This window comes from Leptosomus discolor, chromosome 2, assembly GCF_034619465.1.
Source record: "Leptosomus discolor isolate bLepDis1 chromosome 2, bLepDis1.hap2, whole genome shotgun sequence".
Lineage (NCBI taxonomy): Eukaryota > Metazoa > Chordata > Aves > Leptosomiformes > Leptosomidae > Leptosomus > Leptosomus discolor.
Window position 1 is genome coordinate 105,147,725 of NC_141392.1, and position 60,948 is coordinate 105,208,672.

A 60,948-nucleotide genomic window follows, 5' to 3' on the forward strand; every position below is an offset into this window, starting at 1 on the left:
CTGCCTTCTTCAGTGATCCCTCCTCTTGCTTATCCATTCAGCAGAGCAACCCCTGTTTCAATTCCCACACCTGTGCTTCTCCGCTCAGGCAGCAGACAGTCGCCCAGCCTAGACCAAGACCCAGGCATGAATGGTCTGTCATGACATGGCACGTGGGACCTCCCCGCCTGCCTGCACCATGCGAGAGCACCAGAGACAAGCGAAGCCTCGTCAGCCACAAGGGTCCTGGGGCCTCTCTAGAGGACGGTCACCACAGCCCTGTCTTTGCTCTGTGATGGACAGAGCCAGAGGCAGCCTGTATACTGGGCCAAATTTTGAGGCAAAAAGCACACTTCCTTATTTTTATGTATTATTGTGCAATAAAAAAATACCCTTTCAATGATTTGCAACACGTTTTGTCAAAGTGTTCTACTTCAGTGCTGGCAGAATCGGGTTTGCCTATGTTTAAAGCTTTGGAAATAGTCTTTCACTAGTGAAACTTATTATGTTTTATACTATTCACCTCAGGTTAACTTTTGCTTTTGGACTTTTAATACCCACTGCAAAAAATAGCAATGCAGCTGATGCAACTCAGTGTAATGAAACCAGTCAGTATTCTTTTCTTCCGACCAACATTAAATAAAAATCCTTTGAAATGCAACTTCCTCATGCATTACTTCACCTTATAGTGCTTCTGTATAGCTTCTTATAAATGTAATACACAATTACGGAACTTATACCTTCTTCTAGCACTGGTTACTTCACCTTATAGAGCTGCTTCTTCACCTGATAGCACTTCTGTAAAAAGCAGCTGAAAAGCAGATAGCAACTTCCAACTTAATTTTACTCAGGACTTCACAAATATTGCATCCTTTCCCAGGGCACTCCAAGGAAGGAGCCATCGAGCTGAGCCAAACAGGTCAAATGAGAGCAAGTCCAAGCGCTCCAACGTCACAGGTTTTTGGATCCACTTCCTGTGCACTGTCCATACACTGTTTATCCAGAACCTCAGGACATCAACAACAGCTCTGATATACAGCTCCTGGAAGATGTATACACATGCACACGTATGCTTATACGAACATATATTTTTTTTTTTACAACTATATGTAAAAACTATGTATGTAATATATGTAAAAAATATGGGTTTTTTTTTTATATCCATGTGTAAAAACTCAAAATGGAAGGCCATTTTTTTGCTGACACTGTCATCAGAAATGCAAGTGAACTGCCATGTGCTGGGGATTTGGCACTACCAATAAAAACAAAAAACCACCACCCCCCACCCTCGCTAAATGCAACGAAACCCCCTGCTCCCCCGACATCCCGCTGTGCTGAAGCAGCAGCTTTTATGTTCAAAGAAGCTGTGAGGTACAGCAAAGGCATTTTCCGTGCTGGTGTGGCAGAGACCAGAACACCCTCGGCATGAGCCCACAACATCGAGGTACAGGCAGGGCAGGTGGAGGGAGTCCGTGAGCTGCTCCTTTCTGAAGGGAAACAGGAAAAATCACCATCACATAGAGCCTAGAGAAACCAGTCAAAACAGGAACTAGAGTATGACTCAAGACAAGGAAATAAAAGCAACTTTTCAGGCACATCCCAGCAGGGAAGGAAGCAGGGAACCCCCAGCACAGAGCTTGCCATCTGCCCTCATCAGGGAAACAGTTGCTTCAAAGAGCCACCTGGGTCCAACAGCAACTTCTATCTAGTAAAAAAGTCTCTCAAGGTATGGCTTTTATTAAATTAACTAGTTCAGGGAAGAAAGTGAAACCTCCTCACCTGACACAGCTGCAGAAGTTTTCTAAATATACAAATGCAAATTTAGTTATCCTGATTATTTAGCATAAAATTATTAGTTATTTCCTTTATTCCACTCTAATTGGAATCCTAATTAAATTTAACTACTGAATAACATATTCCTACTGTTTCCTCAGGCCTTTGAGCTTGATGCTGCTTGCAGGATTACGAACCTGTAGACATGGTATCCTCTGAATTTACTATGTTAGCTATGGCAAAGCAACCGCTAATCTGAAAAACTTTTCTCCACAGCAAATACAAGATTGCCTAACTCTCAGCAAAAAACAGTCAACCTGTCTGGAGCTACCCTGTATTTCCCATTGGTAAGATAAATGTATTTGGGCAATTACTGTTAAGCAGTTGAATGAAAGTAGTTTGTTAATCCCCGGGGTGTCGATGTCCTCGGTTATGTCAGTGTGAATCAGGACTAGCTCCCTTGAGAACGACAGAAAATCTGTCTTTCAGTAGCGCAGTCTGATCTGAAGGGAAGCACTTCTATCTTGCTGCCTTAAAGGATAGTGTTGTGATTGCCTTGGGCTGAAGTATTCAGCCAGGCCTTGATGGTGCCGTGATGTGAATTGGGAACGTCTTTGGTGCAGTCCTCCCTGTTTCCAATGAGCAGACACAAGAGGAGGGATGTACACTACCTACATGAGGGGTCCCTTTCCCTGACTTTCGCAGTCAAGAAGGAAGAAATGACTTAGTGCAGGAGTGTAATTCAGTACCTAAATTAGGTGCTGTGACCATTACAAATTCTTATTCTTCTGATTACAATAGGACTAAATAAATTATTTCCAAATAAATCCCCTCTTTTCCTTGTGCTACCCACTGAGGCTGTACTGTTCGTGCTCTCCCAGCCTCCTTGATGCTTTTTGCTTGTAGAACATTGACATGAACAGCGGCACTACAATTAAATGCCAAAGCACCTGCATTTGGAAATAGATCCAAATACTATTCTACCTAAATTAATTCCTGGTTAAGCCTTCCTATATGGCCCAGTGTTTTGGCATTCACTCTGCTATTTCAGTTGTTACACTCCATAAAGGAATATCACACTGGAAAGTAATTTGCTAAAATACCTGCAACTATAGATATGCATAAACCCCAAGAAAATTCTAAGATCAGAACATAGCACAGGATATTTGGCATGTGAAACCTTCCCAAGTCAAATAGGTGTTGAGTGGCCAAGGCTGAAATTCTCTTCCAGTCAGAGAAATAAGACATAGTTCCCACCTTGCAATAGGTCTCTTTCTGGGGAAGATTTATGCAGGTGGTCTCCCCTGAGCCAGCACTGGGCTGTCTACTGGAAGACCATCAGATCTGGATGAAGACCCTGACCCTCCTTCTGCATCACAGTTCCTTGGGAGTGCAGGTTAGTTTAGACCCCTAGAAGAGCTGTGTTAATCAGTGTCACCTCCTCTATCAAGGAGCTATTAAGATCAGATTGGCTACACCCCCCTGATTGCACATATACCTTTGGGGAGAAAGAAGGTCAGTGAAAAGGCACAGGCTTCAGGTACTGCTCGGACAGGATGGGAAAGCTGCTTTAAGACAGCCTGTGCCAGGACCACTTTTTGAACAAAAGGCTCAGTGTTGTAAAGTATCCTTGAATAAATGTCCTAGGTTACAGTGTAAAATGTGCCAAAAGGAAAAAAAGGTATTCTATTACCATCTTCAGTAGCTGTTGAGACCAGGTGGGGCGGTGCTCCCTGCCTCCCCCCTCTGGACTATCTCCTGTTAATGGCCCATCAAGGAACTGCCTCACGACTCGCCATCCCATTGTGAGATGCTCTGCCCGGGGGGAAGGAGCCAAGCAGTCCATGCGAAATAAAAACTGAGATCTCGAACACCCTAGCAGCCTCTTCCATTGGATTCCCAGAGGAGTTTTCCCCCCACTGGAGTTCCAGAGGACAAGAGCTACCTACCTACCACTGGACCTTCGGAGGAAGACCAGACCCTTTTACCTGATCGCTGCTTCCACAGAACTACATCCATCGCTTCAGGAGGACTGCAGCCAGCATCTTATCGGACTGCTACTGCCACCCTAACAGGGTGGCAGGTTGTATTCCTGACTCTGTCAGTGTAAACCAGTGGGTTGTTTGTTTTTTTCCCTGCCTTGTGTTATATATATATATATTAGTAAAGAACTGTTATTCCTCTTCCCCTATCTTTGCCTGAAGGCCCGTTAATTTCAAAATTATAATAACTTGGAGGGAAGGGGGTTGCACTTTCCATTTCAAGGGAAGCTCCTGCCTTCCTCCGCAGACACCTGTCTTTCAAACCAAGACAATAAACTCTGGGTATTTCCCTCTATCAGTCCAATAGGTATGCTGGACCAGTGAAATACTGGTTTGAGGATGGATGGCTTAAGAGAATAGTCAGATTGGCTGTCAGTGGGCCTGTCTTCGCTGTTGACTTGTGGTGATGGGAAAGCAGACTATATCTGTATTTCTGTCTGTAATGCAATGGCATTTTGAACCAATATCAGGAGACTATGATAAATAGGCATCGCCTTCCTTGACTGCACAGTAGACTGATGATGTTATTATTTGAATACATATAAATTCCTCCTGTTGTGGAATTCCGTATAGCAGCCTGGACTGCCTTGCAATTTAATGTGATATGTGACGAATTAAACCTGTTGCTCGGGGCTCAAGAACTGAGATGATCAAATCCTTCTGAGAGCCGTTTCTTACAGCTGTAAGTGATTGAGGAGTGTTTACTTATTCAAAAATTTCTGATCGTGGTATGACCTGGTAAGGGAAAAGTCTAATCACTTGCATGGAACTGATAAAATGCACGTGTTGTTTTTGCGTGTTTAATTGACAACACAGCAGGTGCAGCCCAGCCAATTCTGTGTGATCGCTTGTCTGGAAGCCCTGCAGTCTATCCAATGGGTTTGGTTTGATTCCTACAGATGCTGGATGAAGAAAGGTCACCTCTGGGCTAGAAAACCAAGTTTCTGTGGGTGAATTCCACCCACAACCAGCTCATAGTGAAGCCAGCTCACAGAAGGAGTGTGAGGTATAATTTGGGGCAAGATCTACCTTTAACCTGCAAACTATCTAGGTGAAAATAGGATTGTCTTCCCTGTGGTGCTCAGCACTCTCTGAAGACCCAGTGTGTTGTGTAGAGACACAAAAATACTGTGAGCTTGCCATGAGCAGCAGATGGGGGAAAAAAGTAATTTAGATTAAAAGCTGCAAAAAATACCCAGGTTTTCTGAATCCTGTCCTTCCTTCAGTAAAAGGAAAAAGAATCCCCATCTTTAATTACAGAAGAGACATGTCATGTAGTGAAGATTCTTCTTCCTTGTATTGTGGGTGTATCTCCCTTACTGCTCCCAGATCCTACTGGGGGCAGTAGGAGAGCTCTTCTTGACTCCTATTTCATATGCTGATATTTTTTTATACTGTTTGGTGCGTCGATATTTTTTTCCTCAAATTACAATGTTTTTTATGACTAACTTCACACATTCTCTTCTTTCTTTTTTTTTTTTTTTTTTTTTTTGGAGAAATTGTTTCCATTCACTTGAGTGATTGATACTGCTGGGTTCTGTATTCAGCAATTAGCAACTGTGGGAGAGCATACTCCTCGGATATAGCCTCATACTATTCTTGGTTAGGAAGATTGTTTTCACTTGCAGAATAACTACTCATTTGAGGCTTATATTAGTGCTTTTTTTTTTTCTTCTTCTTTCCTGACAGCAAAACCACAGACATATGTTAACACTGGGACATTCTCTATAGATTTTATCTCTTACATTGTGGCAGCTCGTTTACATTTCGTTGTCAGTGGGGCATTACGAATGCAAGGTTTAATCTGTGAAGCTGATGGGGAGGTCCGGGTTTTAGTAAAGCAATGAACATATGAAAGCAACTTGTAAACTTTTGTAGCTTCACTGCTGAGTTCTCCCCTTTACTACTTGTGTTAATTAGAACGTGTGTAAATCAAACAAATATAAATGTCAGTGACAACAGTAGTTAGCAGAAATTTAAGTGTGCTTCTGTTTCCTTCTCTGTTGTATTGTCTCCTGATTTCGCTACGAAGAAGCAGTAAAATGAAGGACCACAGGATTTCCTTCCCCATTGTTGAAAAGAAATGGGCAAAGAAGCAGAAAGTTCTAAGCAGGAATGAGAATGACAGAGAGGAAACAGAGTAGGAAGTGGGAAAAAGAAGGGAGGAAAATTAGAAATATATAATTAGATTTGGGAATACAAAAGAGAAAAGGAAAGACTCTGCATGGTAATACTCATTCCAGCGATTACTTTAGGATCCACTGCTTATTTATTCCTCATTAAAATGCATCCTCTATGTTAATTACATTTCAGCAAAAACAATTCAGCCATCATTACTACTTAATGTTAATGTCATATATTAATAGTAATCAGTGATCACTTGCTCCAGAAAACACTCAGGCACCTGTACTATTCCAAAGCTGAGGAACGGTAGCTACCAGGAGCTATTGAATCCACTGAAACCTGTTTATTACTTAATACACTTAAAACTAGTAATTAATCTCAGGCTAGTCCAGTGGGAAAGAAATCATTGCAAGGAGAGTTGTCATTTTGAGATCAAGAGGGCTGTGGATGATATCGGCAAGGACACTCGAAGATTTGATAATGAGCATCATTTGCATATAAGCATACCAAAGTATAGTAACCTGTTAGCGGTTTGGTATCTCACATTGATGATCAACACATCTGCTCCTGGATCAAACAAGCCATGGGTCAGGTGTCATTCCTCTTGGTGAGGAGATGGGATCTGGACAGATGGTTCTTCACTTGTCCTTTGGGAGTGGAGGGGGCTTCTGTCTCTTATGGCCAGTAAAGTCCTGTGCTACCTGCGCTTTAATTCCCATTAGCTTCTATATGCACATGGATAATGCATTACAGGTGCTGGCAGGATATCTGGAAAGGCAGTGAAATCATCCTATTTTGAAGTTACCTCATCCCAGTTTTGTATGAAAGCTTTTTGTATGAACTACAGTTTGATTTCAACAAGCAAAAAAGACATCTAAAAATCCCGCGTATCAGCAAAAGATTCTTCACTGCTGCAGCTCTCAGCAAAAGCAGAGTTTAAGAGTTTCTGCGGGACGCAGATGAGCGATAATAAGCCTGTGCCTTGGCCCAGGCTGCAGCGAGGGCTGTGTCAGTGCTGCCAGGCTTCGGCAGGGCTATAGATGGTTTCAGCAGAGCTCATAGCTGGAATATCAAAGTTTTCCGATTTCAAGTTAATGGGCAATTTTTAAAACACTCAAGCAGAGTCCTCAAGTGCAACAGATCAGATATCACACTTTCATTCTTTTCATCACAAGCATTTGCCTTGTGTGCAGCAACATGCGCACCCTGCTCAATCAGAGAAAATGATGACGGTCAGCTCTTTCTTGGATATGATTATGTTTATTGGCAAATAACGTTCTCATAAGCACAAAGATCATACAGAGCCAATTTCCGTTTTCATATTTCCAAACCTGGGCTTCAACTAGCATTCTGTCCAAAAAGTGGTCTTCTGGTTTTATTTCTGACTCACAAATGTGACTTTTCCTGTCTGCACAGATTTCTGCTGAAATTCTGCCTGTTCTTTAAGGCACACACACATATAAGCCCTGAACTAATTAATTCCCAGTGTTAGTGTTTATGTTCAGTCTAGTCCTTGGCAGCCTCTACCATTGTTTTAGGTCTGACTGAGCAGTGGGATATTTAATTGTTTGCTCATTTAGTCTGAAGAGAGAGCAGCCAGCATAACCATAAAACATAGTGAGAATTGTATGTGACCAGCTTGAAAAACAAAGACGTATTTGCTGGATTTCACCCAACCTGTTGCAAAACAATGTTTCAGCAGTGCATTCGGAGAAGGGCTGCCGTTTTCATGTGCTATGGGGAAGATTCAACAAGTCTCTCATGCAGAGAGCACAGATCCTCTGCACCACCTCTGCAGCCTACAGCAGCTGGGGGACTTACATTGTTCCCAGCCTCTTTGCTGCTGCTACTGCTTGCTCCTGCCACCACACATTTCCACCAAGGGAACTGTGGAGTTAAAAAAAAATAAAAGGAAGTCTCTGCAAAAGTAAACTATTTCTTAAAACATTATTGAATACATTTCTTTTAAAAATTGGGTTAATGTCCTGTGTGGAAGTGGTCTTATGAGAAACTGCCCAGACATATCTGAGGAGCACAGCAAGGCTGGGGGCAATGAATAGCTTAAAGGCTGGGGTGATGAGCATGGGAAAGCGCTGAGCAAGCACTGCCACCAGCAGTGAAACTTAAGAGTACTTAAGGTACATGAAACTTGAGAGAGAAGGAAAACCCTGGGTCTTACTTCCCTTGCCACTTCTGTGCCTCAAATTGCCCATCCCTGTATCTCTGAGGACCACCTTAAGCCGTTACTTAACATAAGCTTTTCCTTTTTTTAGGAAAAGCTTTGATGCTCCTGAAAGGAAGACAATGTCGTTTATAACAGAAGTTTGTTTACTTCTAATGCTTACAGGTTTTACATCAATAGGACTCTTTCCACCCCCACAGTCACTCTGTAAAGATACTGTATAAGTGTTTCTACTAAATAAATGACTGGCTGAAGGAATAAGATTTTCATAACTATAATTTATACATTTTCAACACCCATTAACTCACAATTCCCAACAGTAACTTATTCCTCTGTACTCGTCCCGTATTTATCTCTCTGCTACAAATAGCAGTGGCCTATTTTTGGCCCGCGTTAGTAAAGAAATTAATAGACTGACTTTATGGTTATTTATTACCCATTGGCCTTCCAGCAGTGACTATGAGACTCCTGACAGCCTGACATCTGTCTTCTGACAAGCACGCAGCATCTTACCTTTTTGGTCGTGAGTGTATATTTAGGGAAAGTTCAGCCTTCCCATTGTTGCTGTGTGCTATAATTTTATTACAGACCCAAATGTTTGGAGAGCTGTTAACACCACATGCTGTAAGAGTGCCTGTTTGAGAGCTAGGTGATCTTCCTTTACAGGCAACGGAGAGAAAGTCTCTTCTAGAGAGCACTTCAGCTCAGCGGCTGCTCTGACTTGTTCTTCAAGGGACTGCTGAAGGAAGGGTAGCTGCCCAAGTACCTTAAGCTCACAGCACCCATGCCTTTCCTCCCATGCTTTCTGACACTTGTCATATGTAACTAGAAAATTTATTAAATTTACAGTTGTCCTTACTGGAATATACACAACAAACACCTGGTTGACTTCTTTGGTCCAGCGGTGTTTCTCTTCCAGTTGGCATCTCACTGTGGAGCTGTGTGGGGCAAAAACGGAAAACAAAAGCTACAAAGGGCCCCCTGGGCAGCGTCCTTCAGGCACAAGGGCACAGAGCCGACTCTGACCGCTTTGCACTGCCTGGAGACTGTTGTAGAAATTCAGCAAACTGTTCCCAAGCATGGAGGCAGGAGTTGTGCAGTGTGGTTTAAACTGGTTGTAAACTCACTTGCTGGTGAGCCTGGGTTGGAGCCAATGCCTACCTGCTGCCTGAGTTTCCCCACCTGACAAGCCTTCTGGCTCGCACCAGCGTGTTTGAACAATCAAGTAATTTTGGCTTAAATAAGATCTTGAGACCCAAGTACGCAGCTTGAGTACCAGGGTCTGGCTCCTGTTGTTAGTACCTGTAAAACCCAATCTGAATAACAATGTCAGAGGAATAAACTGCTGTATTATTTCAGCATCCTAAATGGCATTTCTCTTCCTTGCCATTTTTTATTTGCCCATGAATCATCTTTAGTTAAGTTTAAGGCAATGAGTAACTCAATGACGCAACACAAGCTACAGCTCGGAATTAATCTCTTCAGGCACCAGAAATAAAGTGTGATACCTTTGATTGATCTATTGTCAAAATAACTGCAGTTTAGAGCAGCATTTTCTTTTAAAGGGTTTTCATTTTGTTTCCCAAGACTTTGGCAAAAAGATTGGATTTTTCTTCACCTGATTGAGGAAAACACAGGTGGTAGAATGCTCAGGGCTCACCTCCATGTGGAAATACATTGGAAGAGGTATTCCTGAATAACTGTATCTGATGCAGAATTAATTATTATGTAATTATTATTCCAGAATAATTATTTTTGACGAGCTATTTTGGTTTAAGTCTCCATGCAGCTACACTGTTTCTGAATTAGCTCTGAATATGGATTACAATCAGTCCAAAAAAGCACTCCTATTCTGAAATGGGAGCATCCAGAGAGGATGTACGCCCAAGTAATGTTCTGGAATAGCTGTTTACAAGACTTTCCAAGCACTGAGGAGCCCTGAGGGCAGGCAATCTGAGGTCTTCCAGCAGCATCAGGGTGGCCAAGTTTTGCATCACCAGAGTGCAAAGTGCTGTCAAATCTAGGGCAGAGCGGGGAAAGCTGCTGCTACCAGCCCTTCGTGGAGCTCCTGAGGGGTTCGATGTGCGGGGTTTCTTGCAGTGTCTTTAAACACACATCTCCAGGTCACAGATCTGAGCACACATGATGCTGAATGGCCCCATGTCCACTGGTCCTGCCAGGATATTTTAGCTTGACCTCCTCCTTGCTTTCTCATGTTTTGGCAGAGCTGCAGTTATTTTTATAGAGGTAGCCCAAATACATACAGAATATACTAAAAATAAACATTTAGTTTCTGCTTCTCATTTGCCCTATGATATCTTACATATAGAAAACCTTTCTGCATTCCTTTTTATAAGGCCAAAATTCAGTATGGGATCTTCTCCTCACTATTCACTGAAGAACTGTTTATCTTAATGTTTTAGATTTTCTTTCTTACTTTTTTTTTTTTTTTTTTTTTTTTTTTTTTTTTTTTTAAAGAACACTAAGAGCAGGGCTGTCCCAAACAGCTCTGTGAGTCTGGAAAATGAGGCAAGTTCTCAGAGAAATACTGCTTTTCTTTTCCCATTCTTATTTTCTTTCCTCACCTGCCTCAGAGATCTGAAGAAAAATTGAAATAAAACTTTCATGTGAAACATTTTTTCTTGGACTGAAGAGTGAGATAATTATTTGAGTTTTATTTACAGTATAATGAATGTATAAATGAGAGTATAAAACATTTGCATATTCATTTTCCTAGCTTCCTCTATGTAAATACATTTTTTCCCCTCTGTTGCGTTGCAACCTATTTACATACACAATTATAGCTTTCCTTTTTCCTAGTGAGTCAACAGCCATGCCTCTTTTTCAGTTTCTATTATTTTCCTATTATTGCAGACATATGTTGATAAGTACAGTATTTATGTAACTTTACATTCCTCGTAGCTATGAATACAATACAAAGTGTATTCGTCATAACCCAAAAGAAAAAGATACTTATTTCTTAAAGATGTACAGGCATTTTCTTGATCTACATAGTAGCTACCATTTATTTTCATATCTACAAGATCTACATAATTTCTGAAGAACTTAATGAAGTGTGGGTTTGGTAAGCATGTAGCTACTTCGGATGTTTCTACTTTTCCCCTATTTCCATTGTTCTGGAAGATATTTCTGGGAAATTTTGTATTTCTACACACTTTCTTCTAGAAAGTGCACCTCTCTTGTCTCAGTAGGAGTCTAGTAGCCCACTTGCACCCCTGAATGCAGGCAGGCAGAACTGACCAAGAAAATGGCTGATGGCACATGACGATGATGGAGTGTCATTCGGGCAGGCGAGCTGACACCGGCCCCACACGAGCAGGTGGGTAGCTTCAGTGCAGCTTTGCTCTCTGACCAGCCCTGTGGCACGTGCTCCCAGCAGGGCCTGACCAATTCCCAGTCAAACAAAAAACATCTCAGGAGCTCCTGAGCATATCCCACCAACACCCAGCTCAACATTTGGAGGCTGAAGTGAAGAAGCCAGGACTGTTTGCTGATGGTAGGTAGGGCTGATATCAGTGAAAAGTGGCTCCAAAGTGTGGTGAGAGAATGTGCTGAGGCTGCGGATCCCTGATGCAACAGAGCTGAGGGCACCACCAAGTGTCATCCAGGGCTGTCTGTGGGTACATGCCGTAAGACAGACTAGAGCACTAAGAAGACAGGATATTAGTACAGGTTGTTCTGCTGTTGTTCTTTAGGTAGGTGAGTTCCTCGATCCACTTCTCAGCACAGACATGCAAAAAGATAAGAAGTAAAAGGAGGTAATGGAGCCCCAGGAGTCATTGTGGATAATGGTAATGAAATACCAGGCAGAAACACAAAATTAGAGTTTGCTAGGAAACAACTAGAGAACAAACCAGAAAACATTATGCCGTTACAGAAATTCATGGTGTAGCTGCATCTTGAATACCATATGTTCTTTTCTTTTCCCTCCTTATACAGCAAAACAAAACCTGGTACAGAAGATGATCTGTGACTGTGATGACCACATCTGACCATGGTCATGATGATGCCATGGAAAGCAAGAACAGAAGGCAAAGCATATGAAGAGACTATGATTCGTTACCTTGAAAGAGGCAAGAGTGGTGCAATATTTGAGGGAGGGCTTTAAAACCATAAATAGCACAGATAAAAGAATTAGGGAGCATCCACTGAAATCATCAGGCAAACATTTGAAACAAAAAAGAAGAAAACACTTTTTTTTTTTGTGCACTGGAAAACTGAAATGTAAACATGTATTGCTGCAGGACATGAAGGGCTGAGTTTTGTCAAGGGTTAATAGTTTCACTAAGTAGGAGATTGCTGTAAGTTAAAGGTAAGGCGTACTTGGAGAAACACCACTCTATATTGTAACACTTTTCCCCTGAGGAACAGCTACTGGCTGCTGTCAGCCAGCAGAACGATAGAACTTTGGTCTGACTCACTGCAGCTGCTGTTATCTTTGCGATGAAAAACTGCTTTTCATCGGTGGCTGCACGAATCTTTCCTGCAGAAAAGTTTCTTTAGATGTTGTCATGTTCTGTAATGTAGGATCACTAAAAGGGAAATTGATGCTTCAGAATAATTTTAAAATAATAAATCATTTCTGTTTGAGGCATACACAGAAAGCTCAACTATATTAAAGATGGTGAGGAAAAAAACAGAATTGTTCTTTAAAGAGTTTACCCAAAGTGTCCCCAGATGGTTCTACAGGACACCAATTGCCCTACTGCTGTTACTGCACAAATTATTATCTGTAAAAAGGAAACCACAGTGCCTACGGTACAACCCCTTCATTTCAAGTTTCATAAAAAACCTGTAGGATATCTTTGAAGTTTATGCTTATATATCCTAATTCTCCAAGTCCCTCTACTTGATCCCGAGGATGTCAGATATCAGAAATAGTGGGGGGATAGTACACCAGCTAACAAAAAGTCTTAAACCCTCAAGCACCTCTTGCATCGCCGAACCATGGCACTCCTCCCCCTCGCTGCTTTCTCCTCCATGGTCCATTGCTCTTGCACGTATCCGTCTTTTCAGTGGGATTTCACACCGTATTTCACGCAAGGCATAACTAAGTGCTAATTTTGAAAAACACAAGATGGTAACACCATCAGAGGGGCGGGGTTTCCCTTGCACTCAGTGCATTTGCCAAAGCAATATAATGATAGTGCAGAGACAAAACTGTACAGAAACAACACGAACTTTGATAATGTGCGTCTAAGTGTGTGAGTATGTGGTGAAATATGGCCCAATTATTGCCTGAAATTGCAAAGAGAACCAGCCATTTTGTTCCATGCAATCTGTCCTGGGGATATGGGATAGGAAATGCTATGTGGATGTTTGCTTTTTTAATCACTGTTTTCAAAAGAATAAAACGTACCTGCTCAGTCACAAAAGCACTGGGTTTTGTATTATATGGTGAGGGAGTGGGAAAGGAAGGAGTTCTGTAAAGTGGGTGGGATGATTACTACTTCCTTTCAGATTGGTGTGAGGGCTCTAATCACTGGGGTTTGGAGTCCAGCTCAGTGACCTTGACTGTTCAAACCGCATGGAACCACCCCATGAGCAGAGAGCCACCCCTTCCCAGCCAGGCTGGTGGTCAGGCCACCACCTTGGATGGGGGTAGAAATTGATTTCTTGGTCTTGTCTGCTCAGAGCCATCAACCCAAATCCCTGCAGCTCATGTGGGTATGATTGCCCCTCTCCGCTGGAAGAGGTCTCTTTGGTCCTCTGGGGACAGGGACAGTTTTTGATGGTAGAGGGAGACTTCATGAGCTCTGGTAGAACAGGAAGGCAAATACAGATTAGATTTTGCTTCTTTTTCTCAAAAAAAACCTTACTTCTTTTATTTCCTATCCAGCAGTAATTATCAGTATGCTCTGAATGTATCTTTTTCTTTTCCTGCTGTAAAACCACACTCACCGCTCTGCACACTCCTATAGTTCTGGTTTTGGTTTTCCCTGGAGGATATCCTGTAGACCTTTACGAAAAGAAACAAAACCCAAGAAAAACATTTTACCTTGTAAAAAACCCCTTGTATCTCCTTTTGTTCCTGGATGTAACCAAACCGTTTGTACCAAAGTAGGGTGCTCTTCAGGCTTTAATGCAATTCACATACAAAGTACTTATACACCTCCACTGAAATTTTTACTAGCTTCACATAATGAAGCAATGAACATGTCTGGTTGGTTTGTGTCACAAAATATACTCACTTTGGAGGTTTTAATCCCCTTTTTGTGTATGTTCAAAGACACCAGAACTGCTGTGTTTGCTGGCACTGCAAGAGCCAGCAATAGAAGGATGTCCTGTTCCACAGGAACACCTGAGGTGGAGCAGCAGAAATTCCAATGTGACCAAAGCTGCTGTTGTTTCCCAGTTGCCTACAAAAGGCTAAACCTGAGCCTAGAAAATGCTGTGCTTTGGGAATGTTGGCTAGGAGTACTGTTTTTAAGACTTAAACAACTATGTCAACAAATTGTACTGACAAAAACCATGACACTTTTTTTTTTTTTTCACCTTTTTGCACTTTGGGAAATGATATTGAGCTCTATCAACAAGCCCTACAAAAACAGGGAAAGGCTAAAACCAAGGGGATCTGATGGCATGAGAAGGAAACATTGTACTGGTGTTCAGGTTGATTTGGTGATCCATTTGGCTTGGCTTGCTGTGGTATTTTAATCTACATTAAAATACAAATGGATGTCATTTCCTCATTGAGTTGGCAGGACATGAATGTGTGTGACGTATTATTACCACTGTTAATTCAGTCATCTGTGTACGGAGGTACAATATGCTCACTTAGGTGCTGTCATGTACTTCGATCACCAGCTATCAGGCACTAAAGAGAAAGCAGTAAGCATTTCACTGGCTTTTTTGTTCTCCATTGACTGTTAAGCCTTGAAGGGAAGGGCCAAATCTCAGACATACCTGTGAGGCAGAAGGGTATTTTCTGTTTATTGGTATATAAATCTCAGAGAGCATCTATTCTGATCTTTGCATCTAGCTGGATGCCTCTTGTACACAAGATTTGCTGAAAGGTAATTTGAGTGCCTCTGCCTGACCCAGCATGGATGCGCCCCTAAGCCCGGGCTGTCTCTGCAGTGGTTACAAGAGCGGTATGGGGTCTCTTCAGGGCAGAAAAACCTCCACCTTGCATTATTAGTCAAAGAGCACCCTTGCTCAGCCGTGCTCTGGGCAGCACAAACGAAGATCTCATTTAATGCCCACCCCATGCACTGTGGCTAAAGGTACCTTTTAAACTATTTGGCAGCAAAGCAGACGGAGTCACCTGCTCTGCTCTGCTTCCAGTGTTGCTCCACAGCCTCCGACAGCACTTTGCTTTACGTTCAACCGCTTACAACTGTGCAAAAGGGCAGAATGTGCCTAGAAGTATGCAGAAGGGAGTAAAAGGTTACTCCCATGCTGCATTTCTTTTCACAAGCTTCAATATTTACAGTGTGCTGGATCTGCTGACTGCAGACCAACATTTTTACGTTGGCAGTTAGTATTTCTGCCAGAGCATTGCCAACTGTTGTTCTGAAAGAGTAAGATTTAGGGAGGTATTTCACCACATAGGAAAAAAAAACCCTGTTTTCCTCATGGTTTTACTACTGTTTACTGAAAGCTGTCCCATAGATCTTCCAAGGCTTAGAAAAGGCTAAGCGCTACTAATGGAGGATTTAGGTTTTGGTTTTTTGGTGTTTCAGATATTCAGCGGTTTCAGACAGCATCTTCAAAACTGGATGTCTGAGGTTACTTGAATCCATAGTTAAGTATCAGGCCAGTTCCTTCCAGATACAGAGGGCTTGCAGTATTCCTGGCATTCTTTGAAGATAGTGACATCTGAAATTGTTCAGCAGCTTTAAATTACATCCACTTTAGGTGTCTAAGTATGGATTAAAAAAAAAAAAAAATTAGTTCTGGATCTTAAGATACTTATTATGCTTTTCTCCCTCCTTAAATATGCTAACACCGTCCTCCCTTGTGCTCACATTTATGGATAAACCTTGCAAGTTCTCCGTCAAAAATTCCCACATGAGAAATACATAATTTGATTGAAGTGGGTCACTGTCATTATTTCCATTATATCAGGTCCCTAATAAATGACCTAACCAAAGCTCAGAGTAATAATAACAACAACAGTTTATAGTTCTGCTGTGCCTGTTACTCAGGAACCTCAAAAGGCACTTCTGAAACATTGAGCCACATAACGAATGTAACCCACCTATTTATACTTGGAGGGCTTCTGCTAGGTATGTAGTACACCAGTTTTGCAAGTGAATGAACTGAGATTGGTAAAAGTCATGGAACAAAACCAAAATTTAAACTGGAGATAAATGGCTGCAGTAATAACAAACAAATTAACACTTCATATGCTGGTTTTTTGTCATTGGAACTTTTCGTTCTCTGATGTTTGTTTATTTGATCTGCTTTCTTCCCTCTTCCCAGGACTAAGGCAAGTACTCTTCTAGATTTGATTAGGTTTAGGTCTTTCTCTTGCTGCAGCTTTGTAAGGGAGCAGAATGAGGTGTTTTATAATACTGAAGATCTGATTGCGTTTCTTTTCTCTGGCTTTGATTTCAATTGCCCTCCCGTTTTTTTAGCTTTTTTTTTCCCCTTCTCACTCATCTTGCACTTCTGCTTTGTCTCTGAAAGGCTGTGTCTCAATGTGCTGCTAGGTGTACTCAGGGGCACAGCTTAGGGAACTTGCCTGGGCCGTGTTGTGAGCACCTTATAGCCTGCAGGCTTGGGGATGCTTTCTGTGGAAACCGAAGTGCAGGGAAGGCAAGACTGGTGCACACGCTGGGATTAGCAGCTCAGGTCCACTGCAAAATCTTGGAGGTCAGGAGCTCTGCTTTGCAGACCTAGACCAGCAGACCTTTAGAAAAGCCAGATTCTCCATCCTCCTAGTATTTGCAAGGAGAAAAATACCCCAGACTGATGAAGTAGCTTTTATCACCAGGAAAATACATTTTTACTAATTGAGCAAATCTGTAGAAAAAAAAAAAGACATAAGAACAGCTCATCCATCAGGGTTTTTTCAATGATTTTTTTTTCCCTGTAACCCCATGCCATTCCATACACAGATCAACATTTAAGGAAAAATGAGCCACAGAAAGCTCTAGGATCTAAAATCTTGACCTTTCTACCTTGCACTGTTAAACTGTATTTGTATATAACAAAATTTTTAGCTTAGTGAGTAATGCTGGCCACTTTGTACATCACATTGCACACCATGCACAGCAATTTTGGACTGAATATAAAATTTACCTTTCCACTTTTTTTGGTTTCTACAGTTTATGTCATAACCTTAATAACACTTGCTCATATTTTTTCTGCATTACTATACCATAGGTTAAATTACTATCAGCCAAAATCTTTTCAGTAATGCCAGTTCAGTAAGAACTCACTAAGCTTCAATGCAGTTTTTATCCACAGTATAATAGCTTCAAGCCACAACTTGCAAACCTCCCTAAAAGACTCAAATGTTATGTTGCAGCAGCCTGGTAACATCAGCATAGCCACTGGCACTAAGTCATAAGCTTTAGATTTCTACATAATAGCTTCAAATGAAATGTTTAGAGCACAAGTCTTACGAGGAGCAGCGGAGGGAACTGGGGTGGTTTAGCCTGGAGAAAAGAAGGCTGAGAGGAGACCCTATCACTCTCTACAGCTACCTGAGAGGAGGCTGTAGCGAGGTGGGGGTCAGCCTCTTCTCCCAAGTAACTAGCAGTAAGGCAAGAGGAAATGGCCTCAAGTTGCACCAAGGGAGGTTTAGATTGGATATTTGAAGAATTTCTTTACTGAAAGGGTTGCCAAGCCCTGGAACAGGCTGCCCAGGGATGTGGTTGAGTCACCATCCCTGGAGGTATTTAAAAGATGTGTAGATGTGGTGCTTAGGGACACAGTTTAGTGTTGGACTCAGCAGTGCTAGGTTAACGTTGGACTTAATGATCTCAAAGGTATTTTCCAACATAAACAATCCTATGATTCTGTGAAATAGCTACTGACCATTGTAATGGACAAGAGAAATAACTTTACTGTAGGGTCATGTTTCATGGAACGTCTCCAACCGCACGAGATATTCATTAGCTGAAGAGCAAACGCTACAAAAGAGTTTGTTTTCTGCTTGCACTAGATAATCATGAGGGACTCCACTATTTCTGATGGCATGTCATATACACTGTGCTCTCAGGTCTTTGGTTGAGACATACGGGCAGCATCACCTTAGAGTGTTCTTTTCTTACATTATAACTAACTAAGAAGCATTACTCATCACATAAAAATAATAAAAAAAAAAACAGCAAGAAAGTTTTGAATGCCAATGTCTCTCTGTGATGAAGAGCATCTTCATTCTGTTAGAAATTGCATTTTTTAAGGCACTGTAAATCATTCTTCCATGCCAAAGTTAAAACACTCTCTTCCATTTCCTAGGAGATGAATACTACAGTAAGACACAATATGAAACTATTTTCTTGGAATATTTATGCATTTTATAATATTACCTACTCATAGATGTCTTAATCATTCACAAATGTGAACTATAAAATAGCAGATAACAAAAAGGGTGATATATTGTAATGAGCACGACAGATTTCTTATAGATTATTTCAAACTTAACAGTAGATTTATAGCACAATACCACACTAACAGTCATTTTGACAAACTCATAAAAAAAGAATAAATGTTCCATTAAATAGAAAATGTGACTTAATTTCTTTTATTATGGACAGTAGCTGTTCATTCTGAGGTTGAAATCATAGTTCGCTGCAACAACGGCTCTCCTTCATTACCCTGCAATTGGAGTAGGAAGCGAAACTCAAGTGTCTTACTCTGGTGCTACTACACATCGGTGCTATGGACGGTACTCTGTCCTATCAGCCAATGCACTTGACTAAGCTGCCAAGTATCACTTTATCAATGTAAGGGGATTTACTGGCAAAGCCACTGGTTTTTGCTAGTTAAATTGGTAAAAATGGACACCTACTCTGCAATCAAGATATTTTCTTCTGCTGATCTAACTAATGTTGCTTCAGGAGCAATGTCTGCTTGCACAGACAAGCCAGTGTACCTGGAGAGACATAATTGTACCGGAATAACTAGGAACCACCCCATACAGACATCATTTGGGCTGTGGGACCACGAGGAACCAATATTCACTTTGACTATATTGCATTTCTAGAGTGTAATACATCATAATTTGCATCTCTAGTTAGCATATCTAGGAATAACCCATTAGAAATGCAGCTGCCCTGCCAGTATGGGTGGGTAAGGAATATTCACTATCTAAAGCCCTCTCCAGCTGTGTTTGCACGATTTAGACATGGTGCTTCTCATCTAAGACTGTGAAATATTATTAACTTCTCCTGCCTTCAGAAAGCAAGAAAAAACCACCTAAATAAACAAAAAGCCCAAATATCTTTTGGGCATGAGGTCTCTGTGATCTATACCCCGGCTCATGCCATGCATTAGAACTACTGCCTGGAATTGTACTGAAAGGCAAAAGCTGGGCTTTATTAATGTTATATTAATTTTTCCACAGACCCTCGGGAGAAACACCAGTGACTTTTTTCATAGAGGGGGTCAGCACTAGGATGGGTATTTTTATTGACTAGATCTATTGATTCATATGCTAGTGTAATTCACTTGTTTACTCAGGCGTTTCCCTGTGGGCTTGTTTAATGGAGAAATCTCTGCAAAAACATATGACTAGCAGAGTTTCTCTGGACTTTTATGTAATTAGATTAAGAGCTTTTGGTTTGTTTGTCTAGTTACAATTATACTTATTGTCAGAGATAATATAATGGCCAAGTTTTCAAAAACTGCACAATAAAATTATGCTTTGAGATCTCTGCAGAACACAAGGCACAAATAATTAAAGAAAAATATGTAACATTTTACATATTCAAGTACATGCCTCCTAGAAAATTCTCATTCTTTCTTGCAGTGGTGGTGAAGACAGAGGCAGCAGCCAGAGGTTTATTGAAGAGTCATGGAAGGAATTGTTCATCTTCGTGGGCTCTGGTCCTACCCGTTGGAGGGGCTTTCTTCAGTAGCATGAGGAATACTGGCAGTGGGTTAAAGTGGACACACTGGTCACTGAACAAACTGGGAATCGATGCAGCACCATTGTGTCTCCATGTCAAGTCACCCATCAGATGGCATTGCCCTTGGTGCACCCAGAAGTCTTACTATGGGCCAGACAACCAAAACCTGTTTGAGGGCACTACGCAGAAATAAGATGGTTTCCTTCTCAGCACCAGCTGCAGAGGAGGTAAGGCAGGCGCCAGCCTCAGCCGGGTGCTGCCAAACCCAGGGATGACGCAGCACAGGGAACCTGGGGGTCCTGCGCTTAGGGAGTTTGCTGTTTAGTTCAGACAGCGCTGGAAAGCAGTCTCTGGCTGGCAAACTAGGATTTATCTGGACAACAGGTACCCAGCTCCCCGTCTAGGTTAATGGGATGTGCTGCCTTCCCGCTGAAATGACCTCACTGCTGGGCTTTCATCAGCTTACACAAAAAAGACGTGGTGCAAGACTTTATTAAGGTGTCAAGCCTTTATTTGCAGAGAAAACAAAAGAGAAGCGTTAAAATCTATCATGTATAAATTGATTAATTTTTGGTGGCTTGATAGCTGAGTTATCCTACACCATCTGAAACAGTTCAGTTCAGTGTTTGCCCTTAAAAGCAATGGCAAACTGATCGACTGCAGGTTCCTACACTGCTGAACTCATCCAGAAACCTGGCACAAGACAACTAAACCAGATGTTATTTGCTTTGAAATTCAAAGGAAACTTTACTTACTACGTATTTCTTAAGAGCAAAATGCAGGACGACCGACTTCGCTCACACATATGACGGCTGCTTACCTTCAAGATCAACAGGCCAATCGCCACATCTAACGTAAAGATTCAAAACCAGTTTTGCAGAAGCAGGATTATGAGATTACAGCTCTATACAACAACACAACAGACAATGGGGAATTACTTGCAATGGCAAATCTAAACATTTGTAAATCTAAACTTTTGTCCTCTTAGGGAATGTGAGCTTACTTGTTTTGATACCGATCTTCACCTTTCCTGAGGTATATTAATTTCTTGGTCCAAAGTAACTGATCGGAGTTTTTTTGCTTTTTTGTTGCTAGCAACAGATGTAAGTCCCTGACCAAATGTAAAAGCACACTGCATAGATAGTAAATTATCATGATATTAAAAGCAAAAGGATTTATGCAAAGTACACATTGAGACTACTAAAGCCAGGAAGAGGATACAGTGGAATTTCAAAGAAGCTAGTGATTTTACAGCATAACTGTAATATGTGAACATGTAAACTCATCAACAGTGGATGAAATAAAGGAAGGGAAAGCTATGAAAAAATTAAATTACATTATTTTAAATCACATTATTTTAAATCTAAATAAAAACTATGCAAATTTAAGTTGCAAAATTCTTATGAGAAATAAGTACTGGTATGCAAATTTGCCCAAAGAAGATAAACTCTTCTAATTGAAGCCTTTGCTAAAATCTCTGAACTCTCTAAATCAAAGTAAGCTTCTTAAAGCATAAGCAAATTCTCAGCCAGTATAAATCTCTCCAGCTTTAGCCTAAACTGAATTCCTAGATTGGAATAAGCCCCTTGTGGCTGAAGCAAGCTTTATATTCCCTTACTCCCAAACATAAGGGATGTAGTCTCTGTTACCTGACCTACATTAAGCATAACACACTCAAAGCACTGTAAGCGTTTAGAAAGTAACTCTTTACAGTAGGCCTTTCTGTCAAGTATGACTGAGCATATTACTAGTGAACACCTGGGGAAAAATTTATTTGGAGCTAAAATTTTAAGTGCTGTAAAAAAGTGGAAAATCTAGATTATTGTAGATTTATGTCTCACCGGAGACACACTAAGAAAATTGTAAGGTAGCAAGCTGCCAGTTTCCGTGGTGATCCACACTGGATTTACATGCTAGTGTACTGAGAACAGCGACAAGCAGCAACTGATTGTTGAAAACCTGGTGATTTTGGAAGCACTTTGTATTTGAGTTCTGGTTTCGGAATAATTAAATGATGAGAAAACTATTGTCAATGAAGGTGAGGTTAGAGACAAGTAAATCTGCAAAGACTCAGCCACATAAACTGCTATCTGGATTTCCTAAATTTAGATTATCTACAGAATTGGATAAAATACATAGAAAAGTGGTAGAATTGCTTGTATGAACTGTTCTTTAAGGACTAACTTTAACAAAACCATCATGAGTAGGAGATGCTTCTGCTTTGAACTCTCATCCTGACTTTTTATATCTACAGCACTATACAGAAACCCCAAACCACCCCAGAAGACTGGATCACTGTTTTCAGATGGCTGGAGCTCTGGTTTTGGAGCTCCACTTGTCATCAAGTGAGAGGTGCCTCAGTGCTTGGTCAGGCTTTTTGGGTTTTTTTTGGTTGGAGAGTTATTTGAACTGTTCAGGTCAAATAATTAAAAAAAATGCAAATAATCTGGATTTTACCAAAATGGAATTGAAAAGCCTGGTCCAACATCCACTAAAATCTACATCCTTCATTTCAAGCATTCATTCAGAAACATTTTAGGTAAATCTCTGCCAGAAGAAACGCAAGGTGTCATTTCATGTTATATATCTGGTGTTCTGTGTATCTATGATCAAGAGGGAACAGAGAGGGAAAAAATCACTCCTTTAACTAGGTTTTGAACCCACTGAAGCAAGTCTTTCTCTTGTGAAATTTAATTGGGTAACAAAATCTCATTTGTAATATCAATCTCAAAGGCATAAGAGAGAATAAAACTACTTGGGTGGATTATTGGTGGTTTTATTAACAGATTAGGAAATGTCAAATTACAAACTTCTTGATCTATCCATAGAGAAAAGTCTTACCAAGAGCTAATCTGCTAAAATACTTGTTTAGATTGCATTAATATTCCTACATTGTACATATGCAGGGCTTTGTCTCTCCCTGCTGTATCAAGTTATTTGGACTTAAAATACAGCTCTGCTAAAGTCAGTGAAAACTTTTATCAACCATGTCAACGAGGCCAAGACTTCAAGAAGTTGGTCTAAGCATAGAAATAAAAAGCAACTGGGTCTTGCACCATTAGCTTGTGCATGGGAACAAGTTTTTTTCATGCTAAAGAAAATTAATAAGGATGGCAAATACGCTAGGCAAATGCCACAGACTCCTGCATACTGATTAATAATCAAAACTGAGTAATGACTTCTGTAGAAATATTTATAGTGCTCTTCCTTACTCTGTCATTATCCAAAGCTGAAGCAGACTTTCCCATATTCGTGTGTCACGCTGGCCTGGATTATGTAAGAGCATTCAGGAAAATTACCTGAATTAACTACAGGTGTGACTTTGAAGTGTATTAATGAACCTCCCTTTAATCCTGTGTGGATGCTGGTTCAGAATTAAAGCACTTTAAATCTAATTTTCCATACTTTACTTCAGAAGCAAAGTAAACAAAGTGAAATCAAGGTCAATTCAATAGTAAGACTATATATATGAGGAGTAAATATAATTGAATCTACTTTTAAAGAGTTCCAAATATAGTAAGCAAATTGCAAAATGCTTCATTTTGAATAACAGGTTCAAACGCAGTTTTATTGAGGTGACAATAACTTGCTTTAAAATTATTTTGAATTTTCAACTTCCATGAATAACAAGTCTTATGCTACAGAATTCTGTGGAAAATACATGGACATAATTTCATGAGCCATAGCTCTAATGCCATCTGTCACATGATCGGCTCAGTTTTGTTGCTTAGCTAGTATATTGTTACTTTTTCCATTTACCTTCAAACTTTTAATTTCTCAGTGTATTTGATTGCACTCTTTTATTTAACTAAAATTCTGTGCCTCCATAGTATGCTTCTACACTATGTATAATTCTATACTTCTGTAAATTAGAAACCAACTATTTCTTAGATTCTGGACTCCGTATTTCACTGGCATTCTCATATTCACACATTATAGATTGCTGAACGTTTGAAAGGGCAAGAGATTACGTGTCTGTATCTTATAATGACAATAGGACTTGAGACGCTTAGGAGTTTGGGCTAGACTTTTATCCTTTGCCAGCAACAGAAATTTAAATTACTGTAAATTCCATCATCCTCTGAAAGTCTTTGCTAGAGCAAACACATACCTGAGTGCTGGGCACCCTGGCTGGGTGCAGAGGTGGGTGGAAAGTAGAGGGCTGTTCAGGTGGGCACAGGACTGTCCTGTGGTGATACACAGGGGGACTTTTTGCAGCGGATGGCTTTGTTCCACCAAAAGGACTGTGACTAGAATTTTTTGGGTAACCTTGTGCCACATTATCTTTCTCATCATGCTATTAACCTTCCTAACTTTTGATCTGCTGCTTAAAAGCAAAGTTCTTCGTGTGGGTTTTTTTTTCATTAAATTGGGGGGGAAAAAAAAGAAGGAAGTACTTTTTATGCATCACTGTAAGAAGTCGAATCCATAGTGAAAACTCAAAGATGCTGATATGGCCTCTAGAACAGGAAGCTGATGCTGGCAGGATCTGCCAGGGGAAGTATCACCCTGAACTTGCTTTGTGCCTTCTTTTTTTTTCTTAAGCACCATTGTCAGAGACAGGATGCTGGGGCAAATGGACTTTCGGCCTGATTCGGCCATACTAAAGTGAGTATCCCTTCACCGTTCCAGAAGGATGTCTGTCTTTTAGCAATACCGCTCCTCATTCCTTGGGCTTGCATCTCTTCTGTTTTCCTCATAAATGTGGCCATTCCTACAGTTGCACCATAAATAGCCTTACACATTCTCTTCCCTCCAGGGTGAGGAAATTAATATTCTTTCTTTCTCTCTCTCCAGACAGAATCATGGTATTTAAGTGTCTTCTCAATTTATGTGAGGCAAAGTCTGCAATGTCTGCTGCCTGCAACCTGGTCTAGCAGTGGAGAATATCAAAAGTATTTCTCAAATATGAAGGTTTCATATCACATTGATCCTACAGCAATAGGAATCAAAACCACAATGGAACAATTGCTTTGAGGGAACAGGGCATTGTGGAACTGGAAGATTGTTAGGAAAAGCAGAAATGAGGCAACATCTATGCTCCTGCTCTGCTGTAGGCTGGATAAAAGCTTCTGTGGCTTTGGGGAGGTTGTATCGCTCAGACGAGAACAATCTGAGGTTTTGATCTCTTAAAAAAACGTATTTGTAGACATAGAATTCATGACTACTGGTTGACAGTTCTGCAAGAGTACTTGCCAGTGTAGATGTGGTATTGGAAAAGAAAGTAGGCTAGTGGATAAACAGCAAGAATGCAAAGTCAGGAAATTGCTGCTTGCTTAGTAACAGATTTGACAAAGCTTCCTAGAAAAAATCTGAGTATTTTGGCTTCCAGCATATATGGCACTTCATTATTAATCATGATTTGTTGTTTGATTCTAGTAATAGCAAACTTTGAAAAAGAGGCAAAAAAGATAAGATACAGTTTCCAGCTATGAAGATGCTATTTGAGAAATACATTGTCAGGATTAATTCACTAATACACAAGTGAGTACTTTCAGATCATTGCTCTGAAGCTGCACTATAAAGGAAGTATGTAATTTGTTTTCTCACATCCGAAGCCCATTATTGATATAGCAAATAAGGAACATCTTAAACATCAGGAAAGAGTAGAAGTCACAAATAAACAAAATTCTGTCTCAAATTACATATGACATATAAAAAAGTAGGCTTTCTCACTGCAGAACAATATCTCAGTCTTGCCTAGATTAAAGCATACTTATTCTCCCAACACATTTTCATTAATGATCACTTGCAATGTTTGTAACACAATGGGCAGTAAACATCAGTCTCCTCCCAGTCATGACCAAAGAGGCCTTTCATGCCACCAGAAGAAGCAAACTCAACGTGGGGGACCCTGCCAATTGCATCATCGACTTCTAGTCCCTCATCTTCTCATGTCAACAATGACAGCTCTGGTGGGCAGCATCCATTGCTTCCCTGGGCACATTCTGGGAGCAATTGATGGTGTTGGGGGCTGCCCTCCTCCAGTGCCCTTCAATCGATTTTTGACTCTGTGACACTCACACCCCTTCCCTTTAACGCTTCTTGTCCCCTCAAATCACTTTTTGTTCTCCCTGTATTTCTTTCTTCCTCCAGCCCTTTCTCTGCTCTGAGGGCTTGAAGGTTTGGTTACAGTTGGGCTAGCACCTGGCTCTAAAACAGAGAATGACAGCTAACATGGTTTAAACAGGACTTAATTAAAACTTTTGAGCTCCTTTCTGCATGGTCTAGTGAGAGCTTATGTGCTCACTGCATCACTGAGAAATACTTGCAGAATAATTGGCCCCAGGAGAGTCATATGCTGGTACCTTGAGATTCTCCCTCCACATTGAGTAGTTTCCTTTGTTATCTTTCCACTGCTGATGTCAAACAGCAGCAGAAGCATTCAACTGGAATGTTTCTGGAGTATTTTTCTTTGCCAAGCACTTTCTTCTGTCTGTCTTTTCAGATATTTTTTTGCGAGAACTGGCCTCACCATGCTCTGAGAAAGGAGAGAACATGGAGGTGAGTTTTGCACTCTTCAGAGTGATGTGAATTTGTGCCGCAAAGTTGGACCAAAACTGTAGGTAAGAATTGGGTCTCCAAAGAAAGCTGATGCCATCTCTGCTATGACCTGGCATACCCTCGTAGTGCAGAGGTGTCGTTCATGGCCAGAGCAGCTGCACTGGTAGATAGCTGTGTGTAGGCAAATCAGTCCCCTTTTTTTCCACCAATACACTATGTTTTCCTCAGATAACTGTGGAACTACAAAACAAAAGCCCCTATCTGCAGTAAAAGTGCTTTGCCTGTTTCGAGCGCTGGTATATCTGTGAAAATATTTCAGGCTGAGATCACCAGTTCACTGGGCAGAAAAGGCCTGAATCTGCAACCAAAGTTTTACTGTTGACTTAAATAAAATGCTGGGGAGGTTTCTTTAGGTTTAACTCTTTACTACTTCTGCAAAGCAGATCACTGAGTAGTCTGATGTATGTCTGATTACGTTTACTGTTCTTGTGCGAGTCTGGGTAATCTCTCTCATGAGCACTGTATCCTGTGGTTTTAATATTCAAAAGTCTTGCAATTTTTCATTTTCATTAGTGTTTGGTAATACAAAATTGTAAACGTACTAGATTTCTTGAAAAACTGCTTCTGAACAACATAATACAAAATAGAGCATACTTCAAGAAATGGAGAACTGCACCCACTTCAGATTATGACATTTGTTTCCTGCAGGCAATGAAATTTTAGTACTTGCAATCTTCTGAGTGTGCTTCTATCCAATGTACTTATTGCAGAGAACAGCACTGTTTCAGGTCTTTATTGTAACTCTTCTGTGCCTAGGAAAAATTTTTGAAAAAGACCTGTGGAAAAGAAAAGGAATGTAAGACCAGAGAGGTTAGGTAGTGTATGCTTTATCTAATATTCTATCACTGCCAATTTGATTTACATTACAGCAAGAAATCCTGCAGTAGAAAATAATAGAATATATTCTCATAAAGCTTTGTTACTAACCTCTAGCTTGTGAGAATTAGCATATTCCCTGAAATTTCAGCCTTATACATCATATTAGCTTTTTGGGTTTTACTTGTGTTACCTGATGTTCTTGTTATCCTCAATAAATTTCTTGTATCTTGATTCCTGCTTCAATGACGTTCTTCGGAAATGAATTCACACAGTGTGCAATTACACAGTTGAAAAATATCTATTTCCTTTTTCAGTTATAAATGCATTATCTTTTGACTAAATGGCTGCCTCCTTGTTTCTATCTGATGAGAAGAGGCAATTCTATTAGGTCTATCTACCTCTCCAGTCTTTTTTCTGAGTACGCTTATTCCATTTCCTCCTATTTATTTCTGGTTTAAAGCATAGTGTTAATCTATCTAGAGTATTTTTCCATGTCTAACAGTCTTTGTCATCAGTTCTGGCCTTCTTCTATTTTTGCTATGTCATCCCTGGGGACACAAAATCTTTGTAATAAATCATAATGACAGAGTATAAATTAATTTAGCATGTATTTGCACACACTAAATCTGCTTCCTCTAAGACTCTTGGTATTTCTTGAACTGACTTCCAGTTGATTCAACCAGCTGTCAATTTTTTTAATAAGTGTATTTTCCAGAAGTATTTTGCTTTTCTCTCTCACACATTTTCATTGGACAAAGGGCCACACTGAGTAAGTTATGTGCCAAGCCACAAACAGCTTTCTTATGTAGGTCAGTATTTTAAATCAATTGGTTTTGTCATCAATAAGAATGGAGTTTGGCTAAAGACAGAAGATTTCCCTCCCCTTACAGGGTTGGACCTCTCTTTTTTATTGATAAGACCTAAAATAGTCATATAAGAGTTTAGAAAATAAGGTTAGACTGTTTTGGGCTGTTTTCTGGCTCCTAATACTATATTTTACAATTTGCTTTAATTTGGAATTACACTTAAGTGCCAAAAAAGTAAAATGTAACCTTCTTCAAATTGCTCTAGAACACCTTTTCTGTAATAAATGTAACTTATTCATGTGTATAGGAGAGTGAAATATAAGTATTTCATTTGAATGAGCTTGGACATTGTGATGACCTGCAGAACTCATGTACTGTAGTCATCCAGAATTCATATTCATAAAAATTGCGTATCGTATCACACAATACGTATTCTCTCATATATATTACATATGTTTCAGCTTAAAGTATTGCTAGGGAACTGCTAGAAAGTATGGGGGAAAACACAAAGAAGTCTTGCCGTCCCTGGACTCTGTTATTGCCGGTTGCTGAACCTTCCTCCCTTTCTGCAGTTCAGAAGACGTTAGCCCTGGCACTGCTTAGTTTTGTGAACTCTGGTATGGTTATAGCTAGATGCCTATAGTAAACACCTAAGAAAGCTAAGACAAAAAAAGGGAAAACCAGGCAGTATTTCTCTCTACCAATTAGGAAGGGAGAATAACTGAGATTAGACATCTAGGCACTTAAAATTTCATGAGGTGAATTCCAGCCTAGGACTCTGGCACTATCATCTTCCAGAAAATGAAAAATACTTGCTTCTAAACAGGGGTAAGAATCCAAGAAAGGATATACGGAAAATCCAGCGCCTGTGCTACGTTCTGGCACAGTGTCATAAAGACAGTTTTCACCATAAAATGGCTAACAATGGGCCACCGCAGGAGGAGAAGGATGTCTCTCTAACGCTCGTCGTGCGTACCTAACACCGCTCAGAAGCGGTGAACCTCATCTTGCTGGCAATAGTCTCCAACAGCTTGGTTAAACACTCTGAGTGCCAAGTGCAGCTGAGAAGGTTGTTGGAGGTGGCAGCAGTGGTGGATGTGTGGTCTCCAGTGCAACACGGCTCACTGTCCCTGAGCTTCTTTTTGCTTCTTGCTTAGAGCAGCAGCACTGCAGCTGTGTTCGCTTCTGCGTGGCTTGCAAGCTTTCCAGAACAGGCAGCCTCGGCAAGGTGAGTCTGCCAAGTGAAGGGTGAAAGACCGCTTGTGTAAGATAGTGATTGTGGCACAGATGAGTGAGAGATGCCATGAACAGTAACAGGCGTTTGAAAGGCAAGCCCTGAGAGCTATTGGGTTAGATCTGGTACCCGAAACCATCGTGCGCGTACCTGAGAGCATGGCAATATCCAAAGGGCCTGCAGCCTGGAGTCACTGAAGTATGCAAAAGCCGCTAAGTGTCATGCAGCTCCTTGGTGTGACACAGGGGATCATCTCTTTACTGCTCTTTCCCCTTTCTCATTTTTACTTTCTGTCTCCTGAGAGTCTGGTTTAGGCCGCCAAAGGAACTCCACCCTTTTCTCTCCTGATTGAGAGCCTGAAGGAAAACAGCAAAGGAGAATAGTTTTTCAGTAGCACGTTTCGCCAGGTCATGAAGTGGCTGCTAAAACCATGTCGTCTGGCTTTGCTTTCAAAACGGCTCAGTCTTCCATGGGAGTCAGAGACAAAGGCTGCAATTTCTGTTCTTCCTTCACTTTTTTTTTTTTTCCCCTGCTCTGTTTGTGCATGTCCCTTAAGGGAGACGGGATCAGCATTCAGAAGCAAAATCATCAATATTTCCTCATAATAATATTCATAAAGATATTAATTATATTTTAAATACCGTGTAAGAAGTTTCTCAAACAGGATTTCACAGCCTTCCCCTGCATACCACTCAGTGAAACATGACAATGTAGTTGCTTAGAGGAAGAAACTTCGTATTTAAGTGTTTTGTATCCTTTTTCATCCTAGGCAGTTCCAGTCTGTGGATGTCAACTTCTTACTCTGGAAAAATCTTTTGATTAGATGCATATAATTAAATTTAAAAGGAAAAAATAAGTTTGTAAGCACAGAGTCTGTAGAACAGATCAGCAGAAAATAATATTCCTTTTAGAAGAACAAGAGGTAGTGCTCAATCATGCCTTGGGGTCTTGAAAACAAATAGAAAATCTGGACTGAAATTCTCAACTTGCTGCAGTCAACTGGACTGATTTTCAGTGACTGAAGTAAATCCAGGATTTCACACCAAAATTTTAAGAGAAAACCTAAGGAAAAAAACTTTAAAACTTCATAAAACTAAAAAAGACCAAAGCCGTGTTGTTAATTTTATTTGTGTGTGAAGGAATGCGCTGTGGATTTCTTCATGAGACCAAAACTAAGCAGAATCACAAGTACTGGTAGTTTTTAAGCCTAATGCTAGAGCTGGTGTTTCAGACAACTGTAAGAAAAACAGCATAAAGAAGGCACTGAATTAAAACAGTAGGGTCACATGGTGACTAACAACTTATATGATCTTTTCAAGGGTCCAAATACAGAACTCAAATCAAATTAAATGGTTGTTTACTACTTAAAGTTACCTGAACATGCGTCAATGTAAATTAGAAACATTCAGCTCTGCTTACCGAATATTTTTTTATACATTTGAAGAACGAGTGAGAGGTTAAAGAACTAGTTACAAATTGACCCAGCCTTGTAGAGGGGGTCAGCTAAACCTGATCTGTCTTTAATAACTGAGAATGTGTTTTGTCTCCTACCCTCTTGAGATTTGGTTAATATTAATGCAAAATGTGAAAGGGAATTCTGTGCTTCACTTTTTAGCAGTTTTTAGTCTTGCAAGAGAATGAAGAGAAAATGAGATGAGGAAGATTTTGTTTGGAAACTTACTGTAAACTGAAAGGCTTTTCCAGTCTTTCAAACACTTGTGCATTTGCTTTATGCACCTCAATATCCTTTTGTGATGCTCATTTTCAAGACAGACGGCTAAAACTGCACTGGTGTAAATTCCATAATTTCAGGTTCAAGTGAAGTGAATGTGTCTTCTGTGCAGCTAGGTAATAAATTAGAGTTAGCTACACGGCATTCCTAAGTCATTACAGAAATCCTTAATCAGTACAAAAGTGAGATTATAGTTTAAACCATGATGCCTCTGTTAGCTGTTACGGATAAGGATGTTTTATGACAGAAAAAGTAGTTGATTCGTAAACCTCGACTCAGTGGGTGCTCGTACACCACTAATGGGGAGCTAAAGCAACTCCCCTTACGCACGGGCAGCACATGGAGCAACCGGCCTGTGGGAGCTGGCATTCCAGCTCAGGGTGAGCCCTTTTCTGGCTAAGCAGGTAGGAGCGCATTGCAGCCGAAAACACCCTCAGCAAAGCGTTGCTGGTGCCTGAGTGCTGCTGCTTGGTCTCCGAAGGGATCAGGCAGTCAAAGCAAGATTTGCAAGTCTTTCATGAGGGATCCTTGAGGGTTATGGCCTTTCACTAGAGAAGTCACAGTAACTTTAAGCAAGCAGAACAACGAAAAATGGCTTTTTAGAATACTTTGATGGTTCTTTGGACATCTGACCCTATCTCAGAGTTCAAAATAATGGATAAGTGCCTGGGCGGGGATTTTTATGGAGCACATCTGTTTCAAAACAAGAACAGTCTGAAATACCAGCTGATACATAGGTTCTTATATCTGGATCATTCATCTGTCAAACTGGGAGCTACTGGAACTCCCTGGACTCCAGCTGGACACACCCGGCTTTTCCGACCTGGCTGCAGGGCTCTGTGGGATGAGGCAGGCGGGAAGGGGCAGGTGTGTGGTGCCTGGCTCGGCCGTGGCTGTGGAGCTTGCCCTTCCTGAGATGCACCCCGTGGGATCCATGGGGGAGAGGGGCCGGCGGGTACACGGGTGGGTACACGGGTGGGTACCCCAGGGCCATCCCACGTGGCGTCGGGCCGTCTACGGTACCGTGTGGGTGCCGTTACCCCCAGCACCGCGGACAGGCCCGACTCCACCTCAAAGTGCCCCGCGTTGCCCAGACGGACATTCTGCGGCCACCGCACCCTCCACAACACCCGCCGACCCCTCTTCTCCGGGACCCGGGTGGGCCCTCGGCGAGGCCTTGTCGCCGGGGGCCTCTCCTGTGCCAGCGGAAGGCTGGGGGGGCTCTTCCCCCGCGGGGCGAGACTGCGGGTGCTGCCAGGTGCCCGGCGGCCGTGCGGGAGGACCGACCCCCGCCCCTAGGGCCCGGCCGGGAGGGCGGCGGCCCGCTGTCAGCGCGGCCGGCGCCGCGCCGGTTGCCGTGGTGACGGGAAAGACCCCCCCCCCCCCCTCCCCTTCGTGCCCCCCCCCCCCCCCCCCCCCGTGCCCCCGCCCCCGCAAACATGGCAGCGGCGGCGCGGCGGCTGCTGGCGGCGGCTCCGGTGGGGAGAGGCGGCAGGTGAGGAGCGGCACAGCGGAGAGGCGTCGCCCCCGCCCCCCTTGCGGCCGCTGCGGCGGAACCCTCCTCGCCCCCTGCTCCCCTCAGCCGTCCGGCGCGGCTGGGGCCGCCAGCAGGCCGGCGGGCGAGGCGAGGCGGTCGCGGGGGGCGGGCTCCCGGCACCGCCAGGCAGCGCTCCTCCCTCCCTCCCCGGGAGCCCCCGGTGGGGTGACAGCCCTGCCGAGCCGAGCCGTGCCCAGCCGAGCCGAGCCGAGCCGCCCCGGCCGGGGCTGCGGAGGCAGCGCCCGCTCCCGCCTCGGCCCTCTCGCTGCCGGGACGAAGAGAGCCGGGAGCCGCCACCCCCGCGCCCGCCATGTGGAAGCTCAACAAGAGCAGCAAAGTTCTGCTGGACGACTCGCCCGAGGAGGAGGAGACGCGTCCCCGCGGCCCGCCACCGGCCGCCGCCTGCGCCGCCGCCGCCGCCGCCTTCACGGCCCCCCAGGTAGGAGCGCGGAGCGGGGCGGCGGGGGAGCCCGGCGGGGCCCGGGGAGGGGTCGTCAGGCTCGGCCCCGCACCCTGCTCCCGCTCCCCTCGTCTCCGGCGGCATGAGTAATCACTTTTCTCACTCCTGGATGTGCCGGCAGGCTGGCCGCTGTCGGAGAAGGGGGTGTTTGCGCGGTGCGTGCAACTGTCACCCGATTTTTTGGGGTGCTGACTGGCCTGTCCTCCCCTGTTTTCTTCCAGCAGCCGGCCTCCGGCATTGCTGGGACTTGCTGTCCTTCATTCCAGTGGCTTTGTACCGCAGGGTACTTTCCCTCGCAGCCCTGGGCTGGGGCACTGCAACCCATCTGTTAAGTATAAGACATTAAACAGTGATTTGTAAGATCATAATCTTCCTTTGCAGATGTGTGTGCGCGTTTGTGTAGAGCACTGACGTTTTGGCTGGATTGCTTATTCTATAGTTTCAATAATGGTAGTTGGCTATCTTTAAATAGCCGCAATCTTATTTGAAGGCTTTGTTAAATGATAAGTTAAATATCAGCAGTGACCTTCTCAAAGTACTGGTCGCCTAACAAATACGACCTGAAAGGAAGGGTATCAATTGAGTATCAGGCAAAACAACTGAAAGAATGTTTGTTGATTTGCTTTGAAAAACTTGATAATAATTAGGCATCAGCCCAGCTCAGAAGCCTGTTACGCTGGCCAATACTGCTTTGTTGCTGAACTGATCCTCTGTTGCCACAGAGTGTCTTTAGATGCTGTAGGAGAGGTTGCAGGAGACCTTCATATCTAAAGCAAGCAGTTGCCCAGGGCTGCAAATTGGTGAGATTTGTATTCAAAAGAAGGTACAAAACCCCACCCACCTTACTGCCCTATGGCTGTCTTGCTTACCTTGCTGGAAGAGCTGGAGTGTATCTGGATAATCTACCTTCTGCTTGAGTTTCTGGTTGACGACTGCTGTTCATTGTCAACATGCGTGGCTACTGCTGAAGAGCAGCCTCCCCCAGTCACAGCAGTTACTCCCTCCATCTTCCAGTAGCCAAAATCACCCATCTGCTCCGCTGTTCAGCATTGCCTTGTCCTTTCCCCTGCACAGTGAACAGAAAAGCCCTAGCCCTTGCTATTTGACAGCAGCTGTGAAGATTCTTACAGATGAATAGGATCCTCTCCTGTGGGAGAGGAGGGACAGATGCTCATTTTGGAGACTCTCTTCAGGGGATGAAGGGGGATTGTGGGGTTGGAGTCACCTAAAGTATCTCCCACAACCTCTCATGCAACATCTAACCTCTCCCTTCTACAGTTCCTATCCTCAGGTGCTTGGGAACTTCCACTGTTTTCACTAAGCTGCTGGCTTGTGCTATCCACAGCCCTCCTAGACTTGCTTACCTCCTGAAGCTCTCCTTGAACTCCGAAGGTCCCTGAAAGCTTCTAGTAAATCCCACTGATTATTCACTGCTTCTCTTCTCTACCACAAATGCTCCAACCCCCCCCCCTGAGGCTCCTGACCTTATCCTCCCAGTCAGAAGATGATTATTCAGACTTCTGTCCTGACAATTCTCCCAACTGTCTACTTCAGCAACAGAGGTTGGGGTTGGTTTGTTTATTTGGTGGGTTGGGTTGGGTTGGGTTTTTTTTTCTGTCCAATTGTGTTTACTGTCCTGGGCTTCTGTTCCATTAGTGGCAGTTTATAGTTGCGGTGGTGATGACAGTGATTTCTGGTGCAAATGTTTTACTGTTTTCATCAATTTTAAGAATATTCCTTTCCAGCTCCCACAGTATCTATTACCACTGTCACTGGAATAAAAGATGCTTTTTTGGTGTTGGAGGTGGCAGGGGAAAAATAAATTATTCTAAGGCACTAAATGTAACATTCTTGAAGACAGAGGATTCAGAAGAGTTAGCAAAGCTATAGTGTAGCTTGGCATAAAAACTGGAGTGTAGACCATAAGCTATTAGTTGTTTTGCCTGTTAAAATCAAGAAGACTTAGCAACTGGGGGAAAAAAAAAACAAACACCCCCCAAAACATTTAAGTGTAGTTATTGTAGAGTTCATGTACACTTCAAGGAAGGGTAGACTATACGGAAAACTATGACCACCTGATTCACATTGTGATTCTCTTGATCTGTCAAAGGCAGCTTCCAGGTCAGTCATAGGTACAGTATGTCAAAAACATGGCTTAGGCAGGTGTCAAGGAGAAAGCGTGAGGTAACCAAATGCACTTGTTCACCTTATTATAGCTGATCTGGACCAAGGGCCTTGCTTTTTGTCTTTGACATTTTTGATGTTTCATCAGAACCTGTTTTTGCTTCCAGTAATATGGTTGCAAGGGAGTGAAATCCAGTAATGCGTAGGGGGATTTGGTAATGATCTGCACGCTGCTGCTGTGTCCTGACCTGCACCACCCAAATGCCTGACTTTGGAGGACAATAGCAGCACCAGAGCTTGGAGGAGTTACAGGGGCAGTTCTCTTGGTACCTTAGCTGTGCATGAGAAAGTCTCGGCCTTCCTCAGCTTCTGTTCTGTTTAAGTTTTCATGGTACAGCCCGCTTAAGCTGTGAATGAAGGATTACCTCATCAAGAAGAGAATCCAGGCCTTCCCTAATTTTCTGTCTTGATGGCCAAAATCCAGATAATCTGTTTGAGTTCTTTTTAGTAAATTAAGAAAGCCCAGCATTAGATTTCATGCAGAAGTTTACTGTTAGATTTCATTTCATCTAGGTTCTTTTCTGGTATGTCATTTGGTAAAAGAGAAGATGAACCGTAGTCGTCACATTTTGACTGATTTATATGTGGTTTTCCCCGACAACTTTGTCTTTATTTTCATTTTTAATGGACAAGTGGGAAGAAAGTCCTTAAGCTTCTACTATTCATGCTATAAATAATGCTGAAACTTTTTACTTCAAAGAAAAGCAATTGGTAGTCACATCTCTGTCATTAGAACAGACCAGGTTGAAAGTGTTCCATTATAATGAAATGTTGGTGCTCGATGTTGTTTCTTCAAAGCTGAGAAAAAGTGAAGTTCTCACTGTGCAACCTGATGATTAGGACATTGCAGTGGCAGACAGCAACAATTAGGCTACTCTTAAGTTTAAAAAAAACCCAACCCCACAACAAACAAAAAACCTTTGTTACTCTACAGAAGTTTTAATCATCCTGTTTAGATATGGAAGCCTGATGTGGGCTTACTCAAGCAGACATCTGAATTTGTAGAAGTTCATAGTTCTTAAATAGAAAAGCTTAGTTTGATCTCAAAAGAGAAGTTTTGATGATTCTGGTTTTGTGGAACACAGAACGGTTTGATTTTGTTCCATGGGAGAACAAAAACAAATTTTAGAACATGAAAATTGCAATGGGAGGGAATTGTCAGCCTCTGTCCACTTTTTAGCAAAAGTTTCTGCATACATTCAAGTACTTTCAATTGTTAACACTTACTTAAAATAATAAGGTGTTTCCTGAGATAAGAAAGACAAGTACATTTTGAAACAGTACTTGTGTAAATAAATGTGTGCATTATTGTATATTTTTTTAGACCAGTCAGTTTTAGGTAGAATCTTAAAAGTTAAATTTAATTTATGCTTTGAAGCGTAAAAAATTTTAATTTATGCAATGGAGGTGCTTTGTGGGCTAAAATTACAATTAATACACGAAGGCAACTTAATGCACGTAAATAGTACACAGTATAAAATGAAATTAATGTGCTTTTTGTGCGTGTCTCTCAAAACATGCTAGAAATCTACAGTGGGGCATGCCAAACTTGCATTCAGTTTGTAATATAGTAATTATGTTTCGAACTGTAGTTATATTTTTGGAAAGGGAAAAATGTTGGGTTTTGACTTCTGGAAGGCAATGTTTTGGCAGTCATGCTGAGTTCTCCTTGATTCAGTCCTGCTATCATCTAATCAGTCCTCAGAGATGTCAATGCTGTGTCAATATCTCATGTAACTCTGACGTAAAATGGCGCTCATCTTTAAAATACATCTATGTACTAGGGTACTGGATGGGTGTCAGGCTGACCTATATTATCTTCTGCGCCTTTATCTTTCATGTAAAATATTTCAGATCCTTTGCCTTGATCTGTTCTCCCGATTGCATTTTTTTGTTATGTTCAAAGAGAATATGTGCAAAAACATGTTTTATGCTGAATTTTGTTTAGACTTGCTCACTGGATGTTTTAAAGTTGGCTATACAGAATTTTTGTTATCTGTTTTAATGAAGTTGTTTAAGTCTCTGGTACAATTTTAATACTGCCTTTCATCTTGAAATGAGTCGAACTCAGACAGGCCCTGCAGGAATGGGTGGGAGCTGAACAGCATTTCTTCTGTTCTACTAATACATTGAATAAGGGTATTTTTTAATTAAAAAATAAAGCAGTCGATGTTAATCCACCTAATGCCTTTCCTTCACTTTCTAACTACTTCAGTGTGTCTCGAGCTTTGCCTGCAGTACTCCTATAATTCCTTCATACCTTCTCTCTGCTAGCCTGTTTTTTTCCTTTCATCAGTTATTCTTGTGACATTTCAGTGACATTTTCCTGGCTGAAATCCATCACCTGTATTCTGTCATCATTCTTGAACATTAGATTGTGAGATTGACAGCGAAGACTTTCGTGAGCCCTTCCATGGCCTGCCTTTCTTGCTTTTCCTCCTTCTTGTCACATTCATCTTTCAGCAGCTCCTTGAGTGGGTCCTGTTTCTTTCTCACAATTTTCCGGAGCTCTACAGAGCTGACGGTATCTTTTGGGGCTTTGGACTTTCTGTTTTTTAATCCCTTTCATTTGTGAGGTGCTTCACTTTCTGATTTGTACTGTCATCTTTACACAGTTGACCCGGATCAGATGTGCTTCTTACCTCTCACCCCATCTCTGTTGGTTTATTCTGACTCTTAGAAGTCCTACAAAGCACAACATTGTCAGGTTGGTCTCCTACTATAGACAACATCAGGATCTATCTTTCTCTTTCAGTCAAGCCTGTAAGCTGAAGGTTGTCAGTGGTTTTTATCTATTGTGCGAAAGAGAATTTGTGTCCAGTACTTTACTGCTGTTTCATCTATGAAGTCTGCTTTTTTTTTTTTTAAATTATTTTTCTTTCTGTCTAGACAGCTGAAATTCTTGTGCAGACCCTCACTTCCCATCCTGATGGTGATTACTTCCTCTGCAGCTTCTAATACCTACTCTGCGTTTCCCCATCCCCTACTCCCAGCAAATCCTGTTGCTGATATTAACGTTATTGCTTATGGCATAAAGTTTAAGCCCTCCTCATCCTTCGATTTCCGTTTCTTCAGCTGGCCTCCCTTTGTTTCAGGACATTTACATTTAAATCTCCGTCCTTGCTTTCAAGGTTTTTCTTAGTACATCCCCTTCCTCTCCCCCATTTGTCATTTTTATCACTTGTTGTATCTTTCCTCGAGCCAGTTCTGCTTTACTGGCTCCAGTCACCTCAGTTTGCCAGCAGCCTTGTCTGTCTTCCTCCCCTCCAGCCTAACACAGAGTTGACTGATCCACAAAACCACTATCTTCTCCTCCACTTCATTGCTTGAGATCAGCTTTCCCTAAGCTATTTGTTGTATCTTCAAGGGGTGTTGTGAGGTTCCTGGAGCCACACTCTCCTCGCAGTGCTGGATTTGCTACCATTAACATACAAACTAAAATATATTGCTTTTTGAGAAAGAATGAAACGTTTTAATCTATTTAAGTCTTTGCTGCTAAAATAGGTTTGTAATTTTTTTTCCTCGCATTTATAAAAACTATTTGCCAGATTGCGTGAGGACATCCATAATCTAAGTAGAGTTACTAGAAGTTACTGAATGCTTTACCCAGGTAGACTGTCTTTCCAACCAGTTTCGCTGCTGGCTCTTTGTGAGGAGCTCCAGGACGGGTCAGTGTGAACGCCGCAAGTGCTGACAAAAGCCGCATGTCAAAAGGGAGCAGTGCATGTGCTGGTGAACACTGTAACCAAAAATAACGTGTTCAACTTGTTTTGCAGAAACTATGCTATGAAGATATTGCCATTAGTCATGCAAGAGCTTTTTTAAAGATAATTTCATTGCAAATGCCATGAATGAATAAAAATTGTATGTCAGCTACTGTCTTTTGAATTGGCATCTGTTGGTTTGTTTTCTGGACCGAAAAAAGCAAGTATGAACTTCTAGTATAGATAAGCTGTTAAAAATAATTGACAGATTTTCAGTCAGAAATTTCATCAAAATTGAAAACTTCACTGGAATATTTGAATTGTTGCAGCAATTGAAGTCAAATCGATTATTTGACCTTCTTACATTGTTTTGGCTTTGACACTGATGGTATTTTAATCTTAATACAGCTGTTTCCATTTCTTGAAGCGTATTTGAAATATTATAAATTGGGCAAAACTGACTTCTTAATGAGCTGAGCTTTTAAAAATATTTTTATGGTATTTAATCTTTAATAACATTCTTCCAAAAATATTTCAGAGAAGCAAAGTCTGAGTAAGATGTATTATAGCTACTTACTACGGAGATGCACAATAATGTGAACAATTAATAGAATAATGTCATGTATTGATGTAAAAACAAAGAGCATAGGAATCTGGTGTTCTGATGTTTCTCTTTGTAATGCCAATAAAATGCAGAACTACAAAAGTATTCTTATGTAAATACTTACATTCTGAAATCAACCTTCTCCAGTACGTTTGGGAAAGAATTTAGATGTTCTGTTTTAAAATGTAGTGGAATGTGAAGCAATAACTTCAGCTGTTGAGTGAAACAGAGTTTGTCAAAATGCTAAACAAGTTCTTGACAGCTGGGGATGCTAAAGGAAACAAAGAGCATCATCTTAATTTTAATTTATTCAGTGTTAACAATAATTTGAAAGGTGAAAATATAGGAAAACTGCTTTTCATCTTCTAGTTGGTCTGGTGAATAATAGGTAGTTACGAAAGACTGGGGCCTAGAAGATGGAAGCGTTTTTAAGTACATTGGATGAGTTGTCTGCTGCATCTGGAATAGTTACATGGGCTTTTTAAAGTCATCAGAGTGAAATAAGTTCTTCTAGAAATGGTCTGATGAATTATAGTTTAGAAGCATGGTTCAAGATTAGTGCTGTCTACTAAATATATCACCAGATGAAAGTGTAATTCTTTAACATACATAGATTTTTACATTTTCCTTTTCTTAATGGACAAAGTGTTTTCGGCTTTGCCAAAGACTGGCAGAGGAGACTTGCAGGATAGGAGTCACTGTCACTATTTAATCACAGTGGCATTTAAAATGGTTTATTGTCATAATGTAGACATTTTTCTAAGTTTAGTGAGCAATCTGGAGTGGAAAATTATTTTTTATAGAAAAGAAAAATAAATTTAAAATACCAAATTACTCTTTGAGCATAAACAGACTTTAGAAGTGCCTAGGTTAATATTTTTCGTTGGTGATATTAATAGGAAATTTTCAATTTGCACCACCTGCCCAGATGGCTACTTTGGTTCACTCACTTGCTTTAGGGACGTACAAATGGAAGATGGAGATGTTGCGGTAGATGAAATACGGACAAGACTAACGAAACGATCTTGATCTCAGTCTGGGCTACCTCTGCCAGAAAAGAGCAGAGGAAATTCACAGTTCAGCATGGGAATTATATCTGCTGAACACATAGCCTCGTGCCCCAGAAGAAAGCTATGTATGACTGAGTAATGCATCCTTTATTTGTTAAAATTGCAAACCTTGTTTTACTTTAAAGGGCATGTTCAGCTTTGTATGAGTGTTCAGGTACAGTTCAGCTTTCAGCTTTATTTTTCAACTGTGTTAAAAGACTGTGTTGAAAATAGTATAGTTATTTCAGTGGCTATTTGCATTTGATCAGTGTTGCCTCAGTTTCCCAACTTGGAAAGCATATATCCACACATTGAATTTTTCCGAGGGTATATTATAGGTGCAACAAAGATGAGTCCCAATGCCACTGATCTGCTGATAACTTTCTTCTTACCCATGTTTGACAGCATTTTGCATTGGTTTATGCAAATATCAGTAAAATTAGATAAGCAGAGTGACTTTTGCATTAATAATCTGCTTTAGTCTTGTTTCATTTGACGTTATAGCAAGATCCTACTGAAACCCGAGGAAATGGTTTCTTTTGTTATTTGTATTTTAAGGTGGTGATCTGGCAGTGTGATCTTCTCTTCTGAATCTTTGCTCTTTCTGGTCACGCTGTGTATATATAGTTGTTAAACTGTTTGGTTTGTAATCAGTGTTTTGGGAATCTTTCCAACTGCAGAGGTTAACTTTCAGGTTTGTGATTTCCTGGGTGGTTTTTTTTTGTTGTTGTTGTTTTGGGTTTTTTTAACCGTCCCCTCTCCTATCACTAAATTATTCAGTGGGATTTGTGGTATACTGACCACTGTGTTAAATCTACCTTGGAATGTATCTCTTGAGGTGGTGTTTGGTTTAGGGTTTTTTTCCACTTACATTATACATTTCTGGTTTCTAATCTAATTTGCACTTAGGGGCATGATATCTGTCCTTGATGAGATGTGATGATAGGCAGAGGGGATGTAACAGGTCAGTAGAAGGGTGAGAATTTGCTCAAAAGGACCCATTCTTTTAATAATAGCTTGTTTACTCTTACGTATGCTTGGCTTTGACAGCTAGTGTGTGTGTACCATAGGAAGGTTCCACAACTGGGTAGAGAGAATCAATAATACTCCATTTTATGTACTAGAGCAAAAGAAGGGCATGCAGGGTGAGATGATATTATTTGCCTTAACTCTTTGATGTCCAGCATTCCTCATCTTGGCCTGAATTATGAAAGTGAATGATCTAAAGAAACTAATTAATTGCTTTACCACAAAGGAAGCTGAGGGAAGTAGATTACAATTTTGATCTGCGTACAAAAAGGTTTGTGTGCTAGTTGAATTAATCCCTTGAGTACCTTATGGTTTGCAGTATGTCCAACAAAAGGGCACTTGTTTCCTTATGAAAACACACTGCACATACCAACCTTCCCCTGCCAGAGCTGGAAGGCTATTCAAGTTGCTGATCAGCATTTCCCAGTAGTGTTAGCGTTTGGTCACCTATTAGTTGCCAAATACTATAATGTGGTCTGTATTTTTCTTTTAAATTGAAGTAAAAAATGAATTATTGTAACTGTAAACTGCCTAGATTAAAATACACTGAAATAATTTGTAAGTGTTCAGTGTCAGCATGTGTTATGCAGCGTGATGAAGAAAGCTCATCTTCACTCTGTACATGTAGCTGCACAGTAGATTGCATCCTAAAGAAAATTTGAAAGAAAAAACAAATCAGAGGCTTGTTGATATGTGAAAGGTAACAGAAGTAGAGAATATGTATCAGAAGAGGGTGTACTAATGTGTATCGCCGAAAACTACAAATTGTTCTGTGGGTAACAAGTGAAGACAGGTTGTGAATGACTTCTTGTCTTTCCTCCTTGGCTCTTCCCATCTTCCCAGTGGTGGCACTGGTCCCCTCCCTCCCTCCCTCTCTCCCTTGCTCTCCTCTTTCCCTCTGTCTTTTCTTTTTGAATACACAACCTATCACTACTGCATAGTGCGCAGGTCCCTCCCCACAGTGTGGGCCATGGCTGGCTCCGAACCCCCACATGTGCTTCTCCTGCACTCTCCTCCCGCCGTGGGGGTTAGTCTGCTTCTCTCTGCTTTCCCTAGTGATGGTTTTTCCACAAAGCGTTTGGAAAACTAGTCTCTCTGAGACCGCTGAATTCAAACCTACTGGCCGGTTTCAGTCAAGAGTTACTTTGACATGGGATGGACAGATACACCACAGTTGTTCAAGACTCTCTTTCTTAGGCAGCGTATCTTAAAAGGATACTATGGATACCTGATAGGTCTCCCATTCCAAAAATTGTATTTTAGGTATTGGATTCTCACCAGTTGCTCTCTTGAGGGTTTCATATCTTTAATCTTTGTATTTTGTATCTTTTAACTTTGCGTTGTCATCTTACCACCAGCCTCCGCTGTGTGAGCATAGTTACTGCAAACTCCTGTCTTGTTCCTTATGAGGTAGCACCTTGTGTGTCTGTGAGTAGCAGCATTGCATTAACACAGAAACACAGCCCTAGTTGTCACACTTTTAAAGAAGCAAATAAATATCCCTTTTTGTCTACTATTTATTGTGAATTACGTCTTTTATCAACAATGGTATTCACATTTTATTATGCTGGTTCTGTAGCCACATGAGGTGCTCATTGCATTTCTCAGTTTTGCCCTAAAAGCTTGCATTGTGAAAGTTACTTTGTGCTTTTGCTTCCTTGTGCTCTGGCTTGCTAGAGGCTGTATGCCTTCACACTTCCATATTTTCTTTTCTCTGTAGTAGACGTGAAGTCTCTTTATGCACTTTCATATTTTTATTATCCTTCTTAAGATATTTGGAGAGCTGGAAGAATTAAAATGAGAGGTTATACCTCTCCACTTTCTCTGGGAGGTACTAACAGTGACTTGTTTGTTCTGGAGACAGTATTGTTGGTTGTTGAAAGTGGTAGCTCTGCCAGCTCTGGATGTCTGAGAGAACTTCTCCTCTTACCATACTTTCACTTGAGGCTTTTCTAGTTCTTGTTATTTTTTTTCTTTTTGGTAAAAGTTTGGACAAATCAGATGAAGTATCCTCTGGCTCTTACCCTGTGTCCAAGCAGAGATGTCATCATGTTAAGTCTGAGGCTTTGCAACCTCATCCAAAAGTTTGAGAGCTGAGAGTGTTGAGGAGAAACAAGGAAACTTTTGAAATAGTATCTATGTGGCGTTTCTGTTTAAAACATTGTCACTGATTGTCTCATAAGGAAAGAAGGGGGGGGGGGCGGGGAAAGGAAAAAGTAATTGAATTAAGTTTGAGAGTGCTACACAAATCTTAACATCATCATTTTTAGTATCCACTCTACAATAATATCCTCCTGTCTTAAAGACAGCTAGCTGAAATCCGGATGTTAAATAATTTGTTAAGGTGCACAGGAAGTAATATTCTCATTTTGGATGATCATAGGAGTTCCTGACTTTGTGTTCTGCCCCCCATAAGTAAAGCTATCTATCTGCAAATCACCTTATTTCAGTTATTATTGAACTATAGTGTGATGGCCTTCATACTCATTCTAGAAATGGTTCTAACTCCTTCCTTGTCCCTTGTATAAAATATTGCCTATAAAGTAAACGGAAACATTACTAGGCAAATAAATATTTATATTTATATATATATATATATATATATATAAAATGACTATAACAAAAAAAGACATATAGAATTTGAAGCTGATCTCTCAAAATGAAGCTGATGCTTCTGGGCCCCTACATGACTAGAAATACCTGATGCTTCTCATGCTGGCTTTCTCACCTCTTGCTAATGCTGTTAGCAAAGCGAAGGAAGTTTTTGGTATTGTCTAGGAGCTGGGATACTAGTGTTTTGTGTGTCTTGGGATAGTGCATGTGGAGGTACACTAAAAACAAAAATTAAGCTTATGGAGCAAAGAACGTATCAACTCTTTAGCATTTACTTTAGTTGAAAAGGAAGTTGACAAATTTGATTTTTGAAACCGTAAGTGGCTGACATAAGCAAAAAATGGACCAAAGTGAATACAGGGGTTTCTGTATAACTGCCACTTCAAAGATGTTTTCCATAAACCATTCTGTTGTAAATTTTTTTTTGTTGAAATTGGAGTTAAATGATTTCAGTTCTAGGTAGCTGTTCTTGTTTTGTACTTGGGGACTGTTGTATTAGGAGTTATATGTAGAGCAAAAAAAAAAAAAAAAGAAAAATAATTTTTCTCATTAAAACACAGACTGAAGAAAGTTAAAATTACATAATTCCTGTACACTATGCCCCACTTTCTATATCTTTCTTTGGCCTCTAAAGTACTCCTGACACCGATCTTACTTGCCCTGTCTTGAAGAAAACATTGATAGTAAGAGGGTGGCCTGAACATACTAAGACACCAGCTTACTCCAGAGATGGACAGAAATGCTACTCAACTGAGTTACCTTCATGGGCATCTTCAGTACTCCAGTTTTCTTCAGAAATCTACATTATAAATGGAGGGGAAAAGAATGAGGGCAGAAGTCTGTCCTTGCATTAAGGAAATGTAATGCTTTTTAACGGAAGGAGGAAGTAACCTTGGGACGTTCCTCTACTCCCAGCCTACAGACTCTGCCTAGACCATCATCTAGCATGATATTTGGAAAATCAGCATAGATCCAAAAGATACAGACATAATTATTAAGATGCAAATTAAACTTTTAATTTTAATAGTACTAAAATTGTTATGATGTGAGGGTTTTCTTGATCTCTCTGGGGTGTGTGATTTTTGGTTTTGTAAGGGTTTGATTTTGTTTTTTACATCTGGTGCAGCATTTTTCATCATTCTAAATGCAGTTTTGTTCACATTGCTTATTTTAGTAGTTGTGTTTGCTTAGTTTTGCATTGTGGTCGTATTTTGTCAATTTTCTTTTATGATGGGCTGAATAGAATAAAAGCATTTATGAATACTCTAAAATGTGTCACTACTAATTGTAAAACCAAAACTGACTATGGGCCTTTTTTATCTTTATCCTTTTTTTGAGAATAAAGACCAGTTTCTTCATGATGAAGTTTCATCTTCAGTGTCACAACTTGCAACAAAGGTAAATACCTGTTCTTTGGAAGTGTAACGTTTTATATCGTGTATATTTCAGTCAATGTATGTTAGGAAGTTACCCGTTTTTCATGTACAGCCTGATTAAGGAAAGTATTTATGTACTTCATTGATGACTATAATTACATTTGATCCTTGGTCATGGGGTTCTCGTTGAAGTAATACTAGCAGTACAGTATGAGTTAAAAAGCTGCCCTATTTCCTTTCATTGATGGGGAGGGGAAGGTATCTTAATTTTTTTTCTCCCACATGATAGCTATTAAAAGAGAATGAAAATAAGAAGCCACAGGAATAACTAAAGTGAAGTTTAGGGAAGCACTAAATTCTAGCTGTAACGAGTGATGAAACCATGAAAAGTAGAAGGGATTTGGGTTATTTATTCCATTATACGTAACTCAACTGGCTCTGACCACAAGAGGTTAAGGACTTTATTTTCTATCTGTTTCAGAAAACAAAAGTAGGCATAGAAGTTAATTTTTTTTTTACCTTCATATGTGTCCAAGAATCTTTTTTGATGTTCTTAAAATACATTAGTAGAAGATGAAAGAACTGGAAGTTGTTATGATATGCTAGAGCTTGTTTTGAAATTCCATAGGTATAGAGAAAAGCATTTAAAAATAATACATTAATATGTATAAACTGAACATCTGTCTCTGTTACTTCTTTTTATTCTACTGCAGATGCAGCGGATTTTCACTGAAAATAAAAGTTAGATTTTCCTATACCTTTTCCTGCTTTTTAGAAGAAATGTATTCTTTCTCATGAAAACATAAATTACTGTTTATTTTATGCCAGATGATGAATGTTTAAGAAAAGAATCTTAAAATTAATCTATTTTATATTGAAGCTTTTTTGTTCCTTAGTCATTCAGGAAGGCTTGCTAAGTGTGGCTTTTGACTTTAAAAACAAAAAAGTCACCCAGCAAACCACTGAGCTGCAGTAAAACCCTCTGGTCTTAAAAATGCATTCACAAAAAAGCGCCTTATCCTTCGCATCTTCTCTTTCTTTATTGTTGTTTCTGAAAGCACTTCTGTGTTTTATTTGATTGTTCTGTCATCTTAGAAGCTGTCAGTACAGTGATATTCCAGAAGTTCCAAAATCTTTAATATGTTGATAAAAGGCTGATGAATTATATGTGTGGCCTTTTCAGTATGCACATGTCATGAATAACAGTGTCCATGTTGAAGCAGTATGAGGAAGAGCAGTGAAGTTCTTGAAGAAAAGGGCAGTGGATGAGGAGTATGTCTGCCCTTTAGGGAGACATCCTTCTTGGTCTCTTAAAGCCTGAGTTTTAAGACAGTCCTGATGCCCGTTTGCAGTGGAAAGCCTTTGGCCTAGGTTTGGAGGTGCAAAGGTGGGAGCTAGTCCTAATGGCTGGAGATGGAGGTTGGGAAATGGTCTTAGCTTCTGCTCATGCAGGAAGCTGCCCACTTAGCAGTGAGGACAGGCTAACTACAGTGCAGAATTTTTCTAGTTCCCTTCAGAGCTCTCCTGAAAGGCAGGTATAGCTGGTTAAATGGCCTCGTGACATCTCGGGGTGAGGAACACTCCAGTGGTGCTCCATGAAATGCAGCAGTCTGGAACCTGTGTTCACACTGTGCCTGGCCCTTCGGCCTCTGCAAAGCTCACCTTGAAGGTCTCACCTGCATGCTGAGCTTCTGAGTTAGAACTACAGCGGAGATGTCATCTACAGCTATTGTTAGGCCAGCTTTTGAAAAGAGACACAGAGTTTTGAGAAACAAAATAAATAATTTTAATAATGAAATTGGAGATGTTGGGACATTCTGGTAGGGCCAACTCTTGGAGTTTCAGCTCACGTGCACAACAGAATAGAGTAACTGTTGGTCTGCACACCACCAGTTAGTTGAGCTGAGAAATATTCCCCCCCCACGCCCAATGCTTTGATATCTGGAAGACAAATTTGGAGGGGGGTTGTGTTTTCACTTTGTTATTTGAGTTCTCTTGCATGTTATGGATAGGTTTCCTATAATGTGGGAACAACGCTTCTTTAATTAAAGCTGATTGGCATGTTTTTATTATAAAACACTTAGTTGTAACTTTATTGAACTGTAGAATACTTAGATGGAAAATTCCATCTCTAGTTTTTTATTTTAGGTTCATTTTTTTTCAGGTGGAGGAGGGAGGGAAGCGGCAGAACAATTATTTCTTCTCAGTCAAGGTCGAGAGGAAAAGCAGTTCTTTTTGTTTACATTTATAAAAAAAATTCTCCAAGTGTTTTGTGGATTGCCTCTACTTTACTGGAAAGTTTTAATTCACCAGTTGTCAGTCCTCTGTGAAAATAGTTGTGAAGGTCTGCTAAAACTTGGCCAAAATATAAATTCCTGGAAATCTCATTTCATACATGCTGAGCAGTGACTTTTTAGGGATTAGCTGCTTAACTACACAATGGCATTGAACATGCTGATTCTTACTGCAGGTATACAGCAAGAATCCCCTATAATTGCTCATTTTGGTTGCTAAGACTCTGTCATGTGGCTTATTGTAGCCCACAGAGAGTGACTTCTGTGCTCCAGAGCCCTGCTGTCCAGGCAGTTGGGAAGTAGAGAAGTCTAACAAGAATATATTGAAAGTACTGGTTCCCACTCATAAAACAGTACCATTTTAAAGTCAGAGTAGTATTTGAACAGACTAGAATCTCTTTCTTTGACATGTAAACTGTTTGTCTCGTACTTCTAACATAGTGTCCGAAATCCTTGCTGTTATTCTTTGACTTGATTGAATTCTGTGCTTTTTTTCCCTCCCATAATAATGTATATTAACCCTATCCGTTTGATGCATGGATTTAACTGTTTTCACAGTTAAAATACACATAGTCTTCCTCTTTAGTGTATGTTCATCTATATCTACATACTTTTTTTGTGCAATGCACTTTTAAAATTTGCTTTTAGGACTGTTCTACTATTTTAGTTTATAAGCAGCTGTTAGTATTCCTAGTTTGTTGCCTTTTAACCTAATTTTTCATGAACCTTCTTGCCCTCTAGTAGAGCTCTAATGAGGAACTCTGTACCTTTGACAGTAGAATTGACTGAAAAGTCTCTTAGTGATGCTTTACTGTTTCCCAGTAGACTCTTCAGTTGTTCATTTATTGCTCATTGCCTGTTTATCTGCTGTGGGAAGCTGAGTCCTGTAAATCATCAGAATTTGCTGATGTGGTTAAAAATGGTATACCTAAAGTAATTTTTGGTAATAATACCTCTCAATTTTGTAGGAGACTTCCAATTTAAGAGGAGCTGTCCCTTTCTGGGGCACTTTATAAAGATAACTGTCAGTAGACATTTGTTCTTTGTTTTATTTAAAGAAAGAAAAATTGTAGTCAACATATACAATTTACGTATAGTTGATTCCCTTGAATCAATATAGGTAACAAAGCCAAAAACTCTTTACTATAAAGGTTGAATTTACAGAGTGAAGGTCAAGGGGTGAGTTTGGGGAAGCCATCCTGTATGTACAAAGCTGTATATGGAAGAAAGTCGATAGATGACTGCAACTTTCAGAGGGTGCTTGAGCTTAAATAGTAGTTGCTGCCACAAAAAAGGTGCTGTTGCCCCTAACTTCCATGTTCTTTGGTGACTGTCTGACTGGCATCTTTTAATGAGCTAATTCTTCGCACTAACCCAAAAGAATGCAAAAATTGAAGGCCTTTGATTTCTGCTGGCTTGGTGAGTTGAACTGGTTTTCCACAGCATCACACAGGTACAAAACCATAGCGTAAGCAAGGCATTATTAATGAGAGCAGGCAGTGGACTTTTCAGCAGCAGTGTGTGATAAACCAGATCTGCCACCTTGTGAGACTTCTCTCTGGGAATCTGTCCGACAGATGGGCACCGATACTGAAGCATCGGCAAAGCAGAGGGGAGGGGAGCGAGGAGGAGAAAAAGCAGACAGTTTGACTAGGCATACAGACTGCAGCCTTTACATGATGTTCTGGAAGTGAGTGCTTGTACTCCCAGTTTCAGAAGATACGCTAATTAAGTGGCAGCTTTCTCATGGTGGAGAAAGAGTACTTCATAAGCTGGAATTTCCTCTGCTGAAGGGAAAGAATCTGTGCTCTGCGCTTAAGCTTTTTACATGCCTTTTGGGACAGACGATGATTGTATTTCAGTAGTCTGCCAGCTGATGGATTAATATGTATAATTTCACTTCTACTGGTCCTTCTAGGTGACTGTGCAGGGCATTGTGCTACACAAATTTTCACAATCAAAAACGGAAGATATGGGAGAAACTTTATTAATGGCTGTTCCAATAAGTGTGCTCTGCACTTTCATAGTCAAACTGGTATGAGACCAGTCTGTAATCCTACTTCACAGAATACTGAAATGACATCTTGAGAAGTTTTTGCTTTGTTTCTTTTGATTTTTTTTTTTTTTTGAAAAATGGTAGACTGCAGCATCCAAACTAGTCCTCTAAAGATTTTGACTTTCTAACATCTGATGTTACAATTCTAGTCCTTCTTAATGGCGCTTTCTTTTCTTACCACTCCCTTATGAGCATTTCGCTTGATTTTTAATTTTGTTTTTTTAACCTGGAGTTTTGACCATATGCTTGGTTCTATTCTAGTGGTGTCAATCAGCTTTGATTTTCAAAGTTCACCTCCTCCGATCTCAAAAATAGCCTATCCCATCAAACAGAGCAAGAAGCAAAGGTGACAGGAGGCCTGTCTGGATGAACAAGATGTTCCTGAAAAACCTCAAACATAAAAAGGAAGCATACAGGAGGTGGAAGCAGGATCAAGTCACCTGGGGGAAATATGGAGATACTCTTTGAACATGCAGATGTGGGGTTAGGAAAGATGAAGGCCACCTAGAGTTAAATCTGGTGAGAAAAATGAAAAGCAACAAGAAAGGTTTCTTCTGCGTGTGCACAGCAGCAGGGAGGGTGTAAAGAAGATGGTGCCTGACTCTCCTCAGTGGTGCTCTGTGAATGGATATCATTTAAACATAAGAAAAAATGTTTTCACCGTGGGGGCGGTCACGGTCTACAACAGGTTGCCCAGAGAGATTGTGGATACTCCAGCTGTGGAGATATTCAAAACCCAGATGTACATGATCCTTGGCAATCTGCTCAAGCTGACCCTGCTTTGAGCAGCGTGGTTGGACTAGATGGTCTCCAGAGGTCCCTTCCAGCTGTAGAGGCTGTATGATTCTGCGAACTTTGGATGTTGAATTATTTCTTTTTCCACTGACGCATGGAAAAATACTTTAAAGGTTTGAGAATACAAGCTAGTCAGTTATGAATATAAACATTTTAAAATTTTAGGACTAGTAGTTTTGAGTTTTGTGCAGACAGTTAGATCATAAAAATGAAATACAGAACTTCTGCAAGTGGCTTGTTGCTTTAAGACCATATCAGTACTGTATTTTCATACTTTGCACATCTTTAATCTTTTTGCACAAAATAAGTCTCCGGTGTGGTGAGGAGTCAGCCTACTAAAGTGTCATCTCTTCTTTACTTACTGACCTTCCTTTGACATCCCTTGCAAGGAAGCTTATTGTTCTGGGATCTGGGTCTTTCTCCACGTGGTCTGTGAGAAAATAAGAAATTTCCAGCTGATTCAGAGACTGGCCTATCTAGTCTGGCAGTCTGTCTTTGACTGTGGCAGAGGGAGATGCTGTTTAGGGAGAGCACAGCTTGGCCAGTTCCTAGGGCCTCTTCCCCTAACATCAAGAATCATTGCTTTGAGGTATTACAGAGTGCATCCCTCTAAATAGAGGGTATTCCTTTATGGATCTGCCATCTGAATTTGTCTAATCTGTTTTGTGATGGTTCCCAAAATTTTTTGGCTTTGCAGCTGCTGCATGTCAAACTGATGGTTTCAGCGAATGGTGACTTCAAGTTCTCCTTCCTGAGCTGTACCTGCCAGCAGACAGAGCTATAACTGTTCCAGCTGCATTGGTGGTGGTGCTTATCAGTAGGTTAAAAGTCTTTAAAGAACACTGAAAAGAAATACAGAAATGCAGCGGACTGTTCTGAGGGATTTTTTTAGTGCGTGACAGTGTTACATGACAGCCGTAGTCAAAAAGAAAGATTGTTGTCTTAAACAGTTCAGTAGTTAGAAAAAAAGCTTCTGGAAGTGCAAAACAAGTATTTGACCTCCTCCTTTGCTAAGGTTTATATTCTTAAGTATGATACCACTGAGAAGGCTATCAAGAGTGAGCTGTTCACTGAGTGAAAAGATGCTTCAGAAGATCAGTGTTGGTGCAGGCAGCTGTAGAAGAGGAGGCTTAAGCGTGGTAGGCGGGGGTTCTGGTTTTACTCTTGTGTTTATGGTTTTTCTTTCAGCCTAGTCCATTTAATATGCAGTAGGTTTTGTGCAATGAGTTTTATCACATATTAGCAAAATATGGTCTGCTTGGAGATTGATGCTCTTATGTAGATTACCCTGGCAATGTTTCCTTTGGAACCTCCAAATAACTAAGTGGTGGAAGTATGTCTTAAAGGTTGAGTGTATGTTTCCCCTAAGGACTAGTTGAGAGAAGAATAAATCAGAATCTGCTACATGGTTATTACCCTTGTCTGTACCTACCGAATGCACGGCTCCATTGTGGGAGTACTTGTTCATGAAAATATTGAAGGAATGGTACAATGTGTACATAGGTACTGATTTACATACGGGTGGAAAGAGTGTAGAGCTTACCAATTTTTATCTGGAGACCTGCACACGCAATCTGCTTGACAGTTTGCTAATAATTGTTCCTAAAGATATCTGTAAATCAGAATTTGGCTTAATGAAATAAAATTTTAAAATATCTAAAGCTAAAAATACATAAAGCTTGTGGCTAGATACTAACAGGTTTTTATTATGAAATGGTTTTGATTTTATTTTGTTCCTTTTTTTTAGTCTTGTTTTGGTTTTTTCTTGGTTTGTTTGTTTGTTTGTTTTGGCTGGAGGATTGCTTGGGTATCCAAAACAATGCAGCAAAGGTTGGAATTGTATTGGTGGAGTATGTTTGATATTCTAGATTAAAAGAAGTTGTATGGGTAGGTATATCCTTTTTTACATTGAACGTGTGTGTATAAATACTTATCTCCAAATGGTCTTCATCAATTCTGTTCTTTAAAGGCATGTATCATTTAAGCTAGTTCTCTGTCTTGGTATTAAATTGCTATCTGAAAACCAGTAACAGGGTGTTGGGTCTTTTTGGTGTTTTTTTTTTAGTTTTTTTTTGTTTTAATCTGGAGGTTTATTATGTGGCAATGGCTTGATGAAACATCATTAGTGAAGAAAGACAAGCTTGTATGTAAATTAGATCACTGAGGTATATTTGGATCTTTTCCAATTTAAAGGCCTAAAGGATTAAGGCAGTAAGTTTTGTGCTGCAATTAACTGTGGGTTTGTCTATGGTAGCAAAGGTTCCTTCTGAAAAAGGCCTGAAATAGTAGAGTTTGAGTAAGTTAACAGACGATAAAGCATTTTTGTAACAAATTGAAAGCTAAGTGCTTTTCAGAGTTTCTCTTTTTTTTTTTTTTTAAAAAATTTATTTTTCTTCTTTTTCTACCCTTCTTTCTTTCTTTAAACTGACTACTTCCTTCAGCAACTAACTTCTTGGAGATTCTTCCTTTTTTTGTATGTTTGTTGTTGTTGAAGTATTTTGCAATGAGAGGAAGCCAAATCCGAGTAGCAAATCCTCATGTTAAACTTGTCACAGAATTTAGCTGAACAACACTCCCACAGCACTCTCCTAGGAAAGCCAGCAGCTCATGGCCTAGGCAGGTGCACCCTACACTGGGTTAAAAACTGGTTGGATGTCTGAGCACAGAGAGTGGTGGTGAATGGAGTTAAATCCAGCTGGTGGCTGGTCGCAAGGGGTGTCCCCCAGGGCTCAGTATTGGGGCCAGTCTTGTTTAATATCTTTATCAGTGACCTGGGTGAGGGGATTGAGTGCTCCCTCAGTAAGTTCGCAGGTGACACTAAATTGGGTGGGAGTGGTGTTCTGCTCAAGGGTAGGGAGGCTCTGCAGAGGGGCCTGGACAGGCCAGATCAATGGGCCGAGGTCAGTTGTATGAGGTTTAACAAGACCAAGTGCTGGGTCCTGAACTTGGGTCACCACAACCCCATGCAGTGCTACAGGTTTGGGGATGAGTGGCTGGAAAGCTGCCCGGCAGAAAAGGACCTGGGGGTGCTGGTCGACAGCCAGCTGAACATGAGCCAGCGGTGTGCCCAGGTGGCCAAGAAGGCCAACACCATCCTGGCCTGTATCAGAAATAGTGTGGCAAGCAGGAGTGGGGAGGTGATCGTGCCCCTGTACTCAGCACTGGTGAGGCTGCACCTTGAATACCGTGTGCAGTTTTGGGCCCCTCACTACAAGAAAGACATTGAGGTGCTGGAGCATGTCCAGAGAAGGGCAACGAAGCTGGTGAAGGGTCTGGAGAATGGGTCTTACGAGGAGCAGCTGAGGGAACTGGGGTTGTTTGGTCTGGAGAAGAGGAGGTTGAGACGAGACCTTATCACTCTCTACAACTACCTGAAAGGAGGTTGTAGTGAGGTGGGTGTCAGTCTCTTCTGCCAAGTAACAAGTGATAAGAGAAGAGGAAATGGCCTCAAGTTGTGCCAGGGGGCTTTTGATTGGATATTAGGAAAAATTTCTTTAGCAAAAGAGTAGTCAAGCCCAGGGAAGTGGTGGAGTCACCATCCCTGGAGGTGTTCAAAAAACATGTTGATGTGGCACTTGTAGACATGGTTTATTGGGCACAGTGGTATTAGGTCAACAGTTGGACTTGATGATCTTACAGATCTATTCCAGCCTTATGATTCTATAACAGAAACAGATAACAGGATTAGGCCTTTATAGACAAAAATTGAGGGTTTTAGACCATTATTTACACCACAGAAGCATTATATGTTGAGTACTGTTTGGAGAGGCTGACAGTTTAAACACAAGGATTTTGTATAGCGAGGTATCTGTTTGAAGATATCATCTGCAGCTTGTCTGGTTTTGTTTCATACTATCAACAGTACCAGTCTGCTGTGAGATGGGTAAGTCTGCCACAGGGATGCAAAGTTGAAGTTTGCTGTCTACATATTTTCAACATAATTAAAAATAGAACACCTATGTTTAATTTAACATGAGGGTTTGCTTTATAATCTGTACTCACTTTATTCTCATAGTGGAAAAAAGCATAAATAGAAGCTGTTACTTTTCTTGCGAAGCCATGAGGAATGCTGTGGTTTGTGGTAAGATTAGGTGTGGGTTTAGGAAGAGGTGAGCAGAGCAGTTCCATGAATGAGAGCTGGAAATTTCTCTGGGCTTGCTCAGCCTTCCCTCTTCAGAGTTCTCCAGAGCTCTGCCCAAAGCTGGGTCCATGTTTGTATCTAACTAAATTAAAACTGAGCCTAGGTTAGATCTTCCTCTTGAACGTAAACCAGACCTGCTACGTCTCCTGAGTCAGGGTAGCTGAGGTGGTTCAGATGTGAGTAGGGAAGGTGGGTGAGAAGTGAAAGTGTAGGACATAGTGAAATGGGAGAACAAGAGATGAAAATACTCCACGACTCAATGTGGTAACAAGGGCGCTGTTCTACTCCTGTGAATGGTCGAGGTTGTGGGTTTCTGAAAGGTGAGGAGGTGGTAGTACCAGTACTTTCCTATCTGGTGTCTGTGCTCAATTTGTAGGTGATGTTTCACGTGTTTTAAGGCCTACATGGATGTACCAGTTATAATCAATTAAAACCTAAACGTCAGATTGATACTAATTTGCACCAATGAGTTCTGCAAAAGGGATGAAGAATAATAATCGGTGATGAATTAGCCTTCACTCATGTTGACAGCTACAGTTTTGTTTCATTGTTTATTATACTTCATAATGTATTGTTGTATTTTTTAATGTAGTTTAGTAACACTGATAGACTGTCACTCTGCCATTCTTACTAGACCCTGTGAGAAAGAACAGCAACTTTCGTAATTCGGTGCTCGGCACGCATGTGTGCGTTTCTGTTAGAGTCCCTAAGCATGCTATCAAAATAAAAACAACCAATACCTTTTTTTTTTTTTTTGCTTTGGTGGAGAGGGAATCAAACCTTTCATAATGCTGAGAAAATAGTTTATGTTACATGTTTGGTGGTGGCAGTAAATTTAGAGAGCACACTGTAGTGCACCAGTGCCACGCGTTGCATTTCACTGGTGAGCCAATGCTCTTACCTTTTTTCCTTGCGGGGCCAGAAGTAGTTTTGGTGAGTTAACAGTAGGAACAATGAGTGCAAAGCAGGCTCAGTCTTAAGAGCTTCATAATTCAGCTTGCTGTCCTGTCTGTTGTGGCCACTTCTAGCAATGAGTGTTCATTTCATTTCTGTCGACTGAAGCCCCTGAGACTGCCGCCCTTACTGCCTAGCTTCCCTTGTCGCTGTGACACACCAAGATGGAGCAGCAGCTCCTGCCTGCAGGAGAGCATCCAGGAGCCCAGCTGTACTCCAACATCACTTGCCAGACTCTGCAAACTGGCAAAGTTTTGTGCTCTGTGCTTAGCAGGGAAGAGCTCTTGCTGCAGTGACCCGGCCTGCTCTCTTTCGGGCCGCGACCATCCTCCACAGGCTTACAGAGCCGCACAGCACACGAGAGGCAGGGCTGGTGCCGCCGGTCAGCCACCCAGAGCCAGCACTGGCAGCCACACTGTGTCCTTGTAAGTCTGTAATTCACATTTATGAGGGTGCTTACTTCTCTGCGTAGGTTCAAGGTGCAAGTTTCCGGGGTTGGAAGGAAGTGACGTCTATGTTCAATAAAGATGATGAACAGCAGTTGCTAGCAGGATGCAAGTCTCCAAAATCCAAAGGGTGAGTAAAACCACTTGGTCTATTAAATACCAATCTGCTATTAAAATACACAAACTGGAACAGAAAATAGCTGTGCAAAGTAATGCAGGTAGACACTGAGTGAGCAGTAGTGTTCAGCTCCTGGAAGTTAAATCACAGAGAAAGGCCTATGTGCATTTCAAAATTATGTGTGTGTTACGTTAACAATGAATAAGGCATGCTGTATTAGAAAAGGACGGATATTCTTGACTTTTTAGGTCTGTCAGGAAGAAAAGGGAATTTAGCTGCATAGTAATTTTTTACTGTAGAAAAGGAGTAAGGGTTTCTGAGTAAAAGGATCATTCCCACCCTCCCTCTTTCTTCTTAGGAATTAATGATGGTTGAGTTTACAAATTCCTTTTTTTACATGCTTTACTTTCTCTTCTGAAGTCTTGTCTACACCTGACAAGGTTACGTGGAGTAGCTATACCACAATCTGCAAATCTTCCCTGTCGAAGCTGAGGTGTTTACTTGGAACAGTTCTGCTGCCAGTACTGTTAGAGCAGTTCTCTGTACAGAACAGACTTCTTCCCGGGACAGACTATTTTGCAGTTACAAGTATGTGTAGGCTTTACCTGCATGTGCTACCGAACTACCTTGGTTACAAACAGGAAAAAATGTGCCACCTATCAGTATAGCTGTTCCAGCCAAATATTAGCTTTGATAAGATTTGCTGTAGTATGATTTTTTTCCAGTTTACTTTGAAATACATAATTTCAGTATGCAAGTGTATATATGTGCATATGTGTGTGTGTATAAACATATGAACAATTTAGAATATAAATACATATATTTCCATTTCAGCCTGTTCAGTAAAGCTTCCCAAAAGTTGCCAGCTACTGTCCCTGTACAGTTTTATGGGTGTTACTAAGATGCTAGGTTGCTTTAAGGATCCTTTGCAATTGGTGCTGAATGTACAAATCAAGTAACCCAGTGCAGAGGGCTGAAGTATGAAAACTGAGTTACCACAAATGTGGAAAGCTGTTTTTAGTGCTACTATGACAACTCCCTGTGTTTTACATTTAAGGGTATTTTTCTCTAAGTGAATACCACCATTTTTATTTTACTTTACTTTCAAAGAAAAATGCAGCTTTTTAAGTACACTACTCATGAAGAACGAGGAAAGTGTTTAGAGTCTGTGACTGGCTTTAGCAAGATGAAAATTCTGAAAAATCTAATCATAAATTCAAAATGCAGCAAAGGAAGAGTAATTTTAAAGGTATTGGTTCAGCTGTCTCTATTTAAATATGGTAGTGTCAAGCTTTCATTAATAGAGAAAAGCTCTTTTAATAGAAATGCTACAAAAATTTCAATAGTGGTTGTATATGTGGCAAAGGAATTTGAATGCTCCTAGTGGATAATGTTTTCAACTTGCTGTTTAGCTCATTGAATCCTGAAGGCTGTGTGTTTCGCCACTGGTATTCAGCCTTTCATTGGCTGAATTATTTGATTACATACAAAACTCTGCTTATAAACTTATGCATAAACAGTTGACATTCTGTGTTTTAAATAGCTGACACTGCAAATATGAAATAATTCAGATTGAAGGCTCGTAACGGGATGAGAAATGTAATAATAAGAGTAGCCTTTCAAATGTCTCTGAGAGAAACGACAACAAAGGTTGTTTTTTTCTTGGTTTTGGGAGGGGAATTTGGGGAGTTCTTACCAGAAATACAAAACAGCTGTTTTCAAAAATGGTGCAGATCTTTATGAAGAAGATGCTGGTATCTTTAAAGTCCTAATGCTGTGTACATCAACCATCTTGGGGTGTAAGGTTTGACTGGCAAGGTATATGAAACTGAGGAACATAGTTGAGTGATTATTAAAGCTGGTGATAGACAAAACATTTGCATATTCCTTCTTACTAGCCTACCTCTGGCTTGGTTGTTTATGGTTTTATTGGTTTTGTGTTTTTTTTTTTTTTTTTTGCTTAAAGTCATCAGCTGTTCTAAGGCATGCTAAAATATACTCCATACGTTTCCAAAGCCAGTTCTGTGTAATTCACTGGGGCAGGGAGAGAAGTGTGAGTTATTTTATAATAGGAAATGGCCATACTGGGTCCACTCCTGATTTATAACTGCAAGATTCTGCTGTGGTAAGGCTTACATGTATACAAGGGTGTTTTTCCTGAAGCTGACAGTAATGGATGTGCTGTCATAGGCTGATGACTGATTAGCGTTCCTTACTAACATTTATTAATAACTATTATATGGATTGTTAAATGAAGAAATTAATCGCCTCATCATTGTTATTTTCTAGAACAAACCTAAAGTTAAAGGAAGAGATGAAGTCAGAAAAGAAGCCAGGTTTTTGGGACAGTTTGGTGATAAAGCAGAATGTTCCGTCTAGGAAACCAGATGAGATTGAGGGATGGGAACCACCGCAGATTACCTCTGCTGACGCTACCAGTGATGCAGCAACTACTTTAAGTGACTACACAGCCTGGTCAGGCTGGGAAGATGAAACCAAAGGCTCCACAAAATACACAAACCTGGCTAGCTCAGGAAACAGTTCCAGGTGGAGTATCAAATCAGCTGGAAAGCTGGTTAGTATTAGACGTCAAAGCAAAGGTAACCTTACTGACAACTGGGAAGAACTAGAATGATACCAGTAATGTGAAATACTTCATAGATAAGAAGAGAAAGGTTCATGATTTACTCGTGTGTTTAAACCAAAATCAAATCTGCTCAATATTGCACCTTTATACAGTACTTAGTTTTATTCAGATTGTTACAAATTTTTGCTCACCTGATAGTAAATTTTCTTATTACATTGTTAAATAGCTATGTTTTCCACACTGAAAAAAGTAGAGAATCTATTTTGTGCCTATATTTCACATTCAGACTCTGCAGTATGTTGGATTGTTGGTTTTACCAAAAAAATGTAATTCCTTAGTGAATGTATACACTGGTTGTAAATTTGACTGCCTTATGTAGGAACTTCCACTCGCTTAAGGTCCTGGTTTTTTCCTGGTGTGGGAGGGCCACTCAAAATTTTAGTTTTGATGCTGTCCCTTTTTAACTAAGAATACTGATCCGTCGCTTGCAGGGAAAATGCTTATACTTAGTAGACTGTTTTCCAAATCTTCAGCCTCAGCATATGCTTCAGCTTGTGCACACAAGATGCTCAGCTCTTACAACGTGCTATACTGTGTAGGAAATGGGAAATTACTATTCTGATGTGATTCCTTCCATCACAGTATCTTCACCAATAGTCAGGTCAAATGGGTCTTCCAGAGTTGTGGGGTTTTTTGTTTTGTTTTGTTTTTTGTTTTGTTTTGTTTTATATTGAGTGTTGTTTGACAAAGCTAAGCTTCTCAGTTTTTAAGATGGGTGTTATGCCCAAAATAAAAATGATTGAAAATTTGGAAAGCAGCAGTGGGTAGAGTATAAGATGATCTTGATATTCAGTATCCGTAGTCCTGAATCCAGGGATAAGTTGCTTCTCATGGAAGGGCATATTTTCATTTTTACAATAGCTGGTCCTTGTTCTACAAAACAAAACTTTTCTGGTTTGTACTGTGTTGTTCCTTTCCCCCCTACCCCGTAAGCAGCGATTGCATTATACTCTGGCATTTTCAGGGTAACTGAGCCATTGCAAGTATGTGCATGCACACAGCTTCTGAAGCTTTTTTGTTATAAAGCTCCATCTTAGTAGCTACTGATGTTTTAATTTTTTGGTAAAAGAAGGTGAAGTGTTAAACTTGAGATTTGAAATGTATATAAGAATACTAAAAGTGCCTCTTTCTAGCATGTTGTCTCTCATTAGCAGTGCAGCTGATGTCAGATCCAAAGTTAGTGTCCATTTTGTTTATATGATGTACATAAATACTGCTTTAACAGTCGGGGGCGGGGGGAAATCAAACCAAAAGTTTCATAAGAAATGAAAAGTAGGCTTTTTCTCTCCTGGTTGTTAAACTGGTATAAGAGAAATGAAAACTTGTTGACTGCCTAGCAATATGGCCAGTACATCGGAAGATCAAGTTAGCATTTCAGAGAAAATCAGCCTTTTCACAAGAAAGCATATACCTTTATATAACGGGTGTCTTGTAAACATATTTTTGCAGGAAGCTTGTGCTGATGAAAAGGGATGCATGTGATTTTCATTTAAGCTTGTACCTTGTTTCTGTTGTTGCCACCTTACCTCTTTTTTAGCTCTCTCTTTCTCCTCCTTCTTCCAATTCATGTGTGGGTTTCTGGCTTACAGTTCCTGCATAGCTATTTTTTTTGGAGATTCTTGTTGAGATGTGCCTGGAG

The 60,948-nt window shown here is 40.8% G+C and overlaps 1 protein-coding gene across 1 annotated transcript; it reads left to right on the plus strand.

The window, feature by feature from the left end:
• The first annotated feature begins 33,149 nt into the window (after positions 1-33,149).
• Positions 33,150-59,297, plus strand: TDRP (testis development related protein). Its single transcript, XM_086461533.1, has 4 exons — positions 33,150-33,278; positions 45,821-45,880; positions 56,571-56,674; positions 58,952-59,297. Exons 1-4 carry the CDS (start codon positions 33,150-33,152, stop codon positions 59,295-59,297), a joined length of 639 nt encoding a protein of 212 aa, XP_086317659.1.
• The last annotated feature ends 1,651 nt before the right edge of the window (positions 59,298-60,948 follow it).

What these genes read in the sequence shown, in the direction of transcription:
- TDRP (XM_086461533.1), top strand. Translation starts at nt 33,150, where the DNA reads ATGTGGAAGCTCAACAAGAGCAGCAAAGTTCTGCTGGACGACTCGCCC. An exon ending in CCGCCTTCACGGCCCCCCAG is followed by an intron (nt 33,279 to 45,820) that starts GTAGGAGCGCGG and finishes CCTTTTTTTGAG; the next exon opens with AATAAAGACCAGTTTCTTCA. An exon ending in TGTCACAACTTGCAACAAAG is followed by an intron (nt 45,881 to 56,570) that starts GTAAATACCTGT and finishes TTCTCTGCGTAG; the next exon opens with GTTCAAGGTGCAAGTTTCCG.